The sequence below is a fragment of the Salarias fasciatus genome, chromosome 11 (genome assembly GCF_902148845.1).
Source record: "Salarias fasciatus chromosome 11, fSalaFa1.1, whole genome shotgun sequence".
Taxonomy (NCBI): Eukaryota; Metazoa; Chordata; class Actinopteri; order Blenniiformes; family Blenniidae; genus Salarias; species Salarias fasciatus.
Window position 1 is genome coordinate 29413623 of NC_043755.1, and position 72089 is coordinate 29485711.

The 72089-nt window shown below is 43.1% G+C and overlaps 1 protein-coding gene across 1 annotated transcript; it reads right to left on the reverse strand.

Moving 5' to 3' along the window:
• Nucleotides 1–2624: 2624 nt before the first annotated feature.
• On the reverse strand, nucleotides 2625–35496 carry ube2e2 (ubiquitin-conjugating enzyme E2E 2). Its single transcript, XM_030102369.1, has 6 exons — nucleotides 35321–35496; nucleotides 33798–33981; nucleotides 32660–32710; nucleotides 10456–10588; nucleotides 3772–3919; nucleotides 2625–3132 (listed from the first exon to the last, which is right to left on the reverse strand). Exons 2-6 carry the CDS (start codon nucleotides 33971–33973, stop codon nucleotides 3035–3037), a joined length of 606 nt encoding a protein of 201 aa, XP_029958229.1. The 5' UTR covers nucleotides 33974–33981; nucleotides 35321–35496; the 3' UTR covers nucleotides 2625–3034.
• Nucleotides 35497–72089: the final 36593 nt, after the last annotated feature.

Consider the following 72089-nt stretch of genomic DNA (forward strand, 5'->3'; position numbering starts at 1 on the left):
AGATGTGGAAAATCCTCAAATTGTGATTTAATTAATAAACAGCACGGTGAACTGCATTTCCTTCATTAGATTAAGTTCCAGCACAGTGAGCAGGAGAGTAAATATGTTTTCTAATGCAAGTCCCATGTGCCAGCGAGTTATCTAATGCCAGTTTGCTCAAATTGACCTCGGGGTCTCAATGTTGTCAATTTGTCTGCTACTCCTCAGAAAACTGCAAAGAAAAATAATCAATGTTTTCTTTGAATGTTTTACAATTTGTTTTGGTAGTTTGGCCCGCCGGACTGGAGCCTCTTGTGGGGCGGTTTTGGCCCACGGGCCTTATGTTTGACACCCTGCTCTAGATAGTCAGATGACGTTTGGAGCAGTATTTCTGAAATCTACAGCTACGCCGAGCAGCTGAATCACTCACCACAGAGAGTGTGAAGCCCTCTCGGTGTGCTCGGACTCCTCTCTGAATTAGTCACCATGTAATAATAAAGACGCCGTGAGGTGAAAATATTGACCGCACACTGCAGTTTCAAAAGGGTAATGACAAAAGGCTTCTGTTTGCACTTTTTTCTTTTCAGCTATTTAATGATGTGAAATGCTTATTTTAATGTTCCTTCAATGTGTCATTTCGAACTACCTTTCCCCCCGAATGGTACTGAATAAATTCGCCGCTGTCATGAAAGGAATTGACTATCTGGGCTCTTTTTATGCAACAATCGTGTGGAATTACAAATAAATTGTATTTTAAAAGATCTGTTAGGTGGGAACAGATTTAAATCTCCTTTTAATTATATTGTGCAGTTTCCTACTCACTCTTGTTTGCTTGCTGCTGTTATTTCAACATCAATTAATGCAGACAGGGAGATTTCAATCAGCTTGTTGGCAAACTGCCTCCTGGCTACCTACACACACACACACACACACACGCACACACACACACACATACACACACACCATAAACCAATCAGAACCATCCCAAACTACTAAAAAAAAAATCTAAACAAATCGGCTGGGTTCAGTCTGAAAGACTTCAAAAGCTTCTGCTGTGTAACTAATTTTCAACAAGAGTGGAACGCTGCCAGAACAGACTGTGTTCACTGAGAAGCACTAAACCTTTTTTCCCCCCATTCTTCAAACTTGTTCCTTGAATACCGTCCTGTCGAGAGTTTTCTCTGAAAGGTTTTCAATAAAAGTCTTCCAAAGATTCTGGATGGATTCACTCGATTTTTTTTATTACTTCTAGGAACAGTGGAAAGGTAGAGATTACCAGACACACGCATCTTCTCTTCTACTGTATCCTGCTTGAAACGGAGCCTGAGCCGGCGGACGGCCGAATCACGCTCAACAAAGTGTTTTTCTGGACTGTGGGGAAACCACTGCCTGGTAAACCAGCCCCGCCCACTCCTCATCCGCGTTTGGATTTTGGAGGTGAGCTCAGTCTGGGTAGGAGCCCATAGAAGGGGATTTCACTCGATCGTGAAGCGGCCGAGCCAGTCAGCGTTGCCGCTTTTTGTTTTCAAATTTTTTTGGCGAATTCCGGTGGCTAAACCGGAAGAGACGCTATCGCTGCGCGTATCGGAGATGACAGACTTTAACTTTAACCATCGTCTCAAAGCTGCAATAAGTAAAGTTATAGCCAAAATACCAAGAATTACAACAATCAAGCAAGAGCAAGAGCCTGCGCTTGGTGAGTTTCTAACAGGAAAAGACATTTTCACGTGTCTTTGCGTGTAGAGAAGCTAGAGCTAATGAGCTAATGCTAACCCTTAGAACCCGGGATGTTCTTGCTGTGGGGTGACAGTGCTAACCACTGCTCAACTGTGCAGCTCTTGAAAGGCATTCAATTTTAGTTTTTTGTTTTGATATCGCTTGTTTTGTTTTTTTTTTGTTTTTTTGTTTTTGTTTTTTTAGTACCTGTGCTTTAAATGTTGCTATCTGGGCCATTTTAAACCAAATTATCTGTTATTTGTCCTACTTGTACTAAAAGTGTGACAAATGAGGCCACGGGCCTCATGTTTGAAAACCTCTTCGTGATGCAGGAAGTAAAATCCACACTCACCTGGCAGAGACGCGTCAACGTCTCGGCAGAAGTCTCGGACCGGTGTGTGTTTGGAGGTGAGAGAGAGAATAAATGTGGAGGTTTCTGAAACTGGAGGCGAGGCAGTAAAACAGAAGTCGCAGACGGAGCCGGGCCTTTTTCTCACAAGCCAACCACAGTGTGTTTTATTGGGTGCTTCAGTAATACAAGTGCACAACAAACCACTCTGCAATTGCAGAGGTGGCGGGTAGCCAGTAAATATACAAGTCCTGCCTCTTTCACAGGCAGACCTATACTTTCGTGGTCTGCCTCAAAAGCCTTTGAAAAAATACATACAGTACAAACAAAATCAGAGGAGGTTTAAAAAGCATGAAGGGTCCACTGACGCAAACCTTCCCGTCACATGCAGATAACATATCGATGAACAATACAAAAACAAAACAAAAAAAAAAAAGAAAGAAAGAAAAAAAGAAAGGAATAAAAACAAGGAAACGAAGTCAAAGCTTTTCTCTGCATGTTTGTTCCAGGTGCCACTAACGAAATGAGAATACATACTGTATAGCTGGAGGATGATGCGCGATAATTATAATATTCTGGGCTTTTTTTTTTCCTTTTTTTTTTTAACTTCTCCAATACAATACTTCCAACATTCAGATATTGGAAAATAAAAATCCCAATCTACTCTTTGTATAAAAAAAGAAGCTTTCAAGTCAACAAGGAACAAAGGACTTTTTTTTTTGTTTTGTTGGATTTTGTTTTTACACAGAAAAGGTAGATAAAACTGGGGCGAGGAGGAGGAGGAGGAGGAGGAGGAGGAAGAGGCGAGGGGCAGGAATACCGTTGCACTTAGTGAATGTGCTTTGACAGACTAAAGGGTGAGAGAGGTAGAGAGAGGTTCAGTGGAGGAGGAGGGAGGTAAAGGAGGGGGCGGTTTGCAATGTGTATGTGTGTGTGTGTGTGTCTGTGTGTGTGTGTGTGTGTGTCTGTGTGTGTGTGTGTGGAGAGGGTCTATGTGGCGTATCTCTTCGTCCATTGTTTGGCTATTCTGTCATGCTCTGTTCTGTTGGTCAGGTACTGTGTGGCGATGCTTCCCACCAGAGGGTCGGCTGAAAAGTACAGAGAGAGAGAGAGAGAGAGAGAGAGAGAGAGAGAGCGAGAGAGAAAGAAACAGAGAGAGCGTCACGGAAACGGAGCAGGAAACAGACAGATACACACCAAACCTTTACACCACCAACATAGCTGTGTGAGCGCTGACAGGTGAAGGGAAGAAAAGTGATCATCTCCTGCTGGAGCAGCTCTAGAGTTCCTCTCACTCTCTGAACCTTGCAGAAAATCACATGTTGAACAATTTTCTTCTCTTCTTTTTTTCATTTGCATACTTGGCCTTTTTTTTTTTTTTTTTGAAAAAAAAAAAAAAAAAAAGACTTTCCAGGCTAAAATGGTCAAAATGGCTAAAACTTCTCTCTGATAATGGCTACAAACTGCGCCAAAATACTAATACGAGTTTTGACACACTACATTGAAATGCAATATGAACAATGAAGATGAAAGACTTCTTCATTCCAGCTGTCTGCGGATTCTCCTACTTCCTTCTTCAAAGACTGTAGGTACTTACTCTGCAGACCTGCCTATTTTTTAGGGGATTTTAATGTGACTTCCCCACATTCAAGGTGAAGAGTTCAATCAGGTAACAATAACCTCACATTAAATGGAATTGTACGTGTTTGAGGAGGCGGCACTCTCACCTGGGTTGCAGTCTGTGAGCAGGGAGCAGATGGACAGCAGCACCTTGGAGATGGTGAGCGCCGGGCTCCAGTTGTCCTTCAGGATGTCCAGGCAGATCACGCCCTGGCTGTTGATGTTGCAGTGATAGATCCTCGTGCGGAACGTTACCTGCAGCCACAAACACACGGCGGGTTGGAAACGGTGCAAATCCTTTGTCATATGGGAAAACTTAGGATAAAGTTCACAAAACTTGTTTACATTCTATGTGAAACATGCTAATGAGTCACATGAAGGTGTAAAAACTGAAAGTTCAACATTTTAGAAACATATTGTTCGGTATTTTTCCTTTTTGTCCCCCGAATAAGACACGTGACAACATGGATCTTTTTAAGCAACATTTTCAAGTGACAACGGAAAACTTTCATTGCGATTTGGAAATCAGTTCACGCAGCAAAACGCAGCTTTTTGAAAACAGCTCTAAAGGTGGAACTTTTCGAAAAGGTATACAACTCCGTCTCTAAGGACACACAAGTGGCTCAACATGCTCACTACATCGGTTTCAGCATTTCCGTGCAAACGCACACAATTTTCAAAATGTTCCCGTCTAAATTTTTCTGAAACACACAGACGTTTTCACTTGAAACACCTTAATCTTGATCATAGTATGGAACTGATAAGAGCTGTAAAACACATGCTTCCCATTACTTTCTGTGAAGGGTTGACATTTTAGAAGTTAATGCAGTTTAATTAATATTAATAGACTTTTTCTTCTCTCATGTGACTGGATAGCTACAGCCAGTATCTGATGATCTTAGCTCAGCTGTAAGGGAGACCGGAAAAAAAAAAGAAAAAAAAAAAAAAAAAGAAAAACAGGCATCCTGTTTAAGATATTCCTCGCAGCACTTCTGAAGTGCAGTAATTAACTGTCAGCTGATTAGCGATTTCTAGAGTGTTTTTTTTTTTCCCCCATGCAAGACTGCCAATTTAAAAATAGCATGAAACGCTCCCTTATCAAAAAAACTCAATGTTGGAGATATATTTTTATAAAGAACACATTAGTGATCAACACTTCATGGCAAGAATTTCCGGTTCGGGAGCTTTTTGATAGAGTTTGCATGTTATTTACATGAGATGATTTATACAGCACCATTCAGACACAAGACAACTCAAAATGTTTCATAAAGACAAAGAAATGCATAAAATTACATGAAATCATGCAAACAAAAGACATTAAGGAAAAAAAGGAAGATGAATGTGTTGTAGATGTGAATGTGAGTGTGAGTCTCAAACAAGCTGATCATCCAAAATAATGAGATGTGTGGGTCTGCTCTGTTCAGGAAGGATAAGAGCACACGGCTTACAGAGAAGGTCGAGCTTTTGGCATTTCAGGGTTAAAAAAAGAGAAATGGTGGGGGCCTTTGGAAACATCTGATTAAGGTGCTTTTGAATGTCATTCTATTTGTCGTATAACTGGAATCGGCGAGACGCAGTTTAAATCAAGTCTGTGCCGCCTGTGGTTTACAAATACTGAGCTGCTGTCAGAAAGCAATGCAATCAAAGGAAACACGACCTTTGAAGTCGCAGCTCGCGACAAACGGCCGCGAAATTATGGCAGTCAGAGTTCAAACCGTTTGAGGTGGACAGTGGCGGCCTTCTCAGTGAAGAACGACGCCGCTGGAACAGAGATCAAATCCACCGGGCCGGCTGGGCTTTCCATAATGGCCGACGGTCGTGCCGAGAGCGGACACCACGCTGGGCTCCTCTGGGACTGATCCGCTGAAGGTTCACTCAACCTTGATATTGAGAGCACACTCAAACGCAGCTAACTGTTTCAGTCGGGGAATTTAAATCCTGGATGACAGGTAAGTTACGGTGATTTCAAAAAGTCCAGGCAAAGATTTGGGAGAGCATCTAAACATTTCTTTGCTTACTTGCAGAAATGACATTTCATTGATTGTCTCTATTTTTCTAAAATTCAGTCAGGACCCCCTCACGCCGCTTCCTTTGCTTTGGTTCATGTCCCACTTTTACAGCAAATGACTCTCAGTCAATATTTCAGGCAGTGACAGAATCATCAGTGGGAGAAAGATCGAGGCTGAATTGGGAGAGGGGGATTAGTCCAGAAGGCAGTGGGTAAGGGTTTTTTTTTTTTTTTTTGTCCAATTCCCTATTTCCTCCTTTCCACATGTCGACGTGTCCTTGAGCAAGACTCCACTGATGTGTGAGTGCGTGTGTGAATTTGATTAACAGTGTAAACTGTTTTGAGTGAAATCCATTCTGGAGCTCCTGTCTCATACTTCAGTTTTGGGTAAAAGACACAGTAGAAGTCAATATTTTTTTTTTTTTTTTTTTACAGAAAAATTCAAACAAATCCTGTTTTGTTTCTTTTGAACCCGTCTGGTGGGGGGCTTTTGTTTATCAAATACCCAGTGAAAAGTTTTCAATAAGCAGTCTGTTTTGGCAAAAAGATGTGTTCTTTTCCACTCCATTACCCAGTGGTACAGCGAGATTTTCAAGGTTCTGCCAGTGGAGAGTTTAGGTTCAAGACTCTAAGGGAATAAGACGTTTGTTAAGTTGCTGGCACCATTCCGGAATCATCTCCCAAACGACGAAGCAGACCTGAGATGGAAGTGGCATCTCTGCAATTCTGCTGGGTCTTGAAGGTGCTACTTCCTCTTCTGTCATGAGACACTCATATTCTGAGATCCTTTTTTTTTTTTTTTAATGTTGGCTCTTTTCCAAACACACATGAAAAAGAAAGTTAGAATCAGCCCAGTCTGCAGATGCTATTGCGGTTAGTTTGGTTTGGGTTCCAACTGACACGTCTCTAAACTCCAGAGCACTGATGGTGCCGCGTTGATGGAGTTAATGACTGTTCCCCTCAGGTACTTCACGACGCTCCCATCATAAGTCGTTACTTTAAACCTGATAGTCTGAACATTTCTCTTCCTGTGGTCGTTCCAGCCTCACACCATAACCTCGACCTCACAGCAAAATAACACTCATTACATGGCCAATAACTCCTCATCAATTGAATTTTAACATTGGAAATGTGTCTATTTTCTACACACTACAAATCAGGACTGAAATTGTATCTGTATCGGACACTTTTGTGTGCGTGTGTGTGTGTGTAGTTTATCATATGTTTGATGGCTAATGGAATCCATTAGCAGTGAACTCAAGGGCCTTACAGTATGTTGAACAAACGTCAGCATTCGTCCAGGACACCAAGCACCACAGAAACCTTTGATTGACTGATTTTTGGGGAGATAAGAGGCGTTTGCAAGACGTTTTTAGATTCATCATTTCAAAAGAGAAATAAAACTGGAGTCCAGCTTCACTTTCCCCAATTAATTCATTACATCTGTTGCGGCTTTTTCATCTGGTAAATTTCATAGAGTGCATACTATGAGAAGCCTGATTGCAAAAATGAATGATTATTTAATTTCATCATATGGGTTACATTTTGCTGGAAACATGTTTTGAAAAGAAGTTTTTAAAAGAGGAATCGCCTTCCATCGTTCAGTGGTCTTTAAAACGTGGGGCGATCCTTTTTTCAGGGGTACCAGACAGCTTCGGATCTTTTCCTTTACTATTTTTACGCTCCACTTTTCAAACGTTCATCAAGATTTCTTTCTAAAAAAAAAAAAAAAAAAAAAAATGTTTTTATTGTTTTATTAAATCTCTTTCAGAGCTGACTGTCTTTCAATTCTCACAAAAATGAATACATGAAATGAAAATAGACCATAATGGTAACAGTCACAATTTAAAATAAGCAGATATTACAAACTGATAAACATCCAAACAGCAGCTAAATTAGATTTTCTCCTGCTGATGGATTGAATATCATATAATGTGAAAAACATCACACATATTGGACATTTAATTAACATAGTACTGCTTCACTGGGAAAAAAAAAAAAAAAGCTTAAATTTTTAAATAACTTTTGATCCAAAACGGAATCAATGGTAATTTCAATGAACACATAAAGTATTTCGGGTGATCAATGAGGACAAAATCCACAAATTATCTTTTAAAAGATTGTCTGACAACCTCAGATCTGTGAAGGTGAGCTTCCAGTGTTTAATGAATGATCGTTAGTGCTGCGGTGTGCAGTCACCTTGTGAATCTTTTAATGGAGGGTAATAATAAGTGAGGCAGTGGGGGGCGGTTAAAAGCTGCTCTCTCCTCCAATCGCATCACCACACGTGTGTCAGCACCAGCGTAATGAGTCTGTCACCGTTACCGACTGTGCACTAACCTGCAAAAAAAAAAAGGACTGAAAATACTATTACTTCTAATGTATTTCAGCTTTTTAATAGGTTTAAAAAGCCATTTAATGTTCAGATTCAGTGAGCGGTCTCTATTGAAAGCTCCTGGCTGGCCAACAGAGGGCAGCATGGTGTGAAATCAAAGCAGCACAACAATGACAGTTTTGTTGTCACAGTGAATATTGCAGTCCTGCACCCAAGTGTCAATTAGTTCCTTCACTTGTCGCACATAACAGCCTCCCCCGAACGCGCGGCGTCCAATCGTGGCCCTCGACATGCAGCCAGAATAACACACTCCTCCCAGAAAGCCTCCAATGAGCTAACAACCTCTCAGCGCTGACTTGTTTATGTCTGCTGTCTGGGCTCCCATTCGAGCTTGACATCTGTTTAGAGCCGACACTTGACACCTCTGTTTGCCCCGCTCCACAAAGTCGCCAACATCTGGCCCCCCTGACCTCGACCCCTCCAGAGGAAACCTCTAATGAGCCCTGGCATTCCCGAAATCCGCACGAGGCAGGACGTTATAAATAACCGGGCTCCTCGGCCGACTCTGGCTCCGGCTCAGGATCGGAAAGACATCCACCTGGTCGACTTGTCAGGACTCTGCCGTCGCTTTCGGTTTCGGAGATCTTAAAGAGAGAGATCGGGGTGTGGATCCAGGGTTTAGATCTGAGGGCATTCAGCAACTGAGCTGCACTGGAGCATTTCTATAGAGAGGGGAGGGTATGGCAGCTATGGGCCCAAACGCTTGGTGTGAGAGTGTGTGAGTGAGAGTGTGTGTGTGTGTGTGTGTGTGTGTGTGTGTGTGGTGGGGGTTTGGCTGCAGATCACAGTGTGTTGGAGGGGCAGAGGAGGGGGGTATTGAAGGGGGCGGAAACACTCAAGCTCCTCTGGCTACAGAAAGCTGGGCCGGAGCCTGTGGATTTGTTTGAGTCTGCTGTCAAACACAGAGCTGGTGGTTACACAGCACAAAGAGCGAGAAAAGAGGGAGAGGAGAGAGTGAGGAAGCACGGGGAGGGGTGTGCATAACACCGAGGGAAGGAGGGAGGGAGAGAGAGAGAGAGAGAGAGAGAGAGAGAGTGGAGGAGAGAGGAGAGAAAATGAAGGCCGGGCGAAAGGGTAACTGGGTGCACGGCAAACTAAAAGGAGACTGCGGCTGACAATCTGTGCTCGGTGGCAACATCCACTTAATATCGCCGAGGTACCCCGAAGACGGGCGAGCAAAGACAACAAGCAGTCCTTGAGGTGATGAGTGTTCAACACGGCGGCATTTAGCAGATTTTCTGCCCTAATCACAACAGTTACTCACAGACAGAGCAGAAAGGGGCCGAGGAGGAGCCGGCGCTGGCCCCCACGCTGCACCGCGATGTGAAACGCTTCATACTTTCCTTCAAATGTGTCCTCGCTTCCCCCCTCACATCGTGCTGTCATTAACATGCACAATCCTCGCGCATCCATCTTTGGATTCGTTTCGTGTATCTGCTCCTCCTATACAGCAGATTCTCAAAACGTGGGCCGCGAGCCAGGAGCGGACCCTGGAACATTTGGCCACTGGACCATGAAGAAGCAATATGATCTGGCCGAGAAGCTGAATAATTATTACATATTTTAATGAGTATTACGGGCTCTTTAGTGGTTTTACCTTGGATGTGGCACGGACTCCAGCACTGCATTACTTTCTGTCAGACCTCTAGCGATAATATAGCGAGTCGGAGCTAAAGTGGGTCTTCATTTATCTCGAACTCCTGCGGGCAGTCGAGTCGATCCAACAGAAAATTTATGGACAACTGGTCTGAGAACATAATTTTTCAAGCGATACTGCCAACTTTCAATGGTACCACTTTGAAAACGTTCAGATTTACACCTTCATAATGTCTAATGAGACTGTAAACTGTAAGAGCAGCGAGATAAATCCACTGATTACAGCCAGAACAAACTTGCATAATAAGAAAAGCAGCTTTGATCTATAGACTCTTCCAAATCTCATGTACCTGCAATTTTAAACGGAATAGCTTCTTGCCTTATACAAGTTTATGAAACCCAAATGGAACAGTTACACTTTGATGTTCTCTGTAAAAGCAGCCTGGAAATGACTGTGTTGTAATTGGCGCTACATAAATAAAGCTGAATTGAATTGAATTCAATGTCCTCCACTTGATTATTGAGGCATCTGTCTACATTTCTTTGCAGCTCCATCCTGGTAATGGCACGTGTTAATGGAATGAGTGCGCACAATGACAGACATGCAGTCATACTGCGAGCATCACTGAAGGCCAATCCCACTTTTCCAGATGAACAAATGGCCCAGATTTATCCTCCACCCTTCAAGTCTTTTACAATCCTGCTTTGAGTGGTGTGGTGTAGCGCGGTCAATATTTCGTCTGCTACTCAAACACGCAAATATTTTAACAGATACGCCTCCGGGCCGCTGACCTTGGGGGGTTTGAAGGGGTAGTCTGGCGTGAAGGCGATGTCCAGGAAGAAGACCCCTCCCTCGTACACGGAGCCCGGGGGGCCCAGGATGGTCGACCTCCACTCGTAGATGTTGTCTCCTTTGGGGCCGGCGCTGGAAAATTGAAACAAAAGACTGGTTAATATGTTAATCAGCCCTGCGCGCTGGAATCGACATCCCGGTGCTCAAACTGCCGGCGGGCCTGACAGAGATTTGGGGGAAGGAGCAGCTGAGGCGGTAAATGCTAGCTACTGACAAGTTAATGACTGAGATTTGAGGAATGCTGAAGCCGTGGAGGTTTGAGGGTTTTTTTTTTTTTTTCTCCAAGGCTATTTTAGAAGGATTCACATTATCGCTCAAAAAATTTCGATTAGGCAGAAATCAGATTTCCTGCAATTGGGAGCTGAAGTATCTCTGGTTTGTTTATACAAGTGAGAGTTGAGTAAAATAAAGAATACACAGAAAACGGCTACTGAATGAAAAAGTTTTAAAGGGCTGATTGGTGCGAAACTATTACATATTTGAGGCCATTTCATTTTTCTTCATGAGATGAGTATTTATGCTGAGTGGAGGCTGAAGGTCACATCTGTTGTATGGGTCTGGTAATTAATGCCATTTCCATATTAAGGGCTCCCTCCCCCCCCCCATCCGTTGTTTGTGGTAAGACCCTGATCTGGCACTGAGCCAGGAGGAAAGACCGGGACAATGTCCAGATCACAAAGCCCGGGACAATGAACAATCCCTCAGATTTCATGTAATTACCAGGGACGGTGTTTAAAGCCAACCCTTAGCTGCTGGCAGATGTGCTTACAAATGTGTTTGTGAAGAGCACACATACACCCACACACACACACACACACACAGACACGCAGCGTTTTGCTTTCACTCAAGGCTGTGATATCGCTGTTCACTCTTATTTAAAGCGATACTGTGAGACAGATATTTCCTGGAAGCGGCCGTGCGATCGCATCAAACAGCAAACTGTTAAAAGCGGCATGCGGCCCAGAGGATGCCCTTGACAATAGATCATTCCCTTTAAATAGAAATAAGACATTTCCTTTTTCCCCTCTTTCAATTTCAACACACACTCGAATTCCCACTAATCTACTTTGCCACTTTTTCACGCTGCCCCTCACTTAAGCCTTCTTTAATTAGCTAATTATGATGACTTCTTCTCGGGGGAAATGCATCCGAACACAATGTTGATAAGAAATTCTCCGAGGTGGACTTCTTTTGTTTCAGACACAGAGAGAACTTCAGTTTGTTTTGTTCCCTTTTTTTCTGGCAATATAAAATCAAATGAAATGGATGTACTGGACACTTACTGCTCTGTAAACATAATGCTATGACACCTCAGAGAAAAGCCAAGTCTGAGGCTCAGTGTGGCTTTAGGTTTTGACAGCTAAATGAAGGCTGAGGTTCTGTCTGCATGACGACGTTTGAGTGAAAACTAAAAAACTGGGCTGTGTTTTGGGCTTATATGTGTGTAGCGTATTGTTCTCAGTGTGTGATTTCATTGCAAAATCAAACAGCCGCGCCAACACGTGACACTACAAGGCAACTACATCGTTTTGAGTGTTTGTCTCGTTTCAAATGTGTTTTCACTTAAAATACAGTCGTGTAAACAGGGAGACAGTCTGTGGGAACAATACACAGGAGAAGCAGATGCAAGACATTAGTCTGCTGATCTAAGAGACCAAAAGAGAGGTGGTGGGGGGGGGGAAAGGAAGCTGAACTTCAACGTCTGTCGGAGGCTGTGTGTGGTCTGCCAAAGTGAAATAACTGCACTAACCTGTGGTTTGCATTCTTTTCAAGAGAGTCTACCTTAATCTTCAGAAATGCATCAAAATGACCAGATCGACCATGTTTTTCATGTGAGCCGTTTCTGGTGGGGATGGAACTGCCGAAATGAGCAAAATGCATCGCTTCAATTGCTTTTACAGGATTGGATTGCTACCTGCACCGCATGTGAAAGTGGTGTTGCTGTCATTTATCTTTTAAAACGGTAAATGGTAGCTGTAAAGTGGAATCAGGTATGGAGGTATTGGACAACCTCTGTCAGCGTGAGGACAAGTACCTGTGCATAATATTGAACCAGATGCACAATCTGTACATTTCGTAGGCTCTCTAACAAGTCAATTCTGCATTTTAAGCAGAATGTAACCAGAGCGATAGTGTCACGACTCTCTGGAGAAAGGTTACTGTCAAGGCAAAGCGATCCTCACCCTTACGGTTGCAATATCGGCTTGCCGGGTTTAGTGGCTGAAGCAAATGAAAGCTGCTAAATTAGGCTTTGCGATGCGAAAGTGGTACTGAGGTGGGCTAACAGATAAGTGCATTCATATGCACGGGGAGAGCTCGCGCCAAAGGATAGAAATGGTGTTAAATGGCACGCACGTGCTGGAGGAGTGTGTTTAACTTCTGGAATAATCACACTGCCGGCTTCGTTAGCTTTGGCAGGCACAAACTATGTGCTACAAAATAAAGCCAAAAAGTTATTTAATCACCCCCGAAATTGCAGGTTGTGTTCCTTTGCTAAACAAACTGTGCTGCATTTCAACTGGACGTAAATGAACATCTGAACATGGTAAAAGTGAAGCGACCTCAAAGGAGAAGGGATTTACAGGCACACAGAGGCAGATGTTGATATCCGATAGCTCGCAGTTTGCGCCTGTCATAACAATATAAACTGAGGGCAAGCCGCACCATAAACTGCTGTCCATATTCAGCTGCTATTACATTCTTCTGTTGTGCTGGTTAACACGAGCACAATTAGAGAGGAGAAATGTAATATTTCCACTGTGATTTAATGTAAGCTGAATGGGATTTGAGACAAGATGTCATGTTGCCAAAGCTTTGTCAAATAAATTATAGTCTGCGCTTTGACTAAATAAATCTCACAGGAGCTCTCCAGTTTGCTCTTAAATCTGCCAAATTATCACGTCAATATTAATTGCCGCTCTTCAAATGGCTGTCGACGGGCAAAAAGGATCCCCTGGATTTGGTGCTCATCATCGAGCGAGAGACGCCACAGATGTGATTCCTCTTCACGTCGCTGATAATCTGCACAGAAACAACTTGAGATTCCTCAGTTAACCAATTGTCTGAGGACGTGCTGAGAGCGACTTCAAGCCCACGAAAAGAAAGAAAGGAAAAAAAAAAAAAAAGATGAGAAAAACAACCCTCTCCCACACGAGAATGATGACACAGTGGGTGTGCCAACGCAATGTCCTCCAGAAAGATGTAGTGGTGGCCAATCCCACGCACGCAAACACACATTCCTGGTGGAGTCTGGCGTAATGTTAGTGATGCATTTCCATGCAGAACTGATGACTGATGCAACGAAAGGTAAAGCACTTGTCAAAATGAGTTGCGCAATCCCGTATTCATGTGTTAAAAACTGTTTTGGCAGATCATCCTTTAAATGAAGATATGAGCAGCTTTATATGGACAGTTTAACCACTGAGCAAACTGGGCCAAATGCATTGATTTTTTAAAATATTTTAATTTTCAAAGAAAAACCATTCAATGTCAGTTCCAGACTGCGATTGGCCACGTGTACTGTGTTGAGAATGTGCATCAAACCTTGAGATGTAATTCACTAAGCTCACAATTTGGTACAATTCACAATACGTCTTTTCTTTTCTCAAAACAATTTTCCAGATAAACTGTGACTGAAATGTTTAATAATTTCCTGTTACCTCCAATACTGGATCAAATCAAACGCTTTTTAAATTATAGTTGAGGTAAGAACACAAAGGCTCAAAAACAGGGGTATTTACTTTTCTACGAAGGAATAAAAATAACTTAAAAATATCTTTTGTCTAACCAAAAATCTAATTAACTGAATTCTAAAACAAATCCCACATTAAACAAACTATGAGGAAAATTTCTTCAACAAACAATCAAAAGGTAATTATGACAATTGCAGATGATTTCAGCCCAATCCGTTATTTTCTCGCCATTTTCATTTTCTGCCTTTGGAGAGCCAAAATGCTGCCACACCTCCGATTTGAAATGGCCCGAGGCCACAGCCACAACTTCACTGCAATCTGCAACAATCTCTTTTTCCCTCCATTTCCCAAAACTTCATTGGAACAGGTCGCGAGCCATCTACATCGATAGTCTTGCTGCTCTCCGTTAAGTTCACCAAGAAAGGGAAGTGCTGAAACACTAGATTGCAGCCTCTGCTGTTTATTTTGCGATGCATTTTTCTTTTTTTATTCCACTGATTTCATTTGTCACGTTTACCTTGATTCCTAACGGTCTCTGATGCATCGTTATATTCCCAGTCAAACTTATCTCAACATTACAAATGCAATATTTTGAAGCCCTTTAAAGTTTAGGCCTGAATCTGCAGATGTAAAAAAAAAAAAAAACTCCAAAAGCTGAACAAGATATAGAGCTTTGTTTTTTTTTGTTAATTCAATCTGCATCCAAAAATAAATTCAAATAATGTTCAGTTAATTCCATGCCCCGAGTGGCCAGACACAGATTCTTTGTGTTCTTTTGTCAAAACAGAGATGGACAAAATTACAACGTTTATGAACAGTGCAACTGGTTAGAAACATTCGGAACTGAGCGAAAAGCAATTCAAACGAGGGGCTTTTCAGGCAGGACTCAAACTGTGCCCCTCAGTCTTGAATTACACCCAAAGACTCAAACCTACAAAGACTAAACGAGCTGCTCTTGAAGTCTCATTCCTGTAACTCAAATTGTGTGAACTACTGAATATAATCCCCACATTAAACATGTGGTTGGTCACATTCAGAAGAGCTGCTTTTCTTGAGGACGAGGGATGTACTGATCCAGACTTTTTAACTTCCGATCCGACCCCGATACCTGAATTTGAATATATAACAATACCAACATTATTTTAATACCAGAGATCTGTTTGCTTTATTATTAGTATCTTCATTGTTGATTTTATATAAGGCTGTAATAAACTCCTTTCTACAGGGAACCATGAAATGTATGAACGGATGTCCCCCAAAGGCAAGTTGAGGTAAGTCAAAAGCCAGAAAAACAGGAAATCCTGTTCACAGAAAAAAAAATCCGATACCAAAAAAAATGACACTAAACAGTTTCAAATTGACTGTCAATATTTCGAAATAAAAGAAAAGTGCAATAAGTGGAAGCAACTTAGAAACACACTATCAATAAAACAAGCGCAAATCAAGTCCAGTGGCAGTTTTAGTATTGAAGGTCACCTGGATTAAGCTGAACTCAGAGTCTGTAACTACTCTTCTACCCTCAGTGATTTCTGCCGGCTCCTTTGTTCTCAGTGGCTAAAAATCCTTGTGCTCTGCAATTTGGTGCTTTTTCCACACATTTGATGAGGTTTGTTGTGTTTAAGGTCGTGATGGAGTTTCACCCTCTCTGTATAGCGGGTTTTCACACATTGCTGTCTTGCTTTGCAATGTTTCGACCGCAAAACACTTCGGCAATCCTGGCAAACAGCTGACACGTCAGTCATGAAAAGGTAGCTGCTGCTCAAACAGCTGGCTGCAAAATGCGGAAAGGATTTCTTGAAAGAAACGGATTTCCTAAACAGAAGCGTGACACGCCTCTGTTTAGGAAATCCATCCCAGAGTTTGCAGAGCAGCCGGAGTCATTTCAGCAGACAGACATAGCTTATGGATCGGAAATCTCCTCAGGTTGGGTCAGAAATTTCCAATCCATGATTTGCTTTGGTATCCGATATCGATACCGACACTGGATGGGATCGGCCCCATTCCTAGTGAGGACCCAAGGGCTCTTTCAGAAACATTTTGGTGTTTTTGTAACAAAACCAATGTGGTTCAGTTGAGCTGAAAATGCTGAAACACATTCAAAGAAGAATGAGTTTGCAGAAATCCATCCTCCAACCATCCACCAGGGGTCTTCAAGCTGATCCCAGCTGACTGAACTGTGGGTTAAGGCAGGGTACGCCCAGGACTCTTGCACACATTGACATTAACATCCACGGGTAATTTTAAGTTCAGCATTCCACCTCAAACGCATATTTTTGGACTGTAGTTAGTAACCAGAGTATTTTGAAAAAAATTCCACACTGAAAGGAAGGAAGGTGCAAACTCCGCAAAGAACAGCATCGAAACAACGATTGAAGCAGTGATGTAACCACAGCACCACCATACAGCAATTTAAAACCCATCCAGTCACCGAGTTGTCATGTCAAACATGATTACCATAAGCTCAAGAGCTCAGAACACACCAATTTTGACTTATGAGCTGTGCATGAAATCCCCTTTTCTTTGTAATTTTTCAGCTTGATTCTCTCTGAGTGATTGATGAATGATGGGAAGCTTTTCCAAATGTGCTTGATGATTGAACCTGACCACTCGTTGGCCCCACAGTGCTTCGATTCTCTGTTTCCTGCTGTCGAAAGAATCACAGAGACTGCTTATTTTCCTCGCTCAAGGCAATCTCCGGTCTGTGAAACTTACATTTCTGTGCCTCGCACATCAAGGTAACACTTCTATTATGGCGACACAATTCCGAAGCTTCCCCGACACCACGATGAAAGAGATGTGCGACTATTCCATTTCCAAGCACCCCAAATAGAAGCAGATGCTCATTTCGTCTGAGGCTGATGAGCTTGAGGCAGTGATAATAACTCGGACATGATGGAAAGAGAGATGAGCGGGCCTGGCAGAGGTCTCCCTCAGCAGCAAGATTGCTATAGGGGATCTGACAACCGCACAAGGGCTGCGGACAAAGACTAAGTCAATAGCTGAATGTGCATGCCACCGCTGGCTGTTGCCTGGAGACGCCCCGCACCCCCACCGAATCGAGCGTTCCTGTGGCGCTTTGTTGCAGCTGGTTGAGGGCCAGCTCATTCACCATTTGACACTGGGTTTTTTTTCAGCTATTAAGTTTTGGGAGAGATGAGCCATCGCAAGAATCGTGAGATGAGTCACGCCGATCGATCTGCAGATATGTTTGCAAGAGCTGCCGTTCACCTGGCTGTACTTAAAGCGTGGCGATATCAGGAGTTAAGTGGCTTACGATTCCTCGACCCTGGTTAATAGCCATTAGCCATAATATGACCTCCTGCTGACACATTCAATTCACTGTAATTACTGTGTGATCAAAGCACTATATAAATTTCAGCGCTGCGAGTGCAACTTCAAACTAGTGGTATGTGAAAATTCTGTATCGCAACGTTTGACTCGCGCTTCAAAAAAAAAAAAAAAAAGTCAGTGAATCTACGAAGAAGAAGAATATTTTACCGCCTCAGCTCTGAAATAGGAGACTGACAGCCTTATAAATATTACATGTCACTTCTGTCTTTCTCTCTCAGCAGAAAAAAAAAAATCTTCTCTTGAAGCAGACAGATCTGTACAGCTTGTACAAATACCTTAACTTAACCAATGTAGCGGTGCTATTTAGGCGCTTTGTTGGAGGCTACGATAATAGTAACCCTTGTGCAAATAACACTACATCTGCAGTCCACTGTCAGCCAAATGCCTTGATTCACTGACTATTTGGGTCATTTGTTTCAGGGGTCTGGGATACATTAGTGTGCGGGTGTCCGTGAGAATCTTGCCACTGCCCTGTCCTCTGAGATTACACTCATGCAGGAACCCACTTTGACAGCTGTGCTGTTTCCTCCACAACAGCGCCACTAAAATAGTGTTTAACCAACAGTCCACAGTGCTCTCTGTCTTGGAGGTTTCTTCTCCTCTTTTATGTTTATTTTTCGAAGAAAAAACCAGCTCGGATTCTCGGCAGCGGCACCAGGGACCGTGTCGTCAGCGTGACTCAGACGGAGAGTCAATGTTTGTGGTACCTGTGAGAAGGAGTAATTGCATCTCACGGTGACCTTGCTCATTGCTTCCTCTCGCAAAAAAAAAAAAAAAAAAAAAACTCATCTGAGAGGAGAGGAAAGAAGCTGAGGAGGATTGGATGCTATGAAACCTGAAGATTTCACTCAGACGCTTCTCATAGCAGGAGGATTACGAAAACTGCTTCTTCGGGGGATATAAAGGGGACACAGGCTCACTTTATCACTTTTGCCTTTCATTTCCAGTTCCTAAAAACTATCCAAGCTGTGCCCTATAATCACAGGCCGCAATAACAATTTCCATATATATTGAATGACCTTTCCTTCCCAGGATACTGGCGCAGTATGTGAGCCCAGAGTGTCCTTTGCGTCCATTTAATCATCCGCACTGTCCTATTCCCTCGACAGAGCAATGTGCAGATTGGCGCCGATAATAAAAGATAGCCTTCATCATGTAGCATGAGAGCTGGGCTGCTCTCCACAACATCGCTAAACTATCTCCTGGTTATTGTCACCCAGAGCCACTTCCAGCCGACATCAAGCATTAGGTTAAGTTGATAAAAGAGAAGTAGTCAGAAAATAGGCTGCTGTCTCTCAGAGGTGAAGTCAGGCAGGAAGATAAACCCATCCACAATCTGCAGATGGGCCTCCTGATAAAACAATTATTAAACCACAATCTTAAAACTGATTGAAATGTCAGGCCAGGATGTCTGGATTTATTTTGAATTTTATTGCTGTGGAGTTGTCAGAAATGTTCAATAAATGAGTCCTTCTGCACCTGTCTTTTAGATAACTTTCAGTTGTTCTGCACTGCTCTACTGTTGACGGCCACTGAGAAGCTTGTGTTATAAATGTGTGGGTATCTTATCAGCTGACAGCTGTAATGTTTATGGGGGCAGTTTTAAACCTCTCTGGCTATTGTAAACACACTAGGACAGGGGTGTCAAACAAAGCCTGCGTGCAGCACGCCACCAAATCACCCAAGCAAATTCAAAAAAATTTCAAAAGAAAACTGATTTTTTAACAGATTTCTTCAGAGTAGCAGACACAACATAACGCTGAGACTCAGGCTGAGATATTTGTGAAGCCATTTGATTTTATGGAAATATGGACATTTTAGCCACGACAAAGAACAACCTCAAAGTTTAAATCCCGAGGCTATTATGGCACTGTTTCACCAGTCCTGCCCACTCAAGATGAAATTGGATGGCATGTGGCCACAGAACTAAAATGTGTTTGACACCCCTGCATTGGGAGTTACGGGTATGAGAAGCACACACGCCAAGCCCTGTCAGCAGTGACAGGATAAGAGTAAAAGGGTTTTAACTCCCTACATCAAGACGCAAGACTGCAAGCAACTACTATTAAAGAATGCAAGAGCTGAAACCACAGCTGCAGAGAAACAGCAGGAACAAACCACCATGTGTGCTTAGTATGACTGTGTGTGGTAACAGAGTCTCATAGTAACTGTTATGTAGGCACACAGTATACAAATCCCTCTTTCACTGTCAATGACTAAAGAGAACACTGTTAACTCTCCAAAGACTACTTCTTTGAGAGGTCCCTGTTGGGTTTCCCCCCCCCCCCCTATACTAAGACCAGTATGTTGGCAGCAAACACCACTGTAAAAGATTTAATAGTACGAATTCTGTGCTTTTTTTATAAAACAGTGACTCCTAGTCAAGTTCGATCAATTTAACAAGGCCATTACACAACAGAGGCCTTTAGAACAAGGTTCAAACCAGCTGAGCAGACGTTGCAGGTTGCAATGACTTGCTTCAGCAGCCTCTGTGCAACAGTGAAGCGGAGTAGTTATTGATATTTATGGGTTTGACAATGTGCGTGGGTTGCTTTTTTCCCCCCATCTCTTTACGGTACACATCTCAAAGATGAAACGCGTCCTATCCTAATCATTTTTTCTACTGTTCTCATACTGACAAATAGAGTTTAGTGGAGGTTGTTCAATAACTGGAAAAAAAAAAAAAGAGGAAGAGGCTTTGGTTGAAAGCTGAAAGAAAGAGAAGGGGAGTTTCCTTGGTCTCGTGGAGGAACTGAAGCTCAGCTGGGTTTAGTATTTTTGTGAGGGGCTTCCAGAACCGTCTGGAGAGGCTGGAACCATATTTGAGGAGACGCACACACACACGGCTGATTGACGGGTCTGCCGCTGATGTAAGATGACGTGGTGTCAGAACATGACGGCCTGATGCATTTATTCATTGTGTGAAAACTCCAAAAAAAAACGCACATTGCAGCTGCAGGAAAAAAAAAAAAAAAAAGAGGATGTATTTATTGCGGAATAATATTGACATGACATGTTGTGACGGTGCTCGTTATGATGACCATGTAAGAAGGCTCTGCCGATATTGAGTAATCTGGGGAATTACTCAGTATTAAATCTGCTCATCCTTTTCCACAAGTAGTAAATTTAGAAAAAAGGAAGTGTGTGTGAGAAACACCACAGCATAGCTCATTTTCTGTGTTAAATTGTGTGCATTTATTTACTGAGCACACACGCTGAAGTGGCATGAAAGATTTCTATGGATTTTTTTTTCTTTTCTTTTTTGAACCGCTGTAAAAACTGGTCACAACAGGAAGCCAAAGTGAGCGGCATGACTCCAAGCTAACCGCAGCTGGCGTGCTCACTGAAATGAGAAACTGCGCACACAGCCACCTTTCAAGTCTAAAAGGGGCGAGCGCTTTACACAGAAAGGACGAGGTTATACAGTATGTTTAGGCAGATCAGATTATTTACATTCACAAAATCATTTTTAAAAAAAAAAAAGGGTGAGAAAACAAAACACTCAGTCATCATCTGCTGCGTGTGGGCGAGCGAAACCCGCGGAGCACAAAACCACCGTGCTCCTAAAGCAGCCTGTCACACAGCAAGCTGTTTACGGTAGCAGGTAAATAGCTGCCTGAGCCAAAAACTGCACCGAGGGGCTGATAAATAAAACAGGAGAGTAAACCAGTAATTGAATGTGAATCAGTATGTTTTGGAGCTTGTGAATACCGCTAAGCACAAATAAAGCCATTATCTGCATTATACGCCATTCCAGTTCAGTCCCCACAGGCACTCCCCCCCCCCCCCCCCCCCCCCCCCCAGCCCAGCAGCACTGTCATTCAGTTAAGATCTTCCTTTCTATCAGTGCGGCTGTGGTGGTTATCAGAGGAGGAACTTTAATGAAGCAATCTGCCTCACCCCCCCAACCGTGAAAGAGCCCCAAGACCAATTACTGTGCGGCTCAACAGAGGAGGTGACACCTCCTTCCTCTGTTCGCTTGTCTTTATTGTCCCAAATGACATGGTTTGTTTTTTAATCAAGCCCTTTTATTGTTAATCTGTACAATGAATACTGCAATTACTGACCGGAAGATTTACTCTGTAAGCAGGAAAATGGTTGAGTAGGTGGATGCATGCTTTCCAAGTCTGAGGGAATAATACAAGTTTATTCCCACAGGGAGACAACCTCACATGCTGTGCTCAATCAATCCAAACAGCAGCGCATATTGAACCGAGCAAATATACTTGGAAAGAGCTGGCCTTTTACTCGGGAAGCCTGCCTTCGCTGGGGTTTGAAGTCATGCTAACAAAGCAGTAAATAAAGCGAGGGATCTGTTAATTATCCTCAGATTTCCTCACTGATTCTGCAGGATACTTCAAGAGGCGCGGCACAGATTTTGGAGCGGTAAGCAGTTTTTTCTGCTCTGCATCTGTGCTGCCAGCATCTGATGCGGTGCAAGCGCTCGCCCCTGGCTGAAAATTAATAATGCAGAGCATATATCATTACCATAATACACAGGCTTTATATAGAGGAAACTGCACAATATCATGAGTCATAAAAATATTACTTAGCCAACAAAGCAAAGCAGCATACCGAAGGGTGAAAGATGATACAACTTAAATATTAACAAGTTAAAAAAAAAAAAAAACGCTTCACATCTACAAACAGACTGCATTACCCGCAAAGTTGGGCAATTGGTCAAAAAATCCACACAAGCAGGGGGGTTAAAAGCATGCGTGTGCATGTCGCAGGGTAATTATAAACATTTGCTTTGCTTGAATAAAACAAGTTACAATTTGTGCTGACGTGCAAATTGGTTTTCAGGCCGGGGATTTACAGGCACGCCGTTTCAGGAAAGAAAACTGCTTGGGGGGGCGGGGAACATAAAAAAAACAAAAACAGATTTGCCTCAGAGACAAAACTGCCGAATCTTGCAGTTTGTGAGCTAAATTAGTGGAGAGTACACTGTTAATATTTCTAATTTTGCAGCTGTCCACTGAAGCCGATCTAGCCATGATTAAAGGTGCTCCGTCCAGCCTCTGCGCTCACTCCATAAAAGCACTTTGGGAAGCCATTTGGCCTTGTGGCCGAGAGGATGAACTTATTACCAAAAAGGTCAGTGATCAGAACACGCTGAGCTGCCAGATGGGATACAGAGCCTTGTCCTCTGCCGGTGTATTCCCTCGACATCATGTGTGCCTCCAGGTTTGCAGGTAGAGAGGCGGAACGAGGATTCTCAGTAGGGATGTTCATCATGACTAATTTCTCTTTGAACTCAACAAAAATGTTAATTAAGACAAGTCTGAAGGTGTCATTTCCTCCATTAGCTTCCAAAGCCTTCATCTTCCAACAGCGTGACGCAGGAGCAGATCGAGCTGCATCGTCTTATCAAACCCGGCTGAATCAGAATATATCCAGGTAACAATATCAAATTGGCTTCAGTTTTTGAAGCAGCAGGCGTTGCTCTAAACAAGTTAGTATCTAAATGCTGGAGTTGAATATGTTTACTCATCGCTCCAGTATTTTTGCTTATATGCTATTTTTTCTCCCACAGCCCACATGCTGAAGGACGTCCCTCTAACTTCCCGATGCAGTTTTAATACTGCAGGATACTTGAGCACTGCGGCAGCTGTCTGACAGCTCCGTGGGCCCCAGACCTGAATAAAACACTAATTGGTTTCACTGACTAATATCTCTGGTGACAACTAGCGAGGGAGCGGACATTTGCTTAGCCCACATCTCACACTCCAATATCTCATTGCTGAGAAAAATAAGGGAGGGACTGGTCTGGGTTTTCATCCACTTGCAAATGTTAATCGAGTTAACGCTGCATCCCCTGAACTCCAAAAGTGCCATTATGACGATCTAAACCTCCTGGCAGGAGCCGTGATTTGTGAATTGAGTGGGAAATCCATCAGGCTTCCAGGTTCTGGGATGATGGGATCTTGGAGAGATTGTTTACTTGCAAGTTAGCGCCTCTGTTTGCTCGCCACAAAGTCTTTTGTTTGTTTTCACGTCAGCCTTGCAATCACTGCTCAGTCATTCCCAATGACCTAAACTCCTTCTGCGAGGAGCCGGCGCTGTAATAGCATGCTTCCAACCACAAAATGTCCACATGCTGCGCTCCAAGCTCCACTTCCCCACAAACCCATTAATAACATTGTGGACAAATGTTTGCCAGAAAACTACCTCACAAATGAGGACATTGAGAATTCAATGACACACATGAATCACGGCAGGCCGTGTTCACTGTCAAACAAGTGCCGCAGTGGAAAGCATTAAGGATAAATTAAAGCAGGGCCTGTGTCGGAGGCAGAGCATATGTTACCCTCCTTCTATAGGAGCCAATTTATTTCCTCTCCACTCAAAACTTTGTGTGCGGAGGAAAAACGAGGGGGGGAGACCAGTTTGTTAGGGAGGAACATTACTTTCAGTCGATGCTACAAAGGTGCACAGGATGAGTAGTGGGCACAACAAATCAGCGGAGCCCAGTTTCACACCGTCCATCAGGGTGTTATAACTGCTCCTACTCCAAAATCCATTAATAGAATATTTTTCTCTGTCCTCTGGTCCGTGTTGAAGCATAGAGCACTGATTTTCAAAGTATGAGGTGTGTTTAGCATGGGTAGGCCACAGAGAACTTTGGGAGGGTGACATGAAAATGTTGTTTGTCTGGGAGGGTGTGTTTTCCCCAAAAGGATTCTTTCACAGTGTAGTTTTTAAAACTACCCGTTTGCCCTCAATAAAAACACAGTTTTTGTAACCGACTCATTTAAAACAATTGCAGGTTATATCCAAACACTACTCGTATATTTCAAAATGAAGAATCTAACTCACATGAGAGGAGAAATGCTTTTTTAACCCAGAAATCAAGCAAAAGTATCTTATAACACAAAAGTAAGTCTGGTAATCAGCTGAGAATTACAGTTTGAAAAATGCTAGCTTAGACAGGTCTACAAACAAAAAGCTTGGCAGTTTAGTATATTGGTAGACCAATGATTTTTGAGTGAAGAAAACGTGGTAGAAGTCGGAGTAATCGTCATGCATTCCAGCTGTTCGTGGAACAAGTTGCCCCACTGAGGTTGGAATTCTGAGTTGATCTTCAAGGACTCCAAGTTAAGGTGATCATTTGACTGCACTAATTGTGACATACTGGCAAACAACGTCGTTTTCTTTAGCAATTACAATTTGTCAGCCACAAAGATAATATGAAACCAGTAAGGCCAAACAAGGGCGGGAACTTTTCAGTGACTCATACTAACAGCTTTGCCATCGCGTTGCCTCTGGGCATGAAGCTACAGTGTTATTAGTAAATGGAATACAGCACAAGGTTTTCATTCACACTCAGGGCTAGGGCACAAACATCTTTTCCAATGTGTCTATTTTGTTTTTTCCATTTGCGATGTTGTGATAAACTTAAATGCCACAACACGTTTCTTTCAAGGAAGCGATTTGGAGGCCATTTGGAGAAAACCGAGACAACTGGAGGGCAGCATTAATCACTAATGAACAGCAGTTTAAGCACACAAATTCAGAGCCTGTGCCAACACTTATTGGTGCTTTAAACTTAAATGGCTTTAAATGACTTTTAATTTTGACTTTGACAGAATTTGGTATGTTGGATTCTTTCCTCCACACTGACTGAACAGCAGGGTACAAGCCAATAACAGGCCGACTGAAGAGTCACACCCACAGGCTTCACAGTCACACATTAGCCTAACAATCATGTCTTTTGATTGTGTGAGGAAGCCAGAGCACTCAGAAATAATCCCACACAGGTACAGGAAGAACATGCAAAGCAAATTTGGATCTTATTATTTATGTAGGAGTTACTTTATCATCGTGATTCGTGCCACTACATTTTTCTGCCTTAAAAAACAGTTTTCAGTGACACAACATCCTGAACTGAAATGCAATAATTTTGCTATATTATTTGTTGCCATGTGAATTTCTATCCTCTCTCTGTTTTATATTATTTTTTTTTCAAACAATGTTCCATTTGGTTCTGCTGGACAGAAAGTAAGGCATCTCAAAGCATCACTACAAACCTCTTAAATATAACTTCAGACACAGACAGATAATAAAATAAAGACAACACACAGGAGAGTGTGTTCCTGTCACATGCTAATGAAGGGAATTGTGTTTTCACATTAAACTTATGGAAACAAACCCAGAACAGATGTCACTCAGCACAGCACAAGAAGTTAACACAAAGAATGACACATGTCTGGCACAGAGACATAAAAAAAAAAATTAAAACATCCGACATGAGAAATGTGGACAAAGTCACGACTAATGTATAATAGTGCGAGTGATAGATCTCAGCAACAGATGGAGAATGTGTCTCGTTTTCCCTCTGTCATGTAGTCTGTCTCTTTTTTTTTTTTGGCGACTGACACAGTGGAGAAACACTTTATGGAGGTACGTGGTTGAAAAGGGCAATGAGGCTGACACCCCTTCACTGGTGATAGACCATCTGTCTGTCAGCAGTGACAAAATGCGCCTCACTCGCTACTAAATTGACATCACAAAACCCCAAAATCCTCTCCGTGATAATTCAATGACGATGCCATGCACAATACGGTGATCCACTCCAACACCCGGGAGGTATTCCAGAAGCTCACCCCCACCCCGTTTTCCTCCCTCCCTCCCTCCCTGCCTTTCCTCTCCCTCCACCCCTTCATGAATATTGATAAGCGCTCCGTTCCCTGCTGTGCTTAATGGTAACGCTGTGAAAAATGATGCAGGCTGTGTCACTCACACATAATCCCCCAGGGCCACGGCACAAAACTAATACACAGCCTGCACAGACGCCAAGATGATCCCATCGCCGAGAAGGGACTCAGAGGTCAGAACCCACAATGAACACAGCCTCATTTCTTGGTGAGTCTTGATGATGATGGAGCTACATTTTAGTCTCGTGAAGTGAGCCGGCGATCAGGTGCTGCTGGGTGGAAAGGCGGAGTTTTCCAACAGCCAGCGACAGACAGTTCTCATTTGGACATCATGATGGCGTTACTTGACAACATTGGTGAATTCGATTCCCCCCTTTTCTGTCCGTACGCTGAAGGATACTGAAGTCCAAGCTGCTCATTGACTGCAATCATTAAAGTGTGGCTGAGTGAACGGGTGAATGTGACCTCTATGAGTTGGCTACAGCTGCTGAAGTGGACAAAACGTGCAATCTAAAAAAAAAAAGGGTGATTTACCATTTCACCATGCCATTGAACAGTGAATAAAACTACGTCAAAATCACGATCTAAAGGCATGTTTATAAATCCCAAATCAGTTCGATCTTTCAAACTTACCAAGGTTAATTATTCAAACTTCATCTTATTTTGGTTGTTTGGCCTCAAATTTATCCAATAAGATTGGTAAATAATCATGTTAAGCACTGATGATGTTATAATACATACTTCATAAGTAAAATGTATTTACCATTTAATGTATGTAGCTGTCAAGTATGGCTGCAATGAAGGACGGGTTTATAACAAAGAAAAAAAATAATGAAATTGAAATGTCTCTTTTTACCCACGCAGTCTAAAACCAACAGACATTAACTTTTTATGGATCATGAAGGCTTAAGAAGCCATGAAATATTCAGATTTAGGATGGGAAACAGATGATTTTTTATTATACTACTGTGCTTAAACCAATACAGTTCCAATACAAACACATATTTCATTTATTCTTGGTGAACTGCTCCATCATTATTAAGTCTAAATCTATAAAGCTTGTTTTACAAGCTGGAAAAGCAGCATCCATGAAGAGCCATTAGTTTAAACCAACTCCCACTCCTAATCTTAACTTAATTGGGCAGCTAGTTACAGCTCACAAAACGTGCTAGGAGCTGCTTTCATTTCACCCCATAGAATCACAGCTCACTAGCTAAGCCTGGATTTCTCTAAAATCGGGAATGGCTGTTTCGAAAGTTATAAAAATATCAGAGTAACAAAGTGAGGCTTAGCAAAACAGCTAATCAGATTAAAGAGATATCTTGTTTGTGCGCGTGCAGCCAGGTAAAGTGCTCCTGCTGGGGGTTATTCTATGATGTCAAATGTAAAAGTGATTACTTGTGCTCCATCATCTCTCACTCGACCTTATCTGCTTCCACATCAGATAGCGGCTTCTTATTTTTCTCTGGAAGAGCCTGAACTTGTTACACAAAGCGCACCATTGGGATTCAGCTGCATTGCATTTAATCTATCTGAGCTGCCTCAGGAGGAGAAATTGGTCTGTATACCTCTTCAGCGACGGATTATTCTGCTGAACTTCAATGAACAAAACCTTCTTTTTTCCTCCTATGAATCTAAAGTGCTGTCACAAAAACAACATTTACTATTCCTTTTGAGAAGCTGAACGTTGCTCTGCCCTCTCGTCATTGTAGCCGCAATAGAAGAGCCTGTTTGTCCATCTGTGAGAAGAAGAGAAAGCGCAAAGTGGCCCAGAGCCTGCAAGTACATGACCAAATCAACACAACAACAACAACAAAAACAACTTAATAGTCACTATTCAGTCGCAGCACAGCAGTGACAAATGGAGCTTAACAATTCCTGTGATTGAATGCGAATGATGAAGGCCAAAGTGGTAGGTGAGGACAGATAAAGCGAGAATTTCATAATGATGGGATAATATCAAAGCGAGCCGAGGAGGAGGGAGAAGTGGGAGAGATGGGATGGGTTCCAGCAGATAAAGCAGAGTGATTCCACATTGTTCCCCGTGGCTTCAAACAGGCATTATGCTTTTAAACAACTCGGCAGAAGTGTGAGCTTGTGATTACAGTTTAAGCGTAAAATGCCTCATCAGATTGTGAGGACTGTGGGTTATTTTTCACGACTGCATTTCAGATTAACTCTAAAATTATTGTGCATTTCAAGGACTTGAGCGGGTGTCTGCTCAGCAGCCTCTTCATCCTCGCCCAAGTGGTTCCATATCGCTTCAGGTGATTAATCCTGAGTTTAAGATGACAGTTCTGAGAAAGAATCCCCCCCCAAAAAAAGGGTGGGAAAGTCTAAAAAAAAACAGTCACGTTCAAATAGTTATGGACGGCCTGATTTGTTGTTTCTGACAACTTTTGTTTGATGATTAAGAGTACAAAAATATCTCCAGAAATCATACAGGTAAAGACTCCTGATCACTTTATCCCCGCGGATCATCGAAGTGTTTCTCGAGCTGCAGGTTGGCGACCAAGATAATCAAATCACTCAAAGAATGATTACAGATCAGTTTTCATCTAAAAACTACAATACATATCCAAATGGAGCATTTATCTGCCTCTCTTGCCCTATTCACGTCTTCTTTTCACTTGAGAAGTCATGTAAACGGGTCTTAGAAATCCAGTGGCACTCATAGGAATGCCAGGTCTTCCTTTCAGCGCATCTAATCAAAGTTTGTTCTTGGTGAGATCACAACAAAACGTGTGGAAAGAAAACAGCAGTCGTTTCAAAAGGCTGCCTCATATGCTTCAATAGGTGTAAAGGCACAGGCTGCCTGTACAATACACTTGAAGTGCATGACAGTGAGAATAATTGCCATGTCAAATCCTCTTGGGCTTCGGCGTGTTCCCGTTCGTTTGATGCATGACAACTGCCAAGGTGACAAGCAGACTGTCACAAAGCCGAGCGTGAGATAAAGCTCAGACACAAATTTAAATACACGCCAGCGATTTCCAAGTAGTGACATCGCACTAAAAGTATGACAGTTTTTGCTCAGGTGGCATGGAAATTGATTTTTTTCTTCTTCTTCTTCTTTTTTTTTTTTAAACAATGTAAGCATATACACAGCAGACTCTTTATCGTGCCGAGAAGCCAGGAGACATTTGTGAGCGTGTGATTTATGAAAGCAGAGAGGCTACTGAAACACTGATATCAAATACAGCAGAGGGTTATCATAGTCACCTTTAAGGCATGTTTGAACAAAAAGCCTCTTTTATCACATCTAACAAGACGACACTTCCTGTTATGGATGTTTCTCTCAAGGCCGTTCACAATACTTGTAAAATTAAATTTGTGATGCAGATTGTTTAGTGGTTAGCACGGCCTCACAGCCACAATATCCCTGGTTCAATTTCAGGTGAGGGGGCTTTTATGGAGGAATTTGCATGTTTTATGTGTTTGAGGTGATTCAGAGGGACTTCATTTACCAAGACCTGAAACAATACATCCTAAATCGACGCACAAATGACTGCATGTTTTGTTTGTGTGCATATTGCAGGTGATTAATGAAGTAATTAAGAAAGACATCCCACTTAACACCTGTATTTCAATTACTGGTTTGCAGGTGTTACTGGTTGGTTACTTGAGAAAGACTGGCTGAACCACTGAGCGTCCACAAATGCAAAATGAAATGCAACAACACAGAGTTGAAAGACATCAAACTGGGGATGCACTGATACCAATACCGGCACTGGGTCCGATACTGCACCCAGTACTCGTTACAGACCCCCCCATACAACCAGGTGAGTACGACCCGACGCCATGCATCAGCAACGTTTCCCCTCAAGTACGAGCGAGGTCAGCGTTTCGGAGATTTGTGCAACACCAGCAACATAAACATAAGTGACGCTTGAACCAGCAGAGTGAGCAAGATGTCGCTCACTGGTTTAGCCGCTCAGTGGATCCAGAAGCCCCGAGCTGATACCAGCAAGTCGCTGACGATTACTACTCATACTAGTCCTTTGAAGGAGGAGTATTGGTGCGTCCCTATATTAAACATGTTCCAGTGGAAAATTTGGGGGAATTTCAGGGAGAAAAAAAAACTGCACATAAATAAACCAGATGAATTTAAGAAAAGATCACAAGGTCTGAGAAGCAAGCAGGAACTGTCTCATAATAAAATCTCTGCAATCAAAAACTTGTCATGCCAGTTGGAGAAACTCTCTGTACAATAACACTCACCTTCTGTGCTGAAGGCCGAGTCATTTTCACCTTCTTTTAATTGCATTAATAACACAATCACTACCAATGTGAAAGAGTCCAGGTATTGTAAGTCACACTGTCACTTTTAAATTAAACTATAGGTATGAACTCACATGTTCTTGTAGACATGCCCGGTACTGCATATTCATGACGCCAAACACACTAAATGTTTCATTTTGCATGTCTCCTTGGTGCACCTATTTTTACACACATACGCCTTTAATGGATCAAACCCTTACTTGCTTGTTAATTAATGTGTTTCTGCACATTTCTTTGTGTTTCCCCGCGTGATGGACTGGCGGTCGGTCCAGGGTGTACCCTGCCTTGACCCACTGTCGGTGGGGATCAGCTCCAGCCACCCGCGAACCCGAAGTGGAATAAAGCGGCCTAAAAGATGGATGAAGAGACGATGTGACGCAGGGGCTGTGTTTGCAGAGGGAAGCTCGCTGATCCTTTTCAGCACCCTGAAGGTGAAGAGATTGTAGGTGATACAGAGGAGACTGCAGGTTTTTAACTGCATGATGAAACAGGCAGATTCCCTCAGATTGAGACAAAGAGACGAGCCGGCCGGGTTGAGGAGACAGATAAGATGACATACATCGACTGGCCCCCAGCACAACATTTGTCGGCAGCACTAAAGGGAATCTCTTAAACACAACTCTGCCCGCCTGCGAAAGGAGGGGGCCAGCAGTCTGTGACTCCATTTGTAAGCGGAGGGAATGAAATGAATAACCTTTCAGGCTAACCTGGCCAGAAGCGCAGAGCGTGTAGCATACAAATGATGACACCGGCACTGCGGTGTGCGCTCGGTCATGCGAGAATGTAAATGGCGGGGGAGATTTGGGTTTTGATGCTTCTGACCCCCTGTCATTGTTAACAAAGGGCTAATCTATTTGAGAGCAACACAGAAAAACACATTATTAGATCGTGCTATCAGTTCAGTGTACATAAAAGGGAACACACGGTGGAAAAAAAAAAAGGGATTATCTTGAAGGAGCTTAATTGTTTCCCAGGCAAGCAGTTCCCCCTCTAAGACGGTAACTGTGAAATTTCCGCTAGCAATTATTTTACTTTTAAATGACTTAGTTGTGTCCTCAAGCTATACTCTCCATGTGAGCCAACCTAGTTTTTTTTTTTTTTTTTTTTTAAAGGGGGTAGGTGGAGGGAGGGGGTGAAATAGATTAAAGTCCTCGAGGAAAACAACACCTCTTATAGCCCCCGGTACAATAACAGAACTAGGCTGTGAGCTGAAATGAAAAGGTTAGCTCAATGTTTATCGTTAATGACGGTGGGATTGTGATGAGACCCAGCAGGGGTGATTAATTCATGCAATAAACAAGCCTGTCTGGGGTGTAGTAATTTCAAATCACCAGATGAGTCATACAAAGCGGTTTTCCTTAATCATTTTAAGCAGGTGCCTGTGAACCAACAAAATCAAGACGGTCGGACATCAACATCAGCGTCTTCCCACAAGTGCCCTCCACAAAGATCGGCTCCCATTTTCCCGTCTAATTTGCAGTGGGGAGTGCCGATTCCAACACAGATTATTATTGTGCTGTGATAAACAGACTTCTAATCAATGACAGTGTCACTTATGTGTTACTTAGGTGAATAAAAGCCATCTCCCGAGCCGCATCCCAGAGGTGCGCCTATTGTCGCGTCCGCGGAGACTGATGCATGCGGCCTGCCGCTCGCTCGCGACCGTATCTCTTCCTCAAAGGGCCCTGAGCCGCGGCAGTCGCACACAATAACCATTGTCTGTGGTAAATCCCCAGCACGGCAAAGAGGGGGAGGCGGTGGAAGGGGAGGGGGGGGGGGGCACGCCACGCCAGAATCCAAACAGGTTTTAAAGTCACACCGCAACTCGTTTTCCACCATTTCAGCCAGAACCTCGCACACATGCTTTCAACACCGGTTGCAGTTCTTTGCATTATGCAGCGGCAACAGAATGTGCTATACAGTCGGTGTAATTCACCTGAGATTACCATCGTAAACATACAAAAAAAAAACACACGCACACATACACACACAATGGCATTATGGGAGCAGAGACAAAAGCTAGTGTATTACAGCGTGGCCTTTTCTTCAGAGACAAGAAGCCATGAAAAGAACTCATCTCTATTGTCTACATTCATTACAGCTTTACCAATCTGTACATCCCGGCTCGTGAGTCATTACAGAAACAGAAAGCATCTCCTTACCTGCAGTTTGGAGGTGGGTCTAGTGTTATTTCTGCAAGCTCTTTCTGAATCCTGGAGGAAATAAAGAAGAAAATTAAATCTACATTTTGAAAGTGGTGGAGATTGCTTGTATTGAAGCTTTACGCACACATACATTATGCATTTAAGATACAGAAGGCAAGCTCTTTGTCTCTATTTGCCCTCCTTGTAGACAGTCGCTACTTTATTCACCTTCGTAAGAGTTATATCCCCAAATAACTATTAAACCTGTTGGGTCGACTTCAGGTGAATTTAACATTTGTATTAAAAAACAGCAACGTTTTCCCTGAACCTTTTCAAGTTGCATATATAAAAGCAGCAGTGGGTTGTAAACCCTATATGTCACTTTTACTGTTTTTATTCCATCTTTCATCACTAACACCAAATGTTGAAGTGCTGATCTTTGCGTAATGTGGCTTTACAGGCGCTAAATCCGCTCTTTATTTACAGTTTATTGTCCAACTTGTAAAAGACATCCTACAGAATGTTGTTTCGAGTTGCTGTTGAAGCCTAAGTTACATAAACAAATGAGACGGTTTTGATTATGTGCAGCATGTAAATGAGACAATTAAGCTCTAATGTTGCAGCTAAATTCAATTTAAACCACTAAAGCTACTTAAAACAAGTGTACATCCACATAAAAGCTGAAGGCTGTGCATGCTTTTAAGTGGGGTACAGACATGCCTGTGCGTGCGCGCACACACACACACACACACACACACACTCGCATATAAAAAAAGAGAGATGTTCACAACATCAATCACTGTTATGAAAAGACTCGTGGCCCCAGCCAACTCTTCTCTCAACCGGTTGCATAATTCTCTCACCGCCTTGTCTTTTTTTGGGAATAAGTGCAAAGACGGGTGGAGGTAAGTGCTGGTGCAGGAGAGCACGAGGAATATCCGTTCAAATCAACAGGCTGGCAGGGGAAGATTACCTGCCTCCTGACACTGAATGCAGCGCCGATATTTGAAATGATAATGCCTGGGGGACTTTAGTCTTTTTACATCACTTCACAGCCTCTGGGCTTCAGAGGAGAGGCACTGGGTTTTAACAAAACAACTGCTGCGTGAACGAGGCTCGACAAAGCCGGGTTCGGGGCTCCTTCTTTCGCTCTCACCTCTTGGCACTAGTTGAAAGTTTAGCAGCGGTTTTACTGGAGATCTTGGTCTCCTTCTTTTTGGGCTGTGCTTGCTCGCGCTCCTGTTCTGGCGGTACCGATTCCCTTTGTTCAATGTCAGAGCTTCCCCCGCTTGTGCTGGGGCTGTCGTCCGGTCGCTGCACTTCGCTGGACATCGTGGGCCCTGAAGAAAATACAATGGTAAAGGTTGGGAGGGGTTCGGAGGGGGCGTCGACAACACTTTAACCTCTGAGTTGTGCAAGAAAGGTGAGTTTGATTCAAACATACAAGAGGGTATTTATCACTACATAAATTATGTATATTATGTGACATTTACCTAATGGTTTAATAGGGTGTATATGCAGCAGACTAGTCATCAAGTACAGTTTATTTTAAGGGCTTTGTTGGCCTAGATTCCTAAAACAAACCAAAAGGACCTATCTCATTGAGCAAACATTGGATAATAAGGTAGTTCAGGCTCCAACAGATGGATAATGTTGCTCTTTAATAGCCTTTTGTCAACAAGTAACACAAATATCATCAATGCCTGATCAGAAGAGACACTTGAAAATGAAGAGGGGATCCATGGGGGGCAGTGGGGGGGGGGGGTAATTCAAGCCTTTTTTTCCCTAACAGACGACAAAGACGGGCTAAATGAAGAGAAAACAAACAATGAAATCAGATAAAGGGGGAAGTTAATCAAAACGATCAAGGAGGTGAAGATGAAGGAGGGGGTAGGTCGTTTATGCCCTCAGAAAGGGAGGGGGGGTGATAGGAGAATGAAATACACCAGGTTCGGTCGGACATTAATAAAACCTATAAATATCAACACATGGAGATGTAATGGGGGGGAGGAGGGGGGGCTTCACTTCATCGCACGGCAAGATCAGGTACATGAGGGATGAAACACACAATGGGGGTCGACCAGACCGGGGGCGGGAGGGGAGAGGGGGGGGGGGGTGGACTGAAACCGAGCCGTCCGACAAAAGCGAACATTATCGGGAGCTAGCTAACGCAGCGAGGCCGGGGAGGGGGGAGGGAGGGGGGTGTGGGGGGGGCGAAAGTAGGGTGCGTTACCGCGGACTCAGGAGGGAGGTTTGGGGGTTATTTAGTCAAAAACAGGCCTCGGTGTTTGAAACTCAATGGAAATACGCATCGAGGAAGGAGGGTGATGGAGGACGGTCCGCGGCAGGGCCGGCGGAGCGGAGCGGAGCGAAGCCGCGCCGCGGAGGAGGAGAGGCGGCGGCGGCGGTGGCGGCGGCGGCGGCGGCAGCGGGGGGAATGTGCGGGTCCCCGGCCGTTTCTGGAGTGTCCACATTGAAGAGCAGTGACCCTGGCTCGGCACAAAGGGAGGCTCGTCCCACACATCCACCTCCCCCTCTCTCTCTCCCTATCTATCTCTCTCTCTCTCTCTCTTTTCCTCCTCCTCCTCCTCCTTCTTCTTCTCCTTCACTGGAAAACGCCACTTTTCACGGGACATTTACTTACTTTTCGGGGCGGCTGAACGCGTGTGTCGAGCTTACCTGGCGCCTCGGCCGTCGATGCTGCAAATTCCACGTCGTAATCCCCCAAAAAAAGGTACCGAAAAAGTATATCCTCACACGGCCGTCTGCTCGCTCCCGTGTCCTTGCTATTTAACTGGAGGTAGCAGCAGCAGAAAAGCGATTACAGAGAAACCGAGGCAGCCCCGGACCGCCTCCACGCGCGCTCCCGCAACTGCGCGCACCGCTCGTGCACGTGCGCTGCATCGGCGAGGGAAGTCGCCTGCACGAGGCCGAGGCAATAAAGGCCTCGTGAATAATAAAGAAGGGAAAATACCCCCCAAAAAATAAATGTAACTAACCGTGTTACAAGTACAGAGACGTCGTCAATAAAAACGTATTTATCACCGTCTGCTCGGGGCGTGTGATTGCAGGGGCGTAGCCACAAACTGTGGGCCCCATGTGTGCAGGAAACCCCCCCTCCATGCTTTCTTCCTTTACCTAGTTGCTGTGCACACATCTTGAGGGTATTCACAAGCTGATTCATGCATATTCACAGGTTGCCATTTGCAGGCAGGGGTTCTGTTTTGTGTCCCTGCCTCTGCTGAATTTCTCAGGCCCTGTTTACACAACGACGTTCTGAGTGAAAACGGATTGTTCTTGAAAACGACGATGTACGACACAACAGCAGAAATGCTGAAAATGATCAAATGCGGTTGGATGGTTTTGTGACGAAAACACACTCAATAAGCTATAAATATTAACAATGAAGAGAACGTGGACATTGCCATGGACGACACAGTTGGATTGCTATTACTGTTGACCCTCATCTATAAAACTATAAGTCCTAGAAGAATATGGACCAAGAGCCATGACACTCTGGAGGGAAACATTGCTGTTATTGTCCATCTACTTGTGTACGTAAAGAAGAACAGTATACTGCAGTTGTGGTGCGCATGGTGTTTCAGAAAAGCTTCCCCGTTTACATGGGAATTGAGTCGCCTCTAAAAATGTAACAAAATGAGCTCCACCCACAAGTAGCACCATGTATATGTACGCAAATGTAATCATTTATGCTGCGCTCTTTAGCTTTGATCACTGACCGCAGTCCAGATTAGCTTCATGCAATGGGGACGTGTTAGACCAGAATCTCCTTAAACCTGCTGTTTATTAACGTAAGGCTGGTAGCTGTCATTCGTCCGTCATGACCTGTTTCACTGCATCTACACATCAAAGTTGCATTACATTTGAGTTAACGTGCGTGTGTGTCTGTGTGTATTTAGGGTACTTGCACGCATGCACAGGGTCGTAATCACATATTATGGGCCCCATATGTTGCCATTTCCATTTACCTATTACCTTAAAGCAGAGCACACATCTTGAAGGTATTTGCAGGCAGATTCATGTATATTCACACAAACAGTAAAGTAATACAAGACACAGTATTTAAGTTCTTCCTCCATGCTGACTGAGTGAAAGGAACGGCGAATGTTAACTGAGTTTGGGTTGTGTGATCCCTAACTTCAAACAAGAATCTTGCGTCATTCATTGATAGTTACTCCTATTAGAAAGCCGTTTCTCATATTTATTGATCCCTTAGTGTTTCATCTCCCTGCAACATTAACATCAGCAAGTTGGATCTAAGAGCCACAACCAATGGGAGAAAAAAAAAACTTCTTCTAATAGAGGAATCTGCACAATGTGCTGTGTTTTTGATCAATATTAAAGCAACAATACACAGCTGGTGTGGACTTGCTACCATTTGCACCCTACAGAAAATTGTGATGGCCCTGCCTCTCGTGCTCTTTGCACATCACTGCTACATTCTTGTTCAATGGCTCAAACAATTTCAAAGTCTGTGTCTGCACCTCTGTTCCCAGCAGTTTCCATCACAGCTTGCTTCCAAATTGTAAAGAGAGTTTTCTTTTATTAGCGTACGGCATCCTTACTTAGTTTTCAGGCAATTCTGTATTATTAGGAGTCAACTCAGACTTGAATTAGCCTCCAGGAAAAATGAATCTGTATTTAACAAAATTGGATGAGACTCTCTCTGTATTCCTTCCCTCAGAGGCATAATCAGGATGTGTGGTCGGTTGCACTTTGGATTTCTTGACTTTTGAGACAGCCTCCCAGTAATAACACATTTAAGGAAGAATGAGCTCTCAGAGATCTGTGTCATATGTTGGGGAAATTGGTCTTTCTTCTTCCTTTATCTTGCTTCCAGTCTCAGGGCACTGGAGCCGATCCCAGTTGACTATTTGTTTAGAGATGATACACTACAAACAGGTCGAGAGTTCATCACGGGTCAAACATGGAGAGACCAACAATCACACACTCACATTCACCGCTAAGGGCAGTTCAGAGTCATCACTCAGGGAGAGGAAACTTGGACTACCTGAGAAGAACGGGCACACTCTGCACAGAAAAGCCCCTAACTTATGAGTTGAGAGTGTTGACCCTGAGGCGTGTTTAGCTGTGCATCGAGATAAATCACCTCAACCCCCTCTTTGTTGCCTCTTTTGGCCTACGATAGCAGTAACTTTGCCTAAATGTGTTTGAATCAGAGTGAGGTCCGGCCTGGCAGCGTGGCTGAGTGGGGTCACTGAGTGAAAGCTGCACTCAGGGGACTGTTTCCAGAGGCCCCGCCACCCCCGCCCCCACCGCTACACACCCACAGGCTTTGACAAATGCACGCCTGTGAGGGCATGGTTTCACCCTCTGTGAAACCGACGAGCCCTTCGGGGCTCTCTGGTTGAATTTTTGATCCCTTTATGCACACTTTCCATTAAGTATGCAAGCCTGCACAGTCTGCAGACTTAGCTCAGGGGAATAGCGCACAATGCACGGCACTGTGACGGCGTAACAGTGATGACAGTGTAATTCCACATCATAAAAGTCCGTGGAAGGATTTTTCATGTTGAATATAAACACGCATGTAACCGGCCTTGTGATGGGGACTTCCAAATATGCAGATTTTCTACAACTGAGAGGTGTTTCATGAAGGTGGCTCATGGTTTACCCTGGAATGGAGCCTCAGACTGAACTGGGATTCAACTCGTTCAATTAATCGGTTCACAACAAGTCCAGTGTCGGACTGACATCAGAAACAAGGCTGCAGGAACAGCTCCTGGAATAATCACGAAATTAGCAGCTCCAGATCATTTGACATTCTGCAGTTTGACTCATGCTGAGAAGAGAACTGCCTGATCATTATCAGAAACCTTTATGCTGTACGTTTAAACACTCCACTCATTAGTGTATTGAAGTAGTGATGAGTTTTCAGCACTTTAAAGCTTAGAAATGTCCCGGACTGGGCTGTAACTTAAGCAAAGAGCCCCGGAGGTCTTTTCACATTGAACCACAAATGAATATCTGATGCTTTTGAGGAATGCGCACGAGCAGACAAAGTCAGCTTTGGCGCGCGTGCTGCCAATTCAAGTGAAAATCTGGATTTCACGTAGGCAGCGGGAGAAAAACGCTAAACAAAGTCAAGAGGAAAACAAGCAGAATTGAAGCCGAACAAAGTAATGTAAGCTCACAGATCCACTCAAGCTCCCGTGGAGTGTTCAACTTCCCCGCTCAGTGAAAGAGACTTTCAAATGAAGGCTATGAAAAGCTTTGTAAGTGAATATGTGAGCACAGATTATTCTGTTTCACACAACAAAGAGGAAAAAAAAAATAACATCAACGCTGAAGAATTTAGCAGTCGCTCTATGACACCTGATTGTAGGCGACAGGAACCTGAATGAAGTCAGCTCTTTACTCTTCAGGCTCCTCAACCACACACAAAAAGTGAGGAAATGTGTGTTTGGGAAAGGATTGCTGTGTTACAACAATATTTCTGAAGAACGCTGGAAATCTTCCTTCTAAATGGTGACACATTGGTGAAGAAGAGGCATTTGTGGGACGAGCAGTCGAGCTGATTATGTGAGATGAACCCAAGTAAAGTGTGCTAAAATCTCTGTGGTTGAAAGCCTGCTTCCACCGAGGCTCACAGCGACGAACGCACAGGGTTTGCGGTGTCAGTGCGTGAAGATAAATGATTCTTTGTCTCGCCCCAGCCTGCACCTCTCTTCATATCGTCCTTCGCTACATTCTTGCTTCATTCAATTCAGTTCCATTTTATTCATATCACGCCAAATGCAACACAATCATTTCAAGGCACTTTTACTGAGACAAACCCAATAATTCCACATGAGTGAGCCGAGGGAGGCAGTGGGAAAGAAAAACTATTTTTTAACAGGAAGAAATCTGCAGAGCCAGAGTCAGAAGTGGAGACTGTCTAATATCCTCACAGCACAAAATGGGGATTATGTTGAAATCATTCTTTCTAAAGAGTCTATTGAAGATTTTAATATTTAAATTGTTTTACAAATGCCATTTGTCACATTTTATCCCTTTTTTGTACATTAATACAAAGTCTAATGACGGCTGATGTTTGTTTTCAGGTGTTTTTAACTGAGATTCTTGAACATCTTTATCCTCACCGCAGCTTTGGAAACTAAACCTGTTTGTTTTGGTGAAGCAAATGTGGACAGTACCCGGGGCTGTGCAGCAGGCGGTCCGGCGTTATCAACCAAACAGAGAGAATCCCACAGCCGAGCATCCACAAACCGAGAGGAAGCCGTGTGATGTTTTAACTGCAGTGGAAAGAGTCAGCGCATGAATTAAAGCCTTTGTTCAGCCATTCTCTCAGTTCAAACAGCACTGCTGCGCTACTGCAGCACTTTCATGGGGTATTTAAAATAAACGCTCGCTGTGAAACTGCGCGATATCTCCCAATCCACTCAGCCAAACGCCGGCAACTCTTACTCCAGCACAAGTCTCAATCCACACGGTGCTTCAGGACAAATATCCATCAAATGATCCAGTGGAAGATGGCTTCACTCTTTCATAATTCCAGTCCTCAGAGGGTTTGTGCTCCGTCTCGTGTCTATTCAAATGAGCCTTTTGACAGAGATTACAGACATATCGATTACTGTTCATACGACTACAGCATTTGGGTTCCAGCTGACGGCATTAACAAGATGTCAGAGTCTTGGGCAAATGTTCAAAACCTATTTTAACCTCTTGGAGGGAAAGAAGCTCCCAGGCTTTACAGTCAAAGAACTGCTGGATATGATCATGGCTGTATGCACTCTTCCACTTAGGAAAGTGGAAGAGTACAAAATACATTCTTTTATTTGGACATGTGAAACAGTAATAAGAAAAATAGGTAAAGGAAGAATAGGTGGATGCAGGATTTATTTGATTATTTGAAAGTAAAATAAAACTTGATTTGTAACTCTTTTACAGGTCCTGGACACTTTATTCAGTATTATGTGTGGAAAAAGACTATTAAAGCCTACAGACCTCATCTGGACTGAAAAACATGACTAATTACTCCACTTTATGTGCATACGTGTCTATATTTAGCTTTCCACATTGATGTGTCTTATCCACCTTCTGTACCACTTTGCACAGGAAAAACATGCAAATTCCACAAAGACCCTCAAAGCTGCAATTAAACCAGGGATCATCTTCCGAACAACAACATCATTATGTGTCCCTGCATCTCATCAGCCAACCAGTGTTGTTTCAGATCCCTCTCTGTGGTTCACATGCTGCTAAAAATGACCAAATGTTTCCCCTGAAGACCATCGGAGTTTCATCTGATCTCACCCGGCCGCTTTGTTACCCCCACCGCCTTCCCTTTTCTGATTTACATGTAATTGTTACCGTGTCAGGAGCGGAGAGCGCCCAGAGAGGGCTCCGCGAGCGCCGCCTCACATTCACCAGCAGTGACGGTGCTCATCATGCCTAATACAAAGCAGCCAGGCCGAGGTAACTGCAACCAGATGACTGCCAATTCAGATGAGGCGCTCCTCGTGCCCGGGCGGCGTAATGTGAGAGTCAACTGGCAGATGATGTGGTCTGCGTTTTCTAACCAGAAAAACAAAGGAACCAGGACAAAATGAAATTTACTCTGACAGAGTGATTGCTAATAGAAGAACAAAGGCAAGTGGTGTGATTCTGTGAATGAGGCGGCCGCTCTGGTCCCTGTAGAGTTTTTTTGTTTTCGTTTCAGAAAAGTTTCATGAACGCCGAAAATGGTTTCGTTTTCCTGTAGTGCCACTAGTGGGTGCTGCTGGTGGTTTTTGTAGTGAAACCACAAAGTTTGCATTTCCAGTGTCTCGGCGCTAACAGGGCCTGATTGAACGGCTTCAGCTGAAAGATGCAGCCGGTGAATTGTGACTCAGTTTCAGTCATCTGTGAAATGACATCCTGATTGTTGTTTTCTCCCATCCTTCCGTCTTCCATATTGCGACGTCCCACGGAGGGTCGGGAGGCGCTGGAGTTGATCTCAGCTGAATGAACCAGCACCACACTGGGAAAACACAGAACACCGCACAACTTCACACAACTTCACAACTTCACACAGCTTGAAGTCAACAATTATGCCTGGAATGCCTGTTCTGGACAGTAATTGTTTGGTTTTGTGAAAATACGGACACTTTCATTACGTATATGCTCCGTGCCACAAGCTTGAATTTAAATGTTATGGCTCAGTAAAAATGAAATTGGACTGTATGTGTTTCACATCTCTGATTCAGACTGTTGAAGGAAATCCGTGTGCAAACAAGAAGAACATGCAAACTCAGCTCCATTTCAATCTCTCACCTAAAAGCAGCGCTGCTGCACTGTTTTTTTTTAAACCTTTTTCTTTTAAATTCCTGTATTAACTTTATAAGTTGTCAAATATTAAAGAAAGAAACGTTCCATACTGTATGTTAAAGGATGTGAAAGTGCTGCTGGTTATTAAGATATAGTGTTACTCAAACTGTCATCGGGTAAAGTACCAGAGCATTTTCCCGAATAATCAGTGTAACTAACGTCTAAAGTCAGCTAAAAGCCCACATAGTAAATGTAAAACATGGGTTGCTGAGAGCTAAAGGCTTTATTGTCTGGATTAATAACCCCATAGTCAGAGGTAATGGCTCACTGGAAGCGCTGTGCTTTTCTTTCGCCGTCTCAAGAGTCAGCCCGCCGAGATCCACAGGAACGCCTCGGGGCGCGCTCGCTCGTAAACTAAGAGGAATAAATTGTTCAATAACTGGCTTCAAACCACTGCTTGATGTAAAACTTACACCTCCTGAGTGAAATGTCACTTAATTACAGCAAAGGCAGATTTTTCTGCTGGAGTTTCCTCGAAGAAAGGAAAATAATAAATCACGATTATCCAATGTGCTGCACGGCCCCACATCCCTGTGAGATGATTGTTCAGGAATCAATAAAACTCATAAAGGCCCCGTCTGTGTCTGCGCGCTGCCATTCAGGTTGTGTTTACATAGTGATTTATTGGACGGAGAGTGTTTGTTTTCACTGCGAAATTTACAGCCTGAGAATTTGCCACATGGTCTGAAGGTGTGTGGCGGCATAACAGGTTATGAGGTCATAAAAGGTGTGTGTGTGTGTGTGTGTGTGTGTGTGTGTGTGTGTGTGTGTGTGTGTGTGTGTGTGGTGTGTGTGTGTGTGTGTGGTGTGTGAGACGCCCCAACAAAATAAAGTTGTTATGACTCACTCGAGAGCTTCTGTTATCAGAGCCAGATTAGATTCAGCATTTTGATGGTGTGTTTCATTGAATAATGCGACCTTGCGCTGAGAAGATTCACATTTCTCAGCTGTCTGTGGATTGAATGAGACATTTCTGAGTGAACTGCACTGACAGTGAAAAGGAGATCTAGGTACGGGTCAGCAGACGGGCAGATGGGACATTTCTGTCTCTTTGTGTTGCGCTGCTCTTATGAATAAATCCAGAAAATAAGAATATGATGTTTTAATGGAATTTTACTCCCTTTTTTCCCCCCCTGTCTCTTGTCATGGTTTGATCATCTACGTTTATCTTTTGATCATGCCCTAAAGTAGTTGACACTCGGCTGCAACGCTAATGTTGAGACAGAAGCATGTCCTGCATTCTTCGCATGCTTGAAAAGGAACAAAGCGAGCACTTCACTGAGCGACTATTCTCCAGGACACGCATTAGCAGAACTCCCTTTTTGCTGCAAACTCGTCAAACATGAATGCGTTTGTGGATCTGTAGCATGTGAATAATAGCACAGGTGGAAATGTTAAAGCCTCATCTGAGAGCTGAAAGTAAACAAAGAATAGCTTCATGGTTTATAGAATATAATGGATGCATTTTTTATAAAGCCAACTTGACGCACAGAAATTATAGAGCCCTGGAGAGTTGAAGCCCTGCTCCTGTGGCCTGTTAAGCTTTATTGCATCCTTATTTCCACTTTTCTTTAATTTGATTTTACAGAGGCTGGAAATGATCCATTTGCTGCATGTCTTTATTGCTATATTATTAAAAAAAACATGCTGTTGTTCTCTTATAAGTAGAATCCATTGCATTCTTACAATGCTCTTTTACAATGCCGTATTAGTTAGTGCTTAATTTGGGGGACGATTTTCCATGGTTGCCATGATCTTTCAGACTCTTGCTGAACCGCTTTTACCGCATTGCCCTGTAATTTAGCCTGACATGTCTGGCATCCAGTGGAAGTTTGGGATCTCAGCTAGAATTAAAAGTTACGCTCTGGGAACCCACCAAATGGTGTGTCGGGCTGGGGAAGTTTGGCTGCCAGTCTGGGAGAAGACTCATTTATGAAGCACAGATTCCTGACTTTTAATTAAACATGACTGGGAGAGTGAATCAGCGAGAGAGCTGCTGCTGTGAACGCAGTCTTTACATTATCACCGTGTTTCTAATGTCCAAAAGAGAATGAAGTTTCCTTCCTAGAGCCCTTTAAGACCTGGATTTTTAATGATTCTAGTCTAATATTACTCATTCATTAGGATCGTATTGTCAGTTTTTCTGTGACAGTGTCATAACATGAATCTGCTTTTTTTGTAATGAAACTTTCTGGTGCAACATACAACGTGTCTACACACAGAAGAAAAGCTTTTAGTTGCTGCATTTGTTTTTCCAAACTCATCCTGACAGCATGGCTTTGAGGCTCTGCTGTCTTTCATGGCAGCATTTGCTCGGTGCCTTGGCCAGATTGGCGCCTCTTTCGGGCCAGTTTTGGTCCACAGACTTTATGTTTTGATGCCTCTGGTGTAGAGTTTCCACGCTCCGAGTTTCTACTACAAACTAAACATTTCTGTTGGATTAATTGGTGATTTTAAAGGGACTGATGATGATTTCAATTGAAAACAGAAAACCTTCATTGCATTTTGGCTTTTGATGCATTTTCACTTGAAATGTGTAAATAGAGCATGTGCTCCCATGATGCATACATTTGTAGGATGAAGAACAGACGTCTTTTCATCCACTAACAAGAAAATAATTTCTTAAAACCTATGTTCTTTAGTAAATGCATTTCACTTTAGTACAGATCAGACAAGACGACTACAAAGGCTTTCTTTTCTTGGTTCCCGCCTGCTAGCAACTTCTTTATGTCTGTGTGGGCATTTTCTCTCCATATCTCCAGGGGTGATGAAGAAATTTCACCATGACTTCAAAAGCAATGAATTCATAAACAAAAAAAACAAAAAGAAAGAAAAGAAGAAGAAGAAGAAGAAGAAGAAGAAGAAGAAGAAGAAGAAGAAGAAGACTATGCTTCAGCTGCTGCTTTTAAAGCTCACCCAAGTTGGCAGGTATGGGACCCAGTGTCAGTTCAGATCTGGCTGAGTGCGTAACACACCACCCTCATTCTAATGAAGGCCTTTTGGATTACCCTCCACAGTCATTAGATCAGCATAATAAAGGGACTCTGGCCAGTGTGAGAGGAGGAGGAGGTGTGGCGAGGGTCGGGTACTCGGTGTGATAGACAGCGACCTATTAGGCCTACACGTGAATGGGGGGGGACGCTCCATCGAATTCACTTCCTCAGTTTGTCCCTGGCAGGCCCCAAGGTCACGTCTGCTCGCCGCTGAGGAGGCTTTTGTGATGGAAATCCTGTGGATAAAGTTTAACCCCTAGAACAATCCAAAACCTGGTCCTCCGTGTTCGGCAGCTCCCCTCGGTCACCCCTGCCCCGATCCTGAAGCAATAGGCTGCAAGTCCCCTGGCAGATCCCTGTTATTGGACCTGCGTGCAGACTGGACGGACGAGTGTTAAGTGTGCTTAAGTGGGGGTTTCATTGTGTCCTTTAGATTTGACACACATGTGGAAGCGAGACAGGAAGGATCGTGATGGAAAAATACAGAGAGAATGAAATCCACATGAGTGGCTGGTTCACACATTAGAATAAATCCAACCAAAACAAAGAAACAACCATGTAATTATTTATAAGCCGCAATCCCTGCAAAGCCCAAATGACCTGGATGAGAATGAAAGGCATGTGAAATCAGACGGTAGCGTCCAACCAACTCTTTGTGAAGTCTCAGATTGGTGATGGAAAAAAAAAATTAAAAAGAAAAAAGATGTGCGTTTCCAGTCTTGAGCCAACATCTAAAAAAAAAAAAAAAAGACTTAAACTTAAACGCTCACAGCAGGGGTGTCACTAGGTTTTAAGTTCGTTGGGGGGGGGGGGGGCTCACCCCCCGAAGATGCACGGGATGTGAGCAAACGTAGCACAAAACTCCACTAGCCAGTGAGAATGGAAACATTTAAATAAGTCCTCTTCATCAAGTAGTGTTAAATCTAAAGCAGCAGAATGAGAAAGTATCATGACTTTTATCTCTCTGCTTTCGTTGAGAACAGAGACAGAAGCTCAAGATGTGCGGAGAATCTTCAGCTGATAGCAAATGAAGCCATGAAGCCACTGAGCTAAAGCAGCTTCTGATCACCAAGAGCCAGAGTTCAGAGACAAAAAAACAGAGAAAAGAATGAGGAGTACATCGGCCTGAAAAGAGGAATGGTGAATTTGTGTGTAACTTCATAAAAAGCACAGAGAGCTTCTTATTTAGTGGCAGAGGAGGATCTAAGTCTATTTGTCATCCATCAGTCCAAGAATAGAGAAACTGTGTAGTGAGAAACAGACTCACCTTCTCACTAATTTAACCTGTTAGTGATGTGAGTGACTGAGTTGTGTGTGATAAGACTAGTTACACATATTTGCTGGGACTCTAACTGCTGTGATGTACGTTTGTCAGTTTTCTGCCAATAATTCAAAGACGTGTCAGTAAGTATTGAAGCACTTCAGACGGTTTTGAGATGGGTTCATTTGGAGTGTGTCAGTGTTCACACTGTTTGTAGCAACTTGAAGATGAAGGGAACAATGGTATGGATCTTCAGAACTCCACACTTGATTAGCAGGTGCTGTACAGAAAATGTCATTGCACACATTAACTGATGAAACCCTAACCCTCTTCACTGGATGTGTGGCTGCTCAGTCGTGCAATTTCTTTGGGACCTCTCATTATAGTCATTTCAACAAATCGAAAACACAAACTCGTACTGCCAACCAAAAGGGAAAGATGAACAAAAATCTGCAGTACCTGATGGCTAACAGAGTAGACTGGTTAATTAAAAACAAAAAGCTCCAAGCCAAGAAGGTAAAAAACGTTCTCACAGGTCAGCTGTCTTGAATATAACTGAATAAGGTTGTCCAGGATTGTCTGCTACGCCCAGCGTACCTCCACACCTGCTCCAAACATTCACATTCAGCACCCATGTGAAAGTAGATCTGTTCCACATCATTCAGCTGACTGTAATGTTTTTCACGCCCGGAGCAGAAATCATGTGTTTGTGGTGTTCTGCTGATTCACCATGATCTCAGTCTCTGCTCTGCAAAGCAGCGTTCAATCAGGTTTTCGGGCTGTGAAACTGACAGTTTACTGGTTAATGGCACGTTTAAGAACCGAGGACATGATCTGCTTCAGAAACAGGCTGCGGGAAAACAGACTGAGAGGAGACAGCTGTGTTAGCAGCGGCTCTGTGAAGGCTGCACTTCAGCACGGCTCGGTGCGGCGAGCATCAGCAGGGCGGCGTTTGTCCACGCCGTTTAATGAGAGCTGCAATGGTTTCAAAGCACGGAGACTCTGAAGAGCAAGAAATCCCTGTGGTTTTCTGTGGGACGCTTCTGCAGGCGTTAGTGGGGCCGGAAGCAACAAATTAAGAATGTTATTACTAATATTCATTACTAGAATTAGGTAGTCTTTACAAGATAAGATAAAATAAGAAAATATCTGGAGGCACATGTGCCTCTTTAGTTCCTCTGTATTGGCTCTCTGACGGTTTTTGAAAATATGTCGAACAATTTATTATATTTTCATTTTTTTTTTTTTTCTATTTGCATCTGGCTTATGGCTAAAGCAGTTAAAAAGGATAAAATTGGTCAAATTGCAATTAAAAAAGGATTGAAGACTGCTAAAAGTTTAACTTTCTGAGGAGACCCGATAGGTTAATGAGAAGATTGGAAAAGTGAGGCGTGGAGACAGGGAGAGAGGGGGCAAAACAAACAAGGAGTTCAGGGGTGTGTGTGTGTGTGTGTGTGTGTGTGTGGGGGGGGGGGGGCTATTAAAAGTGTCCATAAAACAAGCAACATTTATTTTAATTGTTGTCAGATAATCCAATGAATTTATAATCATCAATATTTTATGATTAAATTTGGTTGAAAGTGACAAAAATGCTCTTTTGATAGGAAAGGTTGGAAACCAATAAGATTTATTTATCACGCTTTATTCATCCCACAATGGGAAAATTCTCGTGTTGCAACAGTGATAGACAGACATTAATCTGTGATGATAAGGTATAAAGGGTAATCTATATAAGAATGAATATAACAATGAAAGAGAAATACTTTTATAAGAAATCCTTTCAAGTATGTAATTGTTTGTCAATATATATGTCTATATTCTACAACATATTCTACAATTTTATTTAGCAGACGCTTTTGTCCTCACAGGTCAGGGACTCATGGTCACAGACCCAGGTTTGATTCATGTGTAGAGTTTGCCTGATTTATCTCTATTTTTATGCTATTTTTCTGGACTGTCTGGCATTTTTCCACATTTTGTATATATAGATTCTTCCATTCAGTGAGTCGATGACTCTAAATTGCTCGTAGGAGTGAATGTGAGTGTCTGTGAAGGACTGATAACCTCTGCTGGATGTACGTGTCCTTTCATCCAATCACATTGATATTTTGAAACGGAAGGAAACAAACAGAATTTGAAACTATTTCTTGCCTAGGGAAATAATAAAGTCTTCCACTGGCTGCGCAATATGTCAACCCACTCAGAAATAGCTGAATGCATTTGAATATGAATCTATACAGAGCAATGAGCGATGTGTGTTGAACTGAAAGTGAGAGTTGAAGACGTTCTTCTCAAATCAGCTGCAACACAAACGACTTCGAGGCAGTTTGAAGCAATAAATGGTGAACTCACTTTCAGCAATATGACTAGAAAGCAGTAAAAATGAACCCCAAAGGGAGGAGAGAGAGAAAGAGAGAGAGAGAGATCAGCCAGGCTGTAGTAGTGAGAGGAAATATGCTGGATCTCGCTGCCTCGCCCTGTTGTGCTGTTACACTGCGTGAAAGGTGCATGTCAGGCTGTGCTTCTGCTCGCACTAACGGCTCAGCCTGCAGCGCACACTGGAGGCAGAAATAGACTGGGTAACAGGAGGGACTGATTCAGTTTATGCAATCTAATTATTCCAAACTTGTCACCTCACATTAACCGTTTTTGTTTTAAGCAGACCAGGCTGATGAGGGATGAATGTTGGAGGGTAGAAAATGTTCAGAACACTGTTCGGTTGTGTGAGAATGCGGTTCATAGATGACAGAGCAGTCATTCTTGGTGTAAACTTAGAACTAAATGCAGCCATAACATTATGACCGGCTGACTAATGTTGAGTCACTCGATATTTTACTGACCAAACACCTCAGATCCTTTACACCAGATTCTCCACTGGACCTCTCAGTGTGTGCGGTCTTACCAAAGGCGAGTCTTCCATGAGATCTGGTGCATCAGGGAACACTGGCCACTTTAGCTGCAGTTTGTGAAATTGCTTTGACCCATCATAATTTACGGTAGGCCTTGTCAAACTCAGTTTGACAGTTTCCCAGTGTTCACTTGGGGCCATCTCTTTAACTTGGGGCCAATCAGTAGTCATAATCTATTGGCTGATCGGTATATGTCTCTATGTAGAGATCATTAATACAACTTGGTTTTTGACTAATCGCAGCAAAAAGGCCCTACAAGTCGGATGTAACTGGATAACCAGCGGGAGTACGATTAAATCTGTGAGAAAGGTTAAAAACTTTCATAATCAGCACTGCTAGTTGTTGTTCCAAATGTGAAATCCACAAATCTAAGCCAAAGTTCAGTCCAGCTGTGTGTAGCCAGTTCTGTCGGGAACACAAATTGACCAATCTCCTTCAACGCTGGTCAGTCAGCAGCAACTTGATCCATCGGCCTGAAGAGTCCTTGTCCAGGTCCTCTGCTGTCGTCCCCTTTACGGCTTCCCCCCTGGAGTTCCGTGACCCGCCAGACGAAAGTGGCACCCTGGAATCTACGAGACCTTGATCTCTGAGGAACCTCTTTGTTTCTGGCCAGGTATTTTTCACAGCCACCTCTGGTGGAAAACATTTAGAAGCATTTAGTTTCCATGTCTGACAGGTGCAGATGGATGTAGGGGGCGCAGCGCTCACGTATGAGTGCAGCTTGATTGTTTGTGCTGAATTTGGCCAAATTGGATGTAACTGCTGGAAAACTGCAGCTGCTTCTTCAGTCCTGCAGTTGACATCGAGCTCGATGTTTCCACTGATACCAAGAATGCTTCTAAAATCTACACTGGTCTGTGTGTGTGTGCCGGTGTGTGTGTGTACACAGCTGCCTGGGTTCCACTCGCACGAATCCACATGGATGAAGCTCTATTAGATTTTTTTTTTTTTTTTTTTTGCATCATATATTTCAGTCTGGATCGATGTGTGGGGCCTGATATAGCGCCCTGCCTGTCCTTTCACAGTTTGCTCTCTCGGCCAAAAATGGCTCTCAGCTGGATGACAGGTGGGTCACAGAGACGGTAATTACGGCACATCACGGCCTGATTTCAGCTCGCTGCAGTGAATCTGACTCTAACGGGAATCATGTGTGCCCGGATGTCAGACAGACGCTGAGTTTTTACACGTGTGATCCTGATTCACCGAGACATGATGGGGTTTTTTTCTGGCCTCTGCAGTGAAATAGCATGCGGGGATCACTTCTAGGATTTGAACACAAGGTGGGGCTGTGAGACTTGTGCTAATCAGCAGACCAGCCCTCTCTCTGCTGCTGCTGTCATCTTGATGCCATGGCAGTGAAGTGAGGAAGCCTTTCTGGGGAATAGTAGGTGGTGTGTGTGTGTGTGTGTGTGTGTGTGTGTGTGTCTTGTTTCCCCTCTCTCACTCAGTCGTGCCAACATTAGATTTGGTTTGACTTTCAGCTCTGTGATGAGACAGACTGGAAACATGTCGGGGTCACCGATCGCCCTTTCCATTCAAAGTGCTTCGAACTTCACAACAGAACATGAGAAAAGTGGATTGTTTATTTATTTATCAATAAAAAAAAAAAAAAAGGTCTTCTTATCCCTAAAGCGGTAAGAAATGAACGCCGACAACGGTTTGTTGCTCGATGATCCTTCAAAGACGTTTTACAAGATGTAAGCGCCCTCCTGAAATGTCACGGAAAGGCATTTGGTCTTAATGGACTCTCACAGCTTCCCTTTGATGGTTTCCCCGAGTTCTTAAAAACAGCTATAAGTTGATATTAAAGTGGATTTTGTCCGGGGAGAGAACAGAGGCTTTCACACTTTTTTTTTTCCAGGAGTGACTGAAGCAAGAAGCTGAGCGTTTTATGTCAGCAGAGAAAAACACTGTTATATAATGCATTATGGGCGCATTCATAATGCATTCATAAAGCTTTGTGAAAAAGTGTTGTAGCTAACTGCTCGTAATAATATATGACAACTTAGAGCGAGGCTCTTGAAGGATTATAGGAAGTGGATATGATGTTTTATGAACTCAGTATTTATAATGATGTTTAGTTCTTTCCTGGCAGAGAGAACGTGTTTCTATGAACGAAGCTCCAGTCGATCTCAGCCATTTATCGTTTGTGGCAGTTTTTCTGACTTAATGTAGCGAGAAACTTGAGGTAATTGTAGTTGGGTGAAAGCAGGGTGCAACCTTTGAGAGGGTGTCTGGAGAAAAACAACCAAATTCAAGTGATTTTCATGGCAATGTTTCGAGTGAAAACACACTGTTTTTCTATTCCAGTCATTTAAAAAGAGGAATTTTAAAGCTGTTTTTACATTTGTTCCATTCCTCCGGATTCTAATCGTCTTGTTGACAATAACTCTGGTGTGTAAACACAATAAACACAATGTCTATTTGCGTATCGTTTTTGGCGACCGTTTCCCACTCCAGGTTGTCCATTGCATCCACAGATCTGAATGTTTTAACTTATTTGATCCTTCACTTCGACATTTCTGGCCCGCAAAACCTGACACTGCTAATCTCTTCCCTTTCCGAAAAGGCCGTTAAAATCATCAAAACTGAAGAAATGAGTTTTGTTTCCACTGAAGCTCCGAGCTGCAGGGGAGGTCGTTACGGCTGTCTTGTTCTATTTGTGGATCACTCATGTGCAACTCACTTTTCAAACCAGACTGGATGCGTGCCAGTTCGCTCTCAGTCAGAGCTCAAAACCAGAATGAACAAATACTTCCTGTATTGGAGTTAAGGCGTTTGCGACGTTGTTATTTTCTTTAATTTCCTGGTGCACAGTAACCAGAATAAATGATACTCTCTGTTTTTCTTCACCTTTATGCGTCCAGAGATCGGCCTTATGGAGAACACATGCTGCTTAGTCATTAGGAACTGGTTTTATTCATGTACCTATTTAAAAATGCGACCACAGCTGGGAGTTCCCCAGCACTGGTTGCCAGTCCTTGTCTCTCCTGAGAGCCGTTGGTGAGTTGAATACAAACCAGTGGCCCTGACCTCCATGTCCCAGTCCAGCAAAAACATCTGTCGTGCCACATCACTGCAATTTAGCCCTGTTCTCACCATTCAAAATACACTTTTTCTGCTTTGAGAGGGATTTAAAGCCTCAGTGAGACAATAGTTTTAATATGCTCTTGACGTATGTTTCCTGAGCTGTCGATTCTTGGGTATGACGATCGCCTTGTTGTGTTCGAACTGCTCACAGCTGTGCTATTCATTCATTCATTGTGCTGTTACATCGTCGTTATTGCTTTCAGCTGTCATTTCACCGCTTCATCAACACACTCCACTCCCGCCTGCTTCAGAGCGAGCGCCGAGGTGTGAGTCAGCTGAGAGAATCGTGTCTGGACAGCTCCTCAGGAATCCAGCTCCGGGTCAGATGGATGCTGTTATCTTCAAAGAGCGGCTTCCTCTCCCTCTACCTCAAAAAAAGAAAACACACTCGCTTTTTCCCATCATACACATTGATCAACCATAACAGTTTGACAACTTACCGTTGGCGGAACAAGCACAGGTTTTTGTGGTACAGTCATAAAATACGGACAAGTGTTTTTGGTTTTGAGCAGGTCTGACAAGTTCCAAATTGTCCTGCATCCTACACGGCAGTTCTTATTGGGTGCTTTTGGTCTGAAAGTGGTCAGAATCTATCAAAAGTGGTTCAAGGAAGCAAAAGACTTGAGCTGATGTCAGGCACATTGGGGCCGGCCCACGCTGTCAAACCCAAATGAACAGCTGTCATTTTGCTGGGATTGCTGCAGACATTCATCCTGGTTCCAGCTGAAAGGCGTCAGACGACTCGTTGCACCACAGCTTGTTGCTCAAGGGTCTTTATAGACGCAGATTAGTCAGAGTCTTCGTGTTCACTCCTGTCCACCACCGAAAAGCACCAGCAGTGAGCATCAGAACTGGACTACGAAGCGGTGGAAGAAAGAGGCCCGGGCTGATGAATCACGTCGTGTGGACGGCCGGAGGCGTTTGTTCTTACACTGAGGAAACCAATCAAACTGGGATGCATCATGAGGAAAAGAGCAAGCTGGTGCAGGCAGTGTGATGCTTGAAGAGCTTGAGTTCTGCCTCCAAGTAGACGTTACTTTGACCACCCATACTTCAGCCAAATCCGGACCATGCACACCCTTTTTCATGGAAACAGAGTTTAATGGTGGCGGTAGCTTCTATCCGCAGGAAAATGTGCCACAGAGTCAGAATGGAACAGCAACAGACATTGATTTGGCCTCCAATCTCTTCAGATCTTGATTCAATCAAGTTTCTGCTGGATGTGGTGGACTAATAAATCAGTTTCATGGAGGCCCAACATCCCAACCCCAACCTCAAACTCAAAAGATCTGCGGCGGACATCTTGGTGCCAGATACCTCGGCACACTTTTAGACAAACCCATGCATTGAGGCGTTTGGGCTGATCAAAGTCATGTGTTTTCGAACTCATTTCTGAATGCATTAGGGATGTACTGCTCCTTTAAACAAACATATTTATATATGCGTTTTCTATGGAGGTTATAAAATATTTCCAGCTGTGCACAGTTGCGTCTGCATAGATGTGAATCAGATCAAAGAGTCTCAGCCCTGTGAAACACACATCCGTGTTATAACCCCGATGTCATTTATAATCAGAACTTCATGTAAACAAGCTATTTTCTTTCACTTCACCTAATGAATTACATCAACAATCCGGTGTTTTGCATTTAGACCGGTAACCCTGAAGCCCTCATCCAACCCACCCACCCACCTGGCTCCCCACCCGCATAAAGCATAAAGAATCCAAGATGTTCTGAATACATTAAACATCATAAATATGGATTGATACAGATTTATGCGCGCATCCAAATAGATTTATATACTTTATATAACTTTTTTCCCCTGTGCCTGTTTACTCGGAGCCTGCTGTTTAACCTTGATACACCAGTGCTTGTTCAATAAGGTGTTTGTGTTGCTTTTTTTTAAAAAAAAAAGTTCAAGAGAAGAAATCCTAGCAATGACCAGCACCATGTCTAACCATGTGCATTGATGACAGAAATGATGCTAAAACCAGCCGATCTGCCACACGATTATTGCCAATTAAATGATCTCCTCTTCTTACCGCCGATACGAGCCCTGATCCATCAAAACATGGATCCAACCAGACACCTGAAGGTGGACTGCAGCACCCGGTGCCAAGATATGCATCAGTGAAGATTAACTGCCCAAGACACTGTCACCACTTCACTATTTATGCCTCCATGGCCAACCTTTCATGAATACCTGCTGAAGTGTTCAAAATATTACCTCCGTGAAGGAATTCAGTTTTCAAATGAAGGTCAAACTGCTGTGTTTCAGTGGATTGATGTCTTAAGTTTCAAACGTTTTCCAGGTGTGCCAAGAAAGATCTGTCCGTTCATCCGGACATTCAACAGAAGTTTATCTATACAACGCCAAGTACAGCACAGTCATTTCAGGGTATTAGTCAATGAGGCAAAAAAAAAAAAAAAAAACCCCCAAAAAAACCAAAAAAGTGATTTTCCTAAGTATGATTAGTTTAGTATAACATACCAATAAAGCACTCTCCTTCTTCCAGTCTCTCCAGAATGGCCAAGTTTACCACTTTATCACAAAAAGGGAGGCACTGCCATCCTGCAGAGATAACTAATTTTTCCCATTTCTGTCTGCAGTCCCACCTCCCAAAGTTCACGACCTGCAGATGACGGATGGTGAGAATGATATACTGACTCCTGAATGGAGAGTTTTGCTTTACATTTCAGCTCAGCTCCCTCTCAGTCACGCTGCAGATCATCCGACTCTGCAGCCAGTCCCACATGAAGAGGGCATCTTTTTTTACTGGAGTCAAACTTGAAGATGCTGATCTGCAAAAATATGAATTTCTGCAAAAGTAAAAAAGAAAAAAAAAAAAGCTGATGCATTGAAACCTGTCCAAGAGAAATTAATTGCATGATTCAGATGGCTGATTACATAAGAGGCTATGAGTGCTCCAGTGTTATTTTTGCCCCAGCGTGGCGCTTTTGCCTAACCCAGCTTGCTCGTTTTTCATTATAAAACTCACCCTTGAAGTGTACTTCCTGCGGGGGACTCTTCAAGAGATTTGTTTCAGTCCTGCCGCCGAGCTGAATTTACGGCCTAAAGAGCATTGCCAGTCTAAAGTGTGTAAAGCTTTATTTCTGGGAAGCAATTGGTGAGACAAAGAAGAATTTTTTTGTGTGTTTGTTTTGTTTTTTTGTTCTTAAGGGACGCCCGGCGTGCGCAGCTTGGCTGCGGCGCGGCTACAATCAATCAGAGACTATTCAAACACAATCAGCCATGTTTCGCCATGGAGCCACACAAAACTCCTCTCCAATTACCAACACAATCACATCTGATTGCTCATCATGTGTGTATTGGTCAGTTTCCAGAAGGTTCCTGCTCTCGCTGGCTGTGTGGGAGCCCGAGATTGCTTTTTTCTGACGCAGAGAAAAAAAAAAAAATCAATATATTTAGATGAAGCAAAACACATAGTGTCACATTGTATATTTTTCTTGGGCATAATCATGTTTTTTCTCTGGGCTGTTTTCTTTACAGTTAGTACCAGATGTGATTCTTTGTCCTCATTTATTTATTGTCTTCTCCTCTACTTGCCTTGACAGTGCAGGAGCCTCAACAGACCAATAATGAACACTCTGGCTGTAACTGAGAGCAAGAGGAAACAAAGTGCCGCTGCTTTTTCTGGTTATTTATTCATACTGCAGGCAAACACACGGCACTGTTTTACACCGTCCACACACCCCCTGCTCTCCACCGTAAAATATTCATCACCGGCTCTGTTTGTGGCTCCCTTTTTAAAGCAAACACACCCTGGTCTTTCTGCGTGCGCCATCCTCGCAGCGCTAATAGTCTAAAAATGTCGGAGAAGGTATTCAGGAAATGTTTGCAGTGTGAGTTGTTTTCCTGCTCTGCGGGGGAGATTAATGGTTTGTTTGCATTCCCGGCATGCTGTTCATCGCCGTGCTGTCCCACACAACACTCCACTGTACACATGCAGGACTCGTAATGAAGGATAACTGTAGCAGGCGGAAGCCTGCGCTCCTCCGTAGATAAGAAATGTCGTAATTTCGTGTTTACATTTGATGTCAGGTCATGAAGTTGTAGTTTATGTTCATGTTGTAGGTTTTTTTTTCCACCTGGCTTCTGGCCTCTGGACTGCAGGAGAGGCTAACTAAACAAACCGTCACACTGTAATCAGGAGGTGACAGAGATGTACTGAGGCAGGAGCTAATGAAGCAGACCTTCAGGGAGCAAACTCCAAACTGTTGCTGAATTCAGAGCTGGGTTAAGTCCCTAAATCCCAAAATGTTGTGAGCTGATAAGATGTCAAGAAGTTTGCGTGGACATATTGAGATTATCCCCGTGAGCCAAAGACAGACGCCTCCACTCAGCTCTCCCCTGCAGAGTGATTAAAGCTGTTTCATCAGCAGACGGGACAAAACACAACAAGTAAACATCTTTCAAAATCAAGACGACCGAGACTGAGTCGAGGCCAACAACAGAGCATCCCAGGACCAAGACAAGACCAAGACTTTAGGTATTGAAACTGAGTGACGATTAAGACCAGAGCATCCTGAGACTCAGACAAAACAAAGACTTTAAGGGGTCAGAACAAAATCAAGACCACAGCATCCTAAGATCAAGACCAGATCAAGACTTTACGGGGTCAAGGACCAGGTCAAGACTATGACTAAAGTCTCCTAAGTGATGACTCAGACTTTAAACAAAGAGACAGAGTCGACAAAGCTCAGGCAACAACCAAATCAAGACAAGAGCATCCAAGACCAAGACCAGAAGATCCCATAGCCCGAGTAAACAGCATGAATTTAAGGGGCCAAGACTTTAAAGCTGTTGAGACTGCCTTTGAAACCAGTTTCGAGTATTACACTTCTATTAATAGAAGATCCACGAGACCCGAATGTTCATTGTTAATGGGCCTTGATAAGAAACTGGAGACTTTGAAAGTTGAATCTGGGGTTAAATTATTCATTTGTTTTACAACCAGTGTTTATACAAAAACATATGTATGTACTGGCACATTAAGTTCCAATGAAGTTACCATGTTAGCCTGTCACTCTGTTTTTAGCTTATTTATATGATTTCCTTTAACCCCAACCTGCTTTTTATCACGCGTAACACCCTGTTTGAAGCAATAAACAGAAAGGTAAGTGCTTCAGGCCACAGTCCGGTCTCATGGAGCGTTCTGTGTGAGTGCATTTCGGTAGGTTCTCCAGTTTCCTCCCACAGTCCACAAACATGTGTTTGTGGTTAACTGGTGACTCTGAAATTTCACACTGGTGAAAATGTGAGAGTGTGCACGAGACGGACTGCTGGCCTGATCGCTACCCAAAAATCTATTTAAGAGAGAATGGTGATTGCTAAGATTTTGATATCATATTTGCACCTCCGGTAAGCTACTGAAAATCAAAATATTGATTATTTGGCATACAATTGAATATACAACACTAATTTAGGAAAAACTACATTTGAATGAAAACTTGTGTTCAAAGGTAGAGAAGGAAAATAAAAGTTTGGGGGTTGTTAAGTTAAGAGGACAAGCTGAATACTTGGTTTTCCTGCAGTCTCATTGAACACGCATCGGAAACGGAATATTTGCTGCAGAAGCAGAAATAAATTAAGTGAAAACAACTTTGCAGTGTGTACTAGCGGAGCTGAGGCACGGAGAAAAACAACATTTCTGTATCACTCAGTAACACAAAGCAACTATTTAAGTGATGCAATAACACTGGCATTACTGTACAAGCATAATAATTCATGACCGCCAGATGTTTGAGCCATAAAAAGCATAAGGTCATCTATTTTTATGAGCCTTAATGCAACCCCAATAATAATAGAATGACAACAAAACAGACAGAGGGAGTACAGAGCTGTGCTTAATATGATGGAATATGTGGTTTCCAGCCAAGCTGAGACACTTCTGTAGTTTCTGGGATGATGGGAAGTTCAAGGCCAGTCAGCAGCTACTAGAAGATAAGTGTGGGAGTGATGGAGAGACCCAAACAGAGCAGGAGTGGTTTCCTCCCCCGCTCGGCCTTTACGAGCACCGAGGAAACATCACAACGTTGTCCGATAGTAAAGTGCTAATTAAGCTTGACAGAGTGTTATTTATGGCGTTCGGAGTCAATGAGAGGTCATCTGTTTGACCATCAGAGTAGAAACGCTTGTCTGAACTCTGGAGAAGCAAGTTCAGATATTTCTGGCTCTGTCTCGGGTTGAGACAGACTCAGAAATATCGCTGCTCTTAACACAAACCCGTCTGCATTGAGAAAAGTGGAGGACACCTGGATGAGTCAATAGCTTATCTTCCACAAGCCAAGAACGGCGATTCTCTGTGGTTTAGTGTGATTTAAGGGAACTGGCCAACAGGATTATCTGAGTATATTTCCAATAATAAGCCTAATGGCAGCATTCAAAGGAAATAAAAAGCATTCGTCTTCTGCTTGTTGGTCAGATTACTGCAAAATATTTGGAATTTCTCTTTAAAGGGTCACCCTGCTATCACTGGTTAACGATTTTCTCCTGTAAATTTAAACGTACACATCTGTGGAATCTGTGATTTATCCTGAATAATACTGCAGATTATAGACTTATTATCCACTTTTGTCTTCATGATATTTCCTCATAAATTTTTACAATTCTTTGAAAAGATCACAGTAAAATTGTCTGTCTTTTATATATTGGAAAATTACAGTTATGCACTGTATCTTGATTTACAGAAATTCAGTGTATTTACTACGGTGATACACAGTTTTGGAATTGACGGTGCTATGCTGTTGCTGTTTGACAGTTTTTTACTATATTTTTTACAAACTTTTTTTTACAGTGTGCTGTTGACTAAGTTCTTTTTACCATGAAATACATTCATGCTTCAGGCTTTACAGGAACCTTGGTATGGCTTACTGAAAGGTGTTTGTGTGGTAAATATATGGACTAAAAGACTGAGTTAAATGCAGTGAACGGATAAAACGATGTGGGGGCAGGTTATGTCGTGTTAAACGCCTTAAAGATGTGAAGAAGAAGCAGCGGCTCATCACATTGATGAATGTCGAACCCATTTAAGTCATAAAATGTTCAAAAGTTTAAAGAGGTTGAGACAGTTAAATGATCCCCACGAGGCGTGAAAACCATCTGAGAGAATTAAAAGCAAGACTTTTTTTTTTAAGGCCTCCCTTCACCCTTTTTTGGGGTTTGATGTTAATTTGGTTGTGTTGCCGTTTTGTGATGTGAAATGATGAACATCTTCTGAAGTTCTCTTCAATTTTGATGTTTAAACTCATGTTATTGTCGGCGGACGGTTTCAGGCTGAGCTTTCCTTTAACCTCCGCAAACATGTTTTTAAAGGGTCCACGTCTATTTCTGGGTGCTATTTCAGGTGTTTCTGGCGGTGTTAAAATCCTGCTTTGAACCCAGGGTAGCCTTGGCCTCTCCGCTCTGGCCCCGATAGGTGAGCAGAAGCTATTTCAGCATCTTTGAAAATGTTGTTATTTCTGAGGCCAAACAAGATGTCAGGCAGCAGAAAATGTGGAAAATGTTTGTTTATTCATGGCTGAAAGGGCTGGTGGGTTCGCACATTAATCCCCCCGAGGACAGACTGACGTCAGCCTTTGAAGCCCAACAACATGATCATAATCCCTTTTTGAACTCAAACATAATTGGTATCAGTTGTTAAAAGGGGGCGATGAATGGACGCAAAAAAAAAAAAGAGAAGAAAAAAGAATAAGAGACTGAAATAAAGGTCTTTGCTGCAGCTTTACATGTTAATTATTCAGCTTATCTGGGTAATAAAGCTGCAGACCAGCGAATAAATGCATTTGAAAAAAAGAAGTGAAGGGTTTCATTTCTGCAATCTGAAATTCATCAGTCAACATTTCAAAAGGAAATAATGATTTCATCATCAAAACATCGTTTAATTGGAGCCAAGGGTCTGAAGAAGATGATAAGTTATAATCACAGTCTGTTTTATATTCAAGCATGAGAATAATCAGAAAAGTGGTTGAGAAAGTTTGGAGGGAAAACTTATGTGATATAATCAGGTGCAATCAAGTTTCCCTGCCTGACTGATCGCCTTCTTATCAAGTTAAAGCAGCGTTATCTGCATACTAAACCGGCTTTTTTGTGCTGCGGTGTCTGTCGAGTGAGCGTGTTTCTGTCAGGATGGTGGATTCGCCGGCGTTTCATCCGCAGGAGCAGGAGCTGCTGTCAAAACCAGTCGCTTCCCTGGATTTAAATGTTGGAGCTCCTCCGGGTGAGACAAAGCTCTTTCCGTGTTTCACGTGAGCTCTCATCTCGTCTTAGCCGTTTTCACCGACTCAACACCTTCAAACTTGCCTCCACTGAATTCTGCACCGGCATCTTGAACTGAGTTTGGAGCTTCAGAATCCAGCTGCATCTCCGGTGAAACATCCTGTGACTTTTAAAAGAGCATCCTCACAGCTGCAGCTACCTGTGGTTGAAATATTTTCACCAGATCTGCTTCAGTTTCTGAACCAAAACTCTACTGAGGATGTGGTTCTGAGTTGCATTTCATCTCACTGCATCTGCTGGAAGGCAGAAAAGATTATGTTTGATTTGCATTGATTAAGATTCCCTCAGAATTTTAAATTGTGCCATCCATTCTTCGTTTAAAGAAGCTGGAAGACATGAACGTCGTCACGACCCCGAGGCTTTTTGATTCCTTTTTTTTTTTTTTTTTGTTAAAACCAACTGTAGACATCGACTGAAGGTCGATCAGAGTCCCACAAAGCTTTGTGCTTTCACCAATACCGTTTAACACTGTGCTTGGATGAAACTGCAGGAAATTCAACAATCATGATTCTTCGGCATCAGGGCACAACTGAAACATGTCGGTAAAAACAAAACAGTGGAGAAGATAATCAGTATGACACAATATTACATCCATGGAGAAGAGAGATTCAGACGGCGATATAAAGCCTTGTCCGACTGGATTCGCCTCCTAAATTTGAACTTCTAAACTGTCTCAAACTATTGTTTGTTCCATTCTCCATCAAACAGTTGACCAGTTAAAAAAACAAAAAAAACAAAAAACAAAGAAAGAACAAAGCTCGTGCAATAAAGCAAAGTGCAATGAACACTTAGGAAGTTTAGTTTCCAAGCACCTTTCACGATGAACTGTTTTTGTGATGCTCTCCCTCCGATGGTGTTTGTTTGTTGCTTTTTGTTAAATCTGTGATCGTCTTTCTTTTATCTTGTTCTGTGAAGCAATGAAATGCAGCGAGAAAGCCCAAGAAGGAAATTCCCCCGGTGGGCCATAACGTTTACTCTCTAAGTTGGGAACCATTACTCTTTGTGCTATTTGCAAGGAGAAATCCATGCAAACAGGGTTTGCAACCAAGGAGTCGGCTGTGAGATCTATTTCTGAAGCATCTATTTTGAATAGGCAAAGACGGAGCTGACAAGCTCGTAATTGGAAAACAGCAACCGGCTCGGCCACCTGAGCCACCGATGCTCCCGAAGTGAATCATTCGCTATCTGGAGTTCAGGCACTTCATAAATCCTCTTGGTTTAATGTGTTCTCATTACTGTCAGTCAAAGCAGCGCTCTGCTCACGTTATCTGACTTAATCAAGGAAGTGGAGAGACAGGAGGTTGGAGACACATGAATGAGTTTGCATATTCTCCTCTCATGAACCAAACGCACTCCTGGGATTAATCAGCCCCAAACAGTGAGCATAGATCATCTTTAGTATCTAAAAGTCTTTATTTTCTTGAATTGAGCTGAATTTTGAAATTGCTAGCAAAACTTCTCTCGAGAGAATCTGGAGTTATCAACAACTGTCTGGAAGAGAAATCCTCAATGCTGCTATTTTTTCCATGTGTTGATTAGTAAAATAAGTTTTATTCGTAATTTCATTAAAGGTTTTCCTCCAACAATCCAGGAAACATGACTGTTTTCTCATCATGTTGATGGTATTTTCGCCTTAATGGCTTAGTTTCTATAGTATATGGCCTGTATGAAGTTATATTATGTATTTAAAGTGGTTCCTGTTCTGAGAAATGTTCAAGTTCTTTATTTTTTAGCTGAATTTTTGAAGAATCATCTGTACTCAGCTAATTTGATGTCATGATACTCAGCATTTTGCTGAATTGTCATTTACAGCCGATGCCGTTTGTGAAGAGAAATCCATGCAAATGCAATTTGTGAGTGAAGAGTTGGCTGTTTACTTTATTTCAGACTTTTCTACTCGAGACAAGCCAGGATGGGAGCATTTGGGGAAGACGCTCAACAAAAGAGTTCCTGCAAGTTATTTAGAAAACTACATAAATCATCTTGGGCTCATATTTACTGTGATCTCAGTAAAATAAGCTCATTGCTGAATTCAAACAGTCGTACTATTGGTCTGTGGGAGGAGAACTTTCATTGAATTCAGCTGCCTGCTCATCATATTCAGGGTATTTTAGCCATAGGTGATTAGTTTCTATAATATATCAAGAGTATAATATTGTTTTGCAGCTATAAAAAAAAGGTTCCTGTTCTGAAAAATCTCATCATATTGACGGTATTTTAGGAATAAATGCTGAGCTTCCACAATATGTGCAGTGTTTCCTGTTGTCAAAAAGACATGACTTTAGGATATTTTGTAGATTTCTGCATCGCCGCCGAGGCTCCATCTAACAACCCGTTAATTTGTTGTCAGGAAACTCATCTGGATCACTTGAATTCTGCCGAGCTGTCGTTAACAACCCCCCGGATGTTCCTCGTGGAGAGAAATCCATGCAAACATAAGTCGTGACAGAGGAGCGGGGCTGTTTGCTCCATTTCAGATCCATCCATTTTTAATGATGTTGACGGTTTCTGGGAAAGTCAGAAACAAGCGGGGGACACAGCAGAGACGCAAGCGTGCAGTGCTGGAGTCGCCCTGCAGGTGACAGCAGTAGCATATTTAAAATACAGTCATACACACACGAGGCATGGGAGGCAGAGAGAGGAGGAATCGGGTTTTAGTTGATTCCAAATGGAGCTCTGATTAGCTGCGGTGCAGGCTGTTCCCAGAAAGCCGCTCTCAGCTCTCGGTTCCAGCCAGCTCATCACTCTGTGCCCCTTTATTCCCGAACCTGGCTTTGACAGAATGAGCAGCAACAACAGAAAACAACCAATCAGCAGAACTGTACTTTTTGCAGGTGGGGGGGGGGGAACGTGTCTCAATCAAGATCCAGAGTGTTTCTTTCACAGTTCCACTCGATTCCACTAATGTCTTTAGAGGTTTGAAATGCTGAGGGGAGCAGCTCCTCCCGTCCCTGTTCTCACCAGACTCCAGCTGTGTTTCTCCCACTTCGGCTGCTCAAGTGAAGCACTGCGATTGCTCAGTTCCCCCGATGGGTTTTCAGCTGCAACATGTGAAATGTACAGCTTTTTTGCTTTTGTTTCTCTCTAATAGGAAGTTCTTTTCCCAAAAATAAATCACTTCCCATGTTTGCATCGAGTTAACGAGGACGCTCCGGTCACTGCTCCCAGGCAGACTCTTCCCAGCAGCTTTCGAAAAGCCTGGCATTCCAGGGCAGACAATCTGACATAACTGCGAGAAACCTTCAGCACAGAACAAGGCTCCCTCTTGATTCTCCTTGGGGAGGCAGTGAGGATGTTTTATTAACCTTATTTCACCCAGCCGTGGCTTTTTGCTGAGCCTGCATGTTGTTTTCTCGGCGACACATTCGCACAATCGCACAGGTTCTCAGCTGGAAGCGGTCCAGCTCCACCTCTGGAGCAGCTGCCTGCGTTCTGCCTCTCTCCACGGCGGCGGCCGCAGCCACGTAAGGCAACCCAGCAGACAAAGGGATTACTTACAGCGGTTCAATTTTCGGCTGAGAGCTGTTGAAGATCCTCTGAGAAGCCAAAGGCCACATACATCGCCCGCTTCGGTTTGCTATTATTGGGCTGTCTTCGAAGTAGAAACTCTCTCATAAAAGCATGTTATATGACTTGAAAGCACTCCAAACAAAGAGGAGTTGTGAGATCTGGTGAAAGAAAAAACTCCTGTGGAGAGCACGCCGTGCCCTCAGCTTTGTGGAGATGCTAATGATCACCTGAGCACACGCCTATGTGCTCGGCTGAGCCCTCATGTCAAATCTTGAGTGAATTCCCTCCCTGCAGCTGCGGATCAGAGAGATTTTCGTCTTTTGAGGGCATTTGTTGCAAAGTCGTACACATGGAAACCCCAGGTGTGCACGAGTTTGAAACAGTCCCCCTGTTTTTAAGCCCTGTTTACTCTCTTTGAGGGGAAATGCATTGTTTCTGTGGATTCTTTTTGACGCCTTCATGGTGGTTTCATTCAGACTGAACTGAAACCGTTTTTTGAGGATTTGTATCAATAATATGATTCACTCGTCTGGACAGAGTGCACGTTTGCTACCTGCTTTTAAAGACGTGCACATAGACTCTGTCAATGTGTCGACATTTCAGGTGAAAACACACAGTTTCAGAAAAGTTTCACATTTACTCTGCAACGATTTGAAAACGATGTAGTTTTCATGCTGGGTAAGGAGTGTGTGCTGTTTGAGTCTGTAATGAAACCACACACATGCACATGGAGATATAAGCCTCTAACAGTGGCGAGAACACGGCCGTTCAAATGGACTAATTTGGTTGATTCTCGTCTGTAAAACCTCCGCGTCGCAGGAGAATACGGACTGGAAGTCATGGCGCTCTGTTGTTGTCCATGTGCAGAAGAACTTGAAGTTTCTGTCTTTTAAATACGGCTGTCGTCTGAAGTGACAGAACGCAGCGTCTGTTCAGCATCTGCATGTCTGGCCCGCAGAATAATGAATGCAAATATAAACGTCTCAACGGGCAAGGTGAAGGCCTATAATCAACTCCGCAGACACATTCAAGCACACACTCACACTGACAGCTAGCAGTGGCTAAAGCATTTAGTGATTCAACATAAGAGCATTTCAATCATAGTTCCCACTAAACGGCCATCTTCCAATACACTTTATCCATCTTCGGGGTTCTGGAGAACATTCCAGCTGACTGCAGTTGAAGAGATATTGCAAACACAGAGAACCACAGCACATGGAGAAACATGCAAACTCCACAAAGAAAGGACTCAAACTGTGTCTGATTTCTCAGTGCTTGCCACTTCACCGCCGTGCACACTTCAATACTTGGGGATATTCTCACTGTAACGTTCCAATTATACATTATGCACACTGCAATGTTAATGCTGGAATATGCTCTCTCAAACACAGCCGTGCCTTCACAATTAGATGCTAATATCTAAATGTCTTTTTTACTGCATTCACTCATCTGCATTTATAGAAAACGCCTCTGTGCATCTACTTGTCAGGCACGTTTTAAGCAGGGTGCTTTAGGTGCCCACAGTGCCCGTATACAATGAACGTCCAAAAAACTTACTGTCCCGATTTACAGCGCATAAACTCCATTGGTAATGAAGAATTGTACAAATACAGTCGCAATAAAAGCAACACAATAACGTGCGAGGATCGGGCTGCTCAACATTTATAGTCCCACATCACCGCCGATGGCTGCAGGCGGACACGCGCTTCGGCGGCGTTTTGATCAGAAGTGATGAGATGATGGTGCAGGAATTAAGCGGGGGAGACGGCAGTTAATTGTATTATACGTGGAGAGACGAGCAGCTGGCGCAGAAACCTGTTTGTTCCCTTCCCGAGGCAAAGAAGATGAGTTGGTCCGGAGATATTCTCGTGCTTCGTCTCAGCCGAAACAAAAAAAAAAAAAAAGAACTGAAAAGAGAAAAAGCTCTGGGTGAGTTTGTTCTGAGAGCAACAGTAATAGTCAGATCCCGGCAATTTCATACGGCAGAGAATCTCATTTCTCTGTGTGTGTTCCACTTTCAGATAGCTGCGGAAAGGCCACAGCGAGTCCCCCGCGGTGCACACGGCGCCTTATCGCCAGTCGTGCTACAATAATGTGACTGTTGTCAGTTACGCCGCTCTGCATTTATTTGCGATGCTTTGTAATCCCCGGAGGAAGATAAGTAGTGGAGGCGTTTAGGTGAAGCATTTTGTGACAGAAACGCACGGCGGAGCTAAGATCTTCCTGCCCACGCAACAACTGAAGCAGCTCACAGATGCAGCGCTGACGGTGAACACACACACACACGCACACACACATTCAGACACTACTCAGGGGCATACACATGCTTGCATACATATTCAGACACTTGCATAATTTACACACCACTGCTGGCAACCTTGTATCTCTAATATGGTTCAAGGAGCTAAGAAAATAGTTGTTTTCCAATTCCTCACTCGTGGATATCATCATATATTTCTGGGCATTAATTGCGACTCTGAGTCAAACACTGGACCACAGAGCAAAACCCCGGTGTGTAATATTACTGTATAAAGACAAGCATCATCCACTTTCCATGTCAAAGTCAGTTTAGCCGGGATGGGAAATACTACTTTTGGAGTATAAAGCGGTCGTCTGTGGTTTGGGTCTGTGAGAACGAACCTGCAGAAATCATCAGGATTATTGCAGAAAGTCTGAATCAGAATTGTGGGCACAGAGTTTTGACAAATGTGGGTGTTTAGCAGGCCAGCGAAGGTCCTCCGTGAAATATGAGGAACACAGAGAGCAGTGATGTGCTTTGGAAAGTAAAGTACAGTTTCAACATGTTTACGATTCCCATCATGGATTTAAAATGACGCTCTTGTTGTATTTGCTACGATGCTGTCACTCAGCACTGCTTTCCAAAAAATGAATGAGGAGCTGAAAATGTTTTGTTTTAAAGTTAAACTAGAGAAAAAGACAGACATCTATCACCTGGAACAGCAGCTTCTTGACGTTTAAATGAGTTCTCGCTTTGTTTGGTTGCATCAAACTGGCAATAAATCAGAAAATCTTTCAAGGATTGTTGTTTCAGGAAAACACAAAGGACCAGGAAACCATTCAATCCATGTTGGATGGTCTTTATTTTTAATTAAGTAATCCAGATTAACACGACAGGGACTTCCAAGCCTGCCTTCACAACTGACACATGCATGGACTGATGGGAAAGTGGAATCACTTCCTGCTTGTTGTGGACGATGCTGTCCATCTTGCACCTTCACATGAATGCCTCCAGCATGCACGGAGTGGTTTTTCGCTCATTATTTGAAGACACTGGTTGAACGCTGAGTATCTCCGACCACGTCTGTATTTCTACAACATAACAACGTAAACTCTGACTGTGACGAGCGTCTTCGTGGTTAAAGTCAGTTAACCTTGATGGTGTCTTCAGAAAGGCAGTCAGACTTTTCCACATGGCTTCATCCTGACACAGCCTCGGCCCAACGCTAAGACGCTGGTCCAGATGAAGACTTACAATCTGCTTTTTGTCAGGATGTTTTCTTGAGTGTATGTTTCAGATGTGAAAGTAAAAAAAAAATACTCTGTCTCAATGTCCTGTCATGCAAATGTAAAGATCAACTTTTGACTAGAGTTCTGATATAAATGCTTTTAGTGACTTGTAGCTTCATTTATCTGTAAAAGAAGGCCGAAAAGCACTGCAATATCTCCATTTTGGTGAGTTGTTAAAGAGGCCCTGCAGCTCATGATGGTTACCTGTTGAAATTATAAGTCCTCCAGAGAAAAGTGAAGCCCACACAGCTCAGAACTTGAGGCTCTTCTGTTCTCCGTCCATCCTTTGATCCTTCCCCCATCGCGTTTTATCCAAGTTAGAGTTGAAGAAGCCGGATCGGATCCCGGCTCAGTGAGAGAGCGATCACAAAACGACGAAGATGAAGCTTCTGCAATCCCCAAGTTTCAGTGTGAGTCAGTAAAACTTTCACATTTCCTCACGCACGCATTGCTAACGTGGCTGCACGAAGCCGCCCTCCCCGCATGCCTCCCAGGATGCACTGCATTTGTTTTGAGGGGTTTGTTCATTTGGGGAGATAAAGTGCATGATAATTGACAGCTGTGCTCCTTCATCTGCTCCCGGAAAGCTTAAATCCAGCAAGACTGGAATTGTAAAACAAATTTATCTGCCTCCGACAAACGTCTCCTCTCTGAATAATTAATGCTGCGGGCTTCATGCGTCTTGCCGGTTTTGTCCTTGAGGTCTGTTGATTCGGGGCATCCAGAGACCGCGCCGCCGGCTGGTCGCCGTGGCGACACGCGAAGCCGTACATCAGGCCCGCAGAGCAGCTTTTGCATTCAGAGGACGTGGACTGACCGCGCCAAGCATCCCCACACTCCCAGGAAATAAACGGCCGCATTAAAAGCCACTATAGCGACTGTAAGAAAGTGTTTATTGAGGTGAGGCGGTGCAGAAAGGGACGTAATGCGCGTGTGAATACGGCACTGGATATATAATCAATACAGCAAATGTACACTTTAAAGTGGTTAGAGCGTAATGTGAGGCATTTCGTCCCTCAGCTTTCACAGAAAACGATGCCGAAAATAAAATGAGATCGATGCCCACATACCTCGTATGCAAGCAGCACTGAAATATTCAGCCAGTCACACTGTGAGCTGATGTATTCAACATCCAGATCAGGCCAGAATCAGCCCCAAGTTTTGCTCCATGTTTTGTGACACTGTGGGAGGAAACAGATTCTGCATCTTGCTGTGTTCATAAGAAAAAAATCTCTTTGGCTCGGTTCCCACTTAGCTTGTATAAGAACAAGCGCGTGCATGTTTGAAAAGCCTGCGAGCCAGTTAACGCCACCTCATCCGACTTTATGAGCACTTTGAATGACGCAGGTGACGATTTGAGCTGGAAGAACCTGGAACTCAACTCATATTATCAGCATTTTTCTCCTTTGCGGTCGGTACCTTAGTTTTGCTCTCTTGGTTCTAACAGCTGGACAAGAAACACAATTACTGGGACAGGGTATGAAAAATGGCCACATTAGGTTCAACAGAGGTTTCCAGCTCGAGGGGTCAAAGATAAATCTGAGGGGCTTTAAGATGAGACCCAGTTAGCAACACCTATTTGAGGAGGTTAAAGCGCTATGGAGCATTTTTCGCAGTTTGTCATTGTCGCTCCTGTTGAAAACTTTCATTTTCCTCATGTTTCACTTGTTTCACCAATGTTTCACTTTGAATCCTTTTTAATGTCACAGATAGATGAAAACAGTTTTTTTTTCTGCAAATGTTCATTATTAGAATGTATTTAGAATTTAAGCTTTAATGTGAGTGTAACTGTCTGTAGTATTAACATTTTTAATTATTATAATGAAGATGTATTTATCAACAACCACATAGAATCACTGTATTAATTAATGTTGATTATATATTAGAATTGTATAACACATTTAATGAAAAACTGGTGAAGCATACAGGAGTAATGAGGTGTGTGGGTAACGGGATGCTCAACATGTGCTTTCCTCTGTTGGCTGTGAGAGGCTCCAACTAATTCTGACAGCAGCTCAGATCAATGATTTCAAACCAGGGGTCAACGCCAGTTTGAGGCTCACATTTGAATATTCCAAAGAAAAAAAACTATTAAGAAACTGACTTGGAAAATAATCATAGCTTTCAAGGCTTCATTTTTTTAACACTTAGAGTTCATTTTCATTTTTCCATTTTGTTACAGCAAAGAACAGAAAGAAAACAAGTCAGAAAGAAGAAAAAGAAAAAGAGAACCAAGTTCAAAAAAAGAACAACATAATCATTGACAGGCTATTTCTATATCCTAGGTTTTGTAAATATCCTGCCTTTGATCATAGGACCCATTTACACGTCAACGCCTCCAGTAAAGACGCTTCATTTTTGTGTTTCAGAAAAGTTACGCCTTTACACGGCAACATTCTGAAAACGATTTCAACAGGAACGCTGAAAACAACGGAGTTTGCAAGCAATGCCATGAGTTGGTTATAATTGTGATGAAACATTAAACTTCAACTATGGCGAGTGCAGGGACCGCTGTACGGACCGAGGACGAACTGGATGCTGTTACAGGTGACCGGAGCATCGAACATGGACTGGGAGGGACGCCACTCTGGAGGCCGCCATGTTTGGAGCAGACATGTTGTGCAGCAGCAACTCGCCCGCCCTCTGTTCAGGAGAAAACCCCAGCTTTTTTTCAGAAGGTTCTTGGGAGTCATTTTCAAAAAGTTACACTTTCAGTGGCAACGACCGCCGTTGTCATGGAAACGGACAGCCAAAGCAAAAGTTTTGTGTTGTCTTACTCAGACGGGATTGACACCGGCATAACTTTGAACTCGATCAAGCTGTCAAATCAGTGAGAGGAAAGAAATTCTAAGCTTTATTCTGAGCTTCACTGCTTCTGATTGACACCAGAGATGCACAGGAACACGCCCCTCTGTTTTCTTCCCCATAAATCACAACCTGCATGTAAGAAATACTGAAATCCGGCAGTGAAAAGTACCCGTGTTAAATGTCATATCATGGAAAATGTGATTTTCTTGAACCGCTCGGTACTTTGCCAGACCTACATTTACTCTTTCTTTCACCGCCTGTGCAGTAATACGGACTTTAAGTGAAATAAAGCGTTTATTTGAGAGTGTCGGGGAGACAGAAAGGCTGTATTGTATTTCGGTCCCACAAGCTGTAATTACAGTGATTTCCTCATGAACCGACAATCCGCAGCGGATTCTGGAGTCATCAGACAAAGAGAAACTGTACATTTGCAGTTTAATTCCTCTCCGATTGGAGCCGCGGCTGACAAAGACGTGGATTTGGAGGTGCGGAGTGCGCCTTCTCCCCCGAGGTCAAGTGTCTGCAGAAACACGAGGAACACCACGTCTGAGTGCCTCGCACACCCCGGCCGGCCCCGATAATCCCGCAGACGTGGAAGCGTCGCTCTTCTGCCTCTCGCTTTTTTATTTTTTTTTTTGTACTTCACTTGATACAGCGAGAGGAATACAATGAAGCTTAATCCTCTGCTCAGTCGCCTGCAGCTACAGCTCTCAATTTCCCTCCTTCACGTTTTGCCATTTTGATAGTTGGAAAAAAAAAAAAAGGATTTCTGGTGAGAGGAAATGTAGAGGATTAAATTAAAACATGCTGTTGCACATCACATGTTCTCCGCCCCCTCGCTCAACATTAACACTGCTGCCTTCTTAATCCTTGAAAGAGTTTATTTTGTTCATCCGATCGTCTCGGCTAAGAGGTCAGCTAATCGTCTGCAGACAGCGACTCCCGTGGATCTGGAGCGGAACGGAGAGGGGAACTACGAACAGCTTCTTCACCGGGGAACAATCAGCATCGCCGGTTAATTAATGGGAGCCAGAGTGCCAAACATTAGCTTGTTAGCAGATACAAACACATTTAACTTTATTTCTCTCCGAGACCGAATCCATTACCCGTCCATCCATGAACAGCAGAAATCTTTTTCTCACCAACTTCCAACTGATTTGAGAATATCTAATTCACAAATCCAAATTCTTAAACTCTGTTTGCTCCTATTAAATTTTATTCTCAAACTTTCTGGGGGATTAAATATGAAGATGCTGTGAAACTTTATTTTTCAACAGTCACGATTCTCCAAGCCTTTGTAATTAATACTGACTTTACTTGCAGATCCTTTTTTCTTTTAAATTCCATTTTTTAATTTTTGTTTCAAACAAACAAACTGTTGAACGAGTGAGAAGACAGATCGAGGACATAGCGTTTTCCTGTGGCTGGTTGATATTTGAAGGCAGTGAACCATTCTCCTTAGGCCTTGTTCACACATTTTCAAGTGAAAATGGAAAAAAATGATTGACAATCAATTAACCACATCAGAAACTGATAACAATTCTTCAAATTTAGTTGAGAAACAGGAAACCCAGTTGCTCTTCATCATTAAATAGCCCAACATGACGATTAAATTCCCGTGGCCTTCGCCATTATTACAATAACCCATCTATGTTCCACGTGTTCGGTGCAAAGAGAAATTCACTTGGAAGTATTTCATG

Coding starts and splice junctions, on each gene's coding strand:
- ube2e2 (XM_030102369.1), bottom strand. CDS start 33,973: ATGTCCAGCGAAGTGCAGCGACCGGACGACAGCCCCAGCACAAGCGGG. Junction 32,711..33,797: donor CTTTCAACTAGTGCCAAGAG/GTGAGAGCGAAA, acceptor TATTTCCTCCAG/GATTCAGAAAGAGCTTGCAG. Junction 3,920..10,455: donor ACCCCTTCAAACCCCCCAAG/GTCAGCGGCCCG, acceptor TTGTGGCTGCAG/GTAACGTTCCGCACGAGGAT.